Raw genomic sequence first — 72,089 nt, forward strand, 5'->3', positions numbered from 1 at the left:
CCAGCAGTCTGGCCACACTCTGCCTCTACCACTTCCACGACTATTACTTAATTGCAAGTTACTTAACATCTCTATGCCTCAGTTTTCCCTTCTGTAAAATGGGATAATAGCAGTACCTATATCATATGGCTGTTAAGAAATCATCAAAATATTTAAAACTGCCTTATAAACTCTACATAAATGTATCTTTGTAAAACCTCTCCTAAACCCACCACCTGAGAATTCTCTAAATTGATGTTGAATTTAAAAATTCATCTATTTATTTAAAGAGACTAACCTCCGGGGCGCCTGGGTGGCACAGCGGTTGGGCGTCTGCCTTCGGCTCAGGGCGTGATCCCGGCGTTGTGGGATCGAGCCCCACATCAGGCTCCTCTGCTATGAGCCTGCTTCTTCCTCTCCCACTCCCCCTGCTTGTGTTCCCTCTCTCGCTGGCTGTCTCTGTCTCTGTCAAATAAATAAATAAAATCTTAAAAAAAAAAAATAAAAAAAAAAAAATAAAGAGACTAACCTCCTTTCTTCTCTGAAGAAAATAAAACAAAACCTGTGTTGCAGATGAGGCAGATACTGTGGGTGGTCAGCCCAACTGTCATTTCTCCTTTCTTTCTTGCTGGGAAATTCCCAGCTTTGTTTGGGCCATCCACTCCTCTCCACACAGCCCTATGCTTCCCTCAGATAATCACAGCAGCCCCATGGCCCTTGCAAGTGATTTCTTTAGGTTTCCTCAGTGGTAGAAAGAAGAGACTTTCCTTTTCACCCACCGGATACTGGCTGTGATGTCTGGAACTGCAACAGCCATGCTGTGACTGTAAGGTGGGCTGGCCCCTGAGGGCAAGCCTGACAAGCTGGGAATTGTGGAGCAGGAAGATAGAAAGGACCTGGCTGAGCTGCTAAATTAACACCTCCAGGGTCACCCAACAGCATCACATTATGTGAGGGTCTTATTATGTGAGGTAATATATCTTCATTGCTTAAGCCATATTGAGTTGGGTTTTTATGTTTCTTGAAGCTGGAAGCATTCTGATACTTGAAGTAAAAATTTAGAAGCCAGCTAGATAAATCCATTCATCTTTTTCTATGCATACTATAAGAAGTGAAGCTCTAATTTCAAAATCATGGCTTTTGGTTTTCACAAAAAACAACATTTAAAAAAAAACATATACCAATATGTTGTTGCAGAGTTAGCATTATGTTTTCATATCAAAGGCAACAGTTGTCTTCTAAAATAGTTTTGGGGCAGAACCGTCTTATTGAACTACCCCAAATCAGTCAGATACTGAGCTAAAATTAAATGTCGAGCACAGGGGCCCCTGTGTGGCTCAGTTGGTTAACCGTCTGCTTCAGCTCAGGTCATGATCCCGGGGTCCTGGGATGGAGCCCCACATCGCATCATCGGGCTCCCTGCTCAGTGGGGAGCCTGATTCTCTCTCTCTGCTGCTCCCCCTACTTGTGCTCTCTTGTTGTCTCTATCTCAAATAAATAAATACGATCTTTAGAAAAAAAAAGTCGATAATAGCATAAAATCCTTCTGAATGACTTATCTAATTCTGGATATGGCCACTGAAATAATTTCAAGTGTAATATGAAGCAGCAGGCAGAACAGTCTGGAACATTAAAACCTCAAGGCAGACATTTCGAAAGGGGTATATGTGGGACGATCACTGAGACTAAAATAATTTGGTCTCAAGCTTCCTCACCTTACCGTACTCTAACACCCTTGACTCCACACCAATTTTAATACCCCAAAAGTTGCCTGATCCTTCACTTTTGGGATTTTAGCTTCTCAGACTTACCCCACTTGCTTTAAAATTTTAATCTCATCCCTGTCTCTCCCACAAGGAGGAAGAATACTAACATCGTGTGTCAGTGGGTGAAACCGCCTTAAAGATCCAGATACGGATGTGTCTCCATCCGAGTGATGAAGCGATTCCAGCATCAGGTCGGATTTCTTCACCTTACTTGCTTTCCTTTCCTTCCTTGGATGGAAGGAAGTGTGAGGAAATCAAAGAGCGGTCAACTGAGGGTGGGAAGATACAGCGGGAGGCCTCGGGCTTGCTTCAGTTTGATGCCCAACTGCACCTTCCTTAGTAACGAGCCGCTTACTAGAATCCACTGTTGTGGGTCCCTGGGCACAAGGGGCAGCTGGTAGCAAAGTACTATCTTTACATGTGTGTCGTTGGCTTTTGTTCTCTGGGAATGTTGTAGGGGCGAGTTTGGGAATGTTAGCTGTGATTTGGGGAGGAACAAGGGATTCCCGGTTTCCTCAGCCCAAAGCTGTCCTAAGAGTGCCCAAATCTACCACATCTGATAACATTCCTATTATCTTCTTTAAACCATGAGCTGAAGCTTCCTGTCCTTCAGGTATTTCCCTGATCATTTCCTTTATATTCAATACCCTTACATTTATGTAATCAACTAAACCCTTTGGGTTGACATTGGTGATTCTCCTGGACTCAGAGGTGTAAGTGGAGTCATGCTAAATAAATATAAAGCTCCTAGCCATTCTATACCCCTCCTCTACTCCACTCTCATGCTTTGTAAGTGGCTAATAACATTTTAAAACAACTCAAAATATAAAGTTGGCTTAGTAGTTTAAACACATAGGCAGACATGTCATAACGGGGCCGTTAGGTGGTTAAGCATTTGCCTTGGGCTCAGGTCATGATCTCAGGAACCTGGGATGGAGTCAGGCTCCCACTCAGCTGGGAGTCTGCTTCTCCCTCTGCCCCTCTCCACAACCCCTCTTGCTCGCGCGCTCTCTCTCTCTTTCTCTCAAGTAAATAAATAAATAAATCTTTTAAAAAAATATTAAAAAAAAGAAAAAAGTTATTGCCTTTCTGCCCTAAATGACCAAAGGAAGACAATGAGAGATGATTGTATATTTTGTTTAATACTTGCATTGTTTCTATAGCGCAATTATAGCAATCTTGAAATTTACTTTTCATTACAAATATTTGTCAAGTTTTGTTTCAGAAACATTTTTCCTACTCTCTTGCACATGCACCCAGACACACTACAAAAAAACTCATTCATAACACAGTAAGGGCAAACATTATTCATGTAAACATCTTTCATTAATTTCCCATAATTTAAAAAAATCATAGAATTATAGATATTGAATAAGGCTCATAGATTTAGTTCAAATTCCACAAAAGACCAATCTTTTGTTAACTGTGATGGGGTTACCTTTTGGTTGCAATAAATGCTGAAAGCATACCCCTAGGTTCCAATCCTTAAACATACCTCACAACCGAATAAATGCATTTCAGGATAAAAAGAGAACATAGAAAACCCAGGAGGAAACCTTTTGTAGGAGGGAGCTCAGACCATGAACCTAATTCCTTCGATGATAAGCAGGCATTACACATCCCTGTGGTTTCCCAACACAAGAATCGAGGTTGATTACAGTAACCCAAAATACAACCAAGTCGCTATGTCAAGATACATTGGCGTGTGTACATATTGCTAGTAGACACAGTGAAACTTCTGTCATAGTTACCATTTCATTCTATCCAGGACCAATGCAGAGGAAAAAAACAAAACAAAACCACCCACTCAAGTTGAATACCATTATAAAGGAGTGTTCTAGTAACATAAGAGTCAGGAGAGTTGGGAGGTATGTCCCAGAGATGTGATTGGTCTTGATATTAAGACGACTCCTAACAACAGTGTGTAAAGTCACAGACAGAGGAAGCAAGGATTCGCGTTATCCGAGGACGTCTCTCTCTGGCTGGAAGTTCGGTGCACAGGTGCATAGCCTCCCAGAGCTGAGACAGGAAATGTACTGTGCTGAGAAATGGGCCCCTTGCCAGCTGCCCCCCCCTCCTTCCTCTCTGTGAGGTGGAGGCCAGGAGGCGGGGACTGCTGGCAAAACCGTGAAGTTCCACCCTGGGGTCTGAACCCCAACTCCACTGAGGGCAGCCTCCCTGACAAGTGTGACTAGGCAGTAAGGGTGGCGGGTGATGGTGGCCAGAAAACCCAGCTCTGAGGTTCACGCGGCCACATCTGGCTTCGGATTCTGCTGCCCTGCAAAGAAATTGTGCTCCGGATAACTGCACCAGTGTCTCTAATGCCTCTAATTCACTCGCGGGCCCTCGGAGGCCGGGAGTGATGTCACTTAAAGGTGGACACACCTCCATGAGCACCTAACTTACACCAGGAAGCGGCGGAGGCACTGGGGAAGCCTACGAGCTCTCTCCACGTCAGACGCAACGACGCAGGGAGGTTGCCATGAGTCAGAGTTATTTGTAGGCTTTTGATTTTTTAAAAATCAAAATTGATCTGCATTATATCTCAATAGACTCAGATAATTCTCACCAAAAATTTTGTAATTTGTTTAAATAGCACTGGAATAATTCGACTTCATTTAAATATATTCATTCTACCATGAAAATATTTCATACAAACATCTATTTACATACAAACACATTAAAATTTGTGAAAAGGGTTTCCACCCCTGTGGTTGTATGGCTTGAAATAGTTTCATTGCTTTGAATATGTATGCACACATTTGGCAAAATAAAACTATTAAAATTTAGTATTTTTTAAAATAAAAAAGTGACACCAAGGCTCCAAATTCCTGACGGGAAAGACCAAAGAAAAAAACAACCTAGCAAGGTACCTCAAGTAGATGTAAATTTAATATATTTTGTGAACCTTTGATCTGTGGCAAATAAACGTTACAACTATCAGTCTTGCAACACAGTTTTGCTTGTTTTTCTAAAAGAAAAGATGTCTGGATTCTAAATCACTACTCTGAAGACAGAAACTTGAGGCAACGGGTTTTGAAACAAGGCAAAACAGAAAACTATACCTTCTTGGAAGATCTTAAATGCACTTTGCAGTGAGTGATTCAAAATTTTATATATTGAAGGAAAGTTTCTAAAGTGCCACATACTGTCTCACTGAGAAGGCAACCCTTGGATTCACTGTTCACAGTTACTGCCATGTTAATAGTTACATTAAATGGTGTAAATGGTTACACTTGCCTCCATGTTGGCCTTTCCAGGTTCTTGGTGGTAAGGAAATCGTTTTTCAAGTGTGAAGAACCCCCAGAAGGCATATAAATTGAACGCCATGCCCCGGACAGGTTCAAAGAGGTCTTGAAAAACGAATTTCCCTCTTTGTTTCTCAGGTAGGCCAGGGATGAAGCAGGTGAAAATAAGAATAGGTACTACGAAACTCAAGTCCTCCCCGCCTGTTGCCTCTTAATCTCATCTTCGCTTTGTGTCAGAAAGTCAGGCCTCACAGCGGTTCTGTCGGTCCATCCAAACGTCCATGTGGGGACATACTCCTCCAGATTAGTTCCTATTCCTAACGCTAACACAAGGTAGTATTCCGTCACAGAAAAGCTGCTAGGGAAAGGTCTAGTCATGCAGGAGTGGGGCTGAGACAGCTCTGAGTGAACCCCCTCGGGACTACGCCGTCACGCACACGCACAAGTGCCCGCGTTTTTTGGGAGAGCATGAAGGGACTTCTTCATTCCCACCACCTGGAATCTTCCGCAGTTCTGCTGTGACCATCCTGCTCGTGAAACTACCAGATTCGGCTGCTTCCTGACACGTTTCCTTCCACCGTGGATGTAAAGATTCAGTAGAGAAATACATCCCAAGGCTTTCCCCGCCAGACTTTGGCTCGAACAAGGAGAAACCCTTCCTTCCTCACCAGTTCCTCATGGAACCTCGACCCCCGCGACTTCTTTACCGACCTGCGGAACACAGTGAATCTCAAGCCCCCTCCAACCGGACTCTGTGACAAGGCCTTCCGTTGGGGAGTGGGGGAGGGGCGGGGAAGCAGGAGCCACAAAGCCCCCCAGAGACACAGAGTGGAGGCGCAGAAGTGCACCCAGAGGGCTAGCAGAGAGGAGAGACACTCAGAATAGGGGGCGAGAGGACGGAAAAGAGCAAGCGATCAGGGGACAGGGACATCAAGGCATTCTCACAGATGAGAGAGAGAGAGAGAGATGGAGAGAGAGAAAGAGAGGGAAGAGATGGGACAGGAGAGAGAAGAGGCGGAAGACACAAGAGGAGAGGAGGGAGAAGGGCAGAGAGGCTCGGCTTGGGTGTACGGTTTCCTCTGATTTGTCTGAAGGTCACAGACCCGCTGCTGGGTTTTACAGCGAGTGCTGTCATTCAATATCTCATTTGGAAAATGGATTAGTTGGTTAATTACTACCGACAACTCTTCAATCTCTTATATCAAAAGAAAGGAACAGAAGAAAGAAAGATTCCACTTGAGGGGGGTCATCAGAGTAACCCACGAGGACAAATTATACCCCTACTACAGCCTCAACAAGAATGGTATCACCACCAGGCACGAAATCACTCAAAGCCTAGCTGTGTTGGGAGTGTGACCTGCGCCATCCTGCCCTCGCTTACTGACCTGGCTCCACGGCCCAACTGACTGGGGCTACTTAAAGCCATCTTTCTCCTGAAGACAGTCACTCACTTCGGGACGCATTTGAATTAAAGCACCCATCAGCACCCAAGTCCCGAGACTGCCCAGCTGTCACAGTTTACAGAACGGTCTCTTTCTACAGAAGCTATCCTACCCTGGTGCGTTATCATCTAAGAACCCTACTCGACTCCCTTTGCGGGTGAGCCTTCTGACAGCCCTGACAACTTCTCACGTGGGAGCCCCCCCTTCCCCCCCCCCGCCAGCTAGCTACCGGCCACGTGCACCGGCACCGCTGGAGAGGGGGGTTCCAGGAAGCCTGGCCCTGCAAAGGAGGGCAGGGCCCCTTCTGTCACTGTCTGGGGGGCTGAATCCTGTGCCCAGGGGCCGCCTGAACGGAGAGCTGTGAGCAGCCCTGGGTCAAGCACTTTTGTGAAATTCTTCCTAAGAGCAATGTGTACCTGACAAGAAACAGCAAACTTCCTTCCTGCCCGTTTCTTTACTCTTCTCGCTGCCAGCAAGGGATCCCCATCGGCTGTGGCTTGGCAGGCTTTAGCTTTCAAGACCAAACTGGCTCAGGCGACAGGAGCCGCCGGCGGCAGCTACAGGTGGTGGCAAGTGCTGCTCTCCATCACTTCCGGCAGCCTCGTCGAGGCGTCCGAAGAGACACGGCTACGGCACGGGGTGAGGGCGCTTGCAAAAGCCCCAGACTTGCAGAATTCATTCAGAGCCATCCCAGGTACATTACACACCTAACGAGCTAAACTGAAAAACAGGGGTTTTCTCCTTATTTCAGCAGTTGGAATTACACGTGGCTTGCAAAATGGCTGCAATGCTATTGATATCGTTGCTTTTCAACTAGACAGGTGTTATTCTTAATTCACAACGCTTTGAAGCAGGTAAGTGCTTTGGAAAATACAACAATGAAGAGTTTTAGCATTAAGGTTTGATTTGCACCTAGTGATCAGTATGTCTCTCCTAATAGTAGCAATTAAAAAAACCCCAACTTTAGAATTCTGTGTTAGAATTCTAGGTGGTTATTTGACTTTTGAATTCAATGCATGGTGCTGCAAGCCAGATTGCTCTATGTTATGTACATTTAATGTGTACCCGAGGAGAAGAAATTACTAGCACTATTGAAGATACTGCAAAACTGCCACAGTTACTGCTTAGAAATCCTAATTTCCCTCTCTCCTTTCTTAAAGTATATATTACAACTCTCCCATAACTTAATGCAAACAAAGTAAATTCATTTCTTCTCACATCTTAAAGCAAAGGTATCTTTGTTTACATGCGAGAATAATAGTTCTACAATAATACCCTGGCCCTATCAGCCAGTTCTTTATATTAGGACATAATGATGAAACAATGATATAGAAAGAGCCAGAGAGACCTACGCACTGGCACTGACATGAAATCCATTTGGAAGTTTTTTTCTCTTGTAAAAGATATCTAAGATAGAGAATGGGACTGAGGGGTGAAATGACTCAAAAAAGTGGGGTTCTGTTCGCTAGGGAAAAAAAAACAAAGCCATTCTATTGCAAGATACAGATCAAAGGTTAAAAGGCAAATTATACTACATTTAGAGAATAAAAATGTAGTAATTCTCTATCCTCCATATGGCACATATGCAAGTGTGAACGCACACACTTTATGTTGGCCATAGGAAAAAACATCATGGAAAAACCACGGACTAAAAATGACTGAAAAGCCCCCTTTCCCTTTTTCAGTCTAATCATTTGGCATCTCTGAGTGTGGTACAGATTTAGACTTGAACCACCCAAGAACATCACGCTGTCTGTGTCAAGTGTTCGACAATACCTCTCAGTAGGACGCTGCTGCAAGGCTAGCTAATTTTAAATCTGGTATGAGTAATACAGTCAAACCTAGTTAGTATGCGAGAAAGTCGTTGCTAACGCGGAGTGAGAGGATGTGATGTCACAGCATGAGCAGTCCCTGGTTGTCCCGTTGTCGGAAAACGTAGTGCATAGATCCAAGTTTCTATTCCCGGTCTCGGAAGCCCAGGGCTGAGCCTTTCACTTCTGCTGGGTGGCCTGGAAGGCCTTCAGCTCCACCTGGTACCACTCGGGCGCTTCAGGCCCGCTCTTCCCCGGGGGGCTGTGGTCGTAGCCGTAGGCCACGGTGAGCTCTTCGTCAGCCTCCACGGCTCGGAGCGTGCGGATGCATTTGATGGGCCCGAAACGGGGGTGGACAAACCTAGACATCAAGAGGCACACAGTCATTCCTGGGTCAGATCGGGAGGTTAGAAGCAGAGCCTGGGGCGGGGCGGCGGGGGGGCGGAGATGAAGGGGTAGGAATCACCCGGGAGCTCTTCCCTGGGCACCACTGGTGGGTCCTCAAGCGTGGCTCACGACTGGCCAGCATCAGCTTTCACCTGGGCGCTGCCAGACATGGAGAAGCTCAGCTCCGCCCAGACCTGCTGACTTGGTGTCTGCATTTTAACAACACCTCCAGGTGATTCATGGGCACGTTCAAGTTTAAAAAGCACTGCTCTAGCTTCCTCTCTGAGCATACTTGGCACTCTGTATTTATAAACCAACAGCATGGGCAACAACAAAAATCTGCCCTGAATGAGAAACCGGAGCCAGTGCGGCCGGTTGGCATGACAGCCCACCTGGCCTGTCGCGTCGGATTACCTGGCTGTGCCTCGTGGGCAAGGCTTCACCAGGGCACTTTGGGAGGTGGAAGGAAGAGCCCTGTGGATTTTCCAAAGCAAAACACTGTCTCCCACCCTATACAGACAGAGGAAGTATTATTTTCTAGCATAACAGTAGACGAAGACTGCTTTCCAGGAGCGAAGCCTAGACCTCTCTGCCAACCTGCTTTTAAATATTTCCCTGTGAAGCATCCTGTGCAGGGAGCAGCCTCGAGCATCTCGGAACCTCAGGCAGGGCTAACGCTATGCCTGTGTTCCTCTGCCAAAGGCTCCCAACCTGGTTCACCCCTCCGGCCCCTGCAGGAGAACAGGAGATAAATAAGGAATAGATTTAGCTCACCTAACAGCTTCTGAAACCCAGAACGGAAATACGTAAGGCATGGCCAGAAAGAAATTCGCTTTATCTTTATATGCATCTGGTCAAATCAATCTCATTCCTCTATAGTCACATTTTGAACAAAGGACATGGAGACACCACAGAAGTTTCCAGGCCCTAAGTTATGATTGGCACATGGGGCATGATAGCAAGTACTTAGCTGTCTCCCTCTATTGGTGGTGGGGAAAGGAGTGTGTCTGTGGTTCAGGGCCATCTTTTATGTCGAGGACAAAGGAATAAGCTCACCCTCACTCCAAGGGGCCTCTATGTCCACCCTACTTGGCTGTCATCTTTCCTGGAAAGCACACTTGACTTAGGGTCAGAGACTTAGGCGAGAGTCCCGGTTCCACACATTATTGCTGCCCCCTCTCAGAAAGCTCACTTCCATATCTCTGAATCTCACCTGCAAATTCCTGGTAATACTAGCGATCCTAATCGTGTAAGAGTCGTCACTGTGACAAAGTAGGACCCCATGTATGAGGCACCCCACACGGTGCCAGGCACGAAGTGAGGACTCAGCTTCTGCTAGTGACTATGTGCACACCTCTGTGAGTGATTGTGCGTGTGCACAGAATTCTCATATTGTGCTCTATCACAGACATCCCTGCACCAGGGATTTGGGAAGTCCTTATTAAAACCACAACTCTTGGGGCGACTGGTGGCTCAGTCGGTTGGGCATCAGGCTCTTGGTTTCCCAGCCCCACGTGGGACTCCCTGCACCCCGGACAGTCTGCTTGCCTCTGTCTCCGTCTTCTCCAGCTCGTGCTCTCTCTTCAATAAATAAATAAATCTTTTTTAAAAATAATAAAATCATAGCTCTTCGTCTCTAAATTAAAATATTGCATTAAAAAAATAATACCCCTGAAACGGAGCTCTAGCTAATCTTCTCGCACGGTGACAAAATTCTACGGGAAGCCTAAGACTTCTGGTATAATCCTCTTTTCATTTTCCTGCTTATTATCATTATTTTCAAAGAGTAGAAAAAGGACAGACTGAAAAGAAAGAATTCCATTTCAGGTGCTGATTCTCCCTGGCGGCAGGGGGGCACAACGCTTACGGACACTTAGCCACTGGGGCTGAGAGGTCCACGTTGCTGGTCTGTGATGGGGAGGGGCGGGGAACAGATAACGGGTCCTGGGAGGACTGAGTGAGCGAATTCATGAGAAGCCGTTAGCGTGGCACCGGCCTAAAGTGCTCAATCAGTGCCAGCAGCACGATTAGTGGCCAAAGCAAACCTCCCTGTGCCCAGTGGCTTGGGCCCTCTGCGACATGTCACCTACACTGACGACTAGGGCAGTAGTTGGTGTCTGCTTGTCCATTTGGCATTTTGTACAGGACCGCAGCTTATACAGGGATATTGTTTGGCTGATGTTAAGTGTGTATAATAATACCAATAATTTTAGAAGCAAATGAATGCCACGAATCAGTATCTGAATTCTGTATTTATTATTTCTCAGGTAGTCTTCCCATTACCCCAAATAACTAATCGTTCACATTGGGCTTGAAGGAAATAACCCTGAGGAGTCTGGGGACTTGATTTTGCACAAACGGTTCCCTCCCTTGTCTCCTGTGCGCTCTTCTTTTTGGTGAGAAAAACCTTGTCCTCGTCGTGAAATCACAGAACTCATTTGTTTTGAAAGAGTAGTCTCAGTAGCATTTGTTACTGTTGGTTACCACTGTTTTAGAAGACTGTTGGGAAGCCGCGTGCAGCTTGGAACGATGCTTTGGCCTAATTCACATTGGCCACGAAAGCCTTGGAGTTAATAACAGTGTCAGTTTCATTTCACATGACACATGTCCTTTGCCATTTCTACCTGCCCTTTAAACAGAAGTACTGCAGTACTTGGTACTGGCTGCCAAGGAGAGCAAGTCACTGCCAGGACAATTTCCAAGCCGTCTCAGGGATGCGAGGAGGGACATTCAACTCCTGGCAATTTTCCTACAGATTAAATGCACATGATCGGATCCTGCTTCTGTTAACAAGCAATAGACGGGGGGACTGCGAGCTGGAACTGAGCAGAAAAGGTGTCACGCAGCTGCCTGGCTCCCAGGGGGAACAGGCATTTTCTGGCTGAGCTAAGGAGATCAATGACGATGGTCCAGGGAATGCCAACTGTACTCTTCAAGGAAAAGTCAGAGATGCTTGACTTTGGGAGGAGAACATTCAGGGGGCATATGAAAGCTTCTAAAATATCTGGAGGGCTACTATGTCTAAGAGAGACTGGCATAGTGCATAGGGAAATAATTAGGGCAAAGGGCTGGATGTTACAGGGAAACCCATTTGGATTCCATAGAGAGAACATTTTAATCATCAGAGCCCAAAAGCTGATTAAATAATACCTATTTCAGTTTGTCCAGATAGCTGCCTTCGTGGGTAACAGTAAGCTGCCCCTCAATGGAGGTTTGCAAGAGGTTCCGTGAGCTATTGGAAGGGGAGGCTCAAACTCTGAGAGGTAGGGCTATTTGACTTTTCAAAATGACAGCTTCATTGAGATGCAATTCATATACCCTAAAATTCACCCATTTGAAGCGTAAAATTCAGTGGGTTTCAGGTGGGCAACCATCACCACTATCTAATTTTAGTACACTGTGCTACCCTCAAAAGAAACCCCATACTCATTAGCCATCAACCCCGTTTCCCTCCACTCCCCCAGGGCCCTGGGCCACCACTGATCTGTACTCTGTCTCTGTGAATTTCACTGTAATGGACAAGTCATATCAATAGAATCACACACTATGGGGCATATGTGGCTGGCTTCTTGTACTGAGCATAATGTTTTCAGGGCTCATCCACGCTGTAACACGTGACAGTAGTTCTTTCCTCTTTAGTGACAAATAACGGGGACTCTGATTTCATCAGTCTCTTCCAACACCAAGACGTTGTGTTCTAGGCTTGGCATTTTATTTTCTTCCTTCCTTTCCCAACAGGAAAGCGTTCACTAGTCCCCACTGCACAGAGTAATTTTAATTTTTCTAATATTTCAAATAACACTATGCGTCATTTTCCAGAGTGAGACAACTGAAGGACAAAAAAGCACTGACCAAACAGCAACCAGGAAGTGTCGCATTCCCATAGTATTTCTACTCTTCTAAGCACTTTGCTGTCTCGAGCGGCCAAGGCCAGGGAAGGGGCCAGAATTCGGATTCTGAGTGTCAAGTCATCACCGTGAGGCCTCTGGGGCACGAGCCTCAGGACCCCGGAGGGCGCCGCCTTCACCTGGGGCGGGGTGCCGGCTGGGACGTGCACTCGGCAGTCGCAGGGCCCCGGCGGGTGGCGCCCAGACCCACCCTGGCAGCTCGGCGTCATACTCACATATCGTAGGCGCAGTTTGGCGTGAAGGAGTGGTTTGCCTTGTGTCCCAGGGAGGCACAGTACTTGGACACGTGGTTGTGCGGCTCAGGCACATCGATGACCGTGTCTTCGTCGAGGGAGAGGGTATTCCCATTAAGGGCCCAGTCCCTGCTGTCCACCTGAGGAAACCAGAAAGCGAGCGTCAGAGAGGGCCCTTCTCCCCAGATCTCCGAGAACATCAGCAGCACGAACTCATTTCTCCTTCCGTTTCGCGGGGCGAGCGCTGCATACGTGAGAAGAACCCAAGGGAGCCCTCCGCGCATCGACGGCGCGGAAGCCGTTGGTGGGCAGCGCCGGGCAGCTCGACCTCCTACGTGCGGATTCTTCCTCCTCTTATGTGAAAAAAAGGACTTAAAGTCCCTTACCACGACACACAAAAATGGAACCAGATGTCCCTAGGTTATTTCTTCACTGGGGGCTCAGACCTGTGAACCTCAAAAGCGCTCCAGCACCAAACTCAGATTTTTACCCATCCAGCTGTTGCGTAAATAGCCCAAACAAAGAGGGGTTTTAGCTACTGCTTTCCCAGGGACACCGGACCCCACATCTGCTGGCAGATTAGATAAAGCCCAGCACCACAAAGCCCCCAGACCGCCTCTGTCCTTGGGAGCTCTCTGGCCCAGAGACTCCTCACTGTGCCACACGTCTCCTAGACACGTCAGCCCCCTCTCTGACCCTCTCTTCCCTGGAGTTCCCTGCCCTTCTCCTGCTCCGGACGGTGGCCCCTGTGCCACAGCCCTCTGGACCATCTTAGGCCGGCAGGACATGCCCTCTCTCGCCTCCCTGTCCAAGCGCCGCCCCGTGTCAGTGAAGCCTGGTGTGTGTTACTGCGTCCTGTGGCCAGATCTGCTTCTCTGACCAAGCCCCAAATCCCTGGAAGCCCTACTGGGAAGGAGACCAGGCAAAAGAAATACACAAGAAAGAACATCAAAGGGAACCGGAACTCTGAGGAAAGCAAAATGGTGCTTCAGCCAGTCCTTTACCTTCGTTACAAGTGGGCGATCAATGGACCAGCGGACGGTGTCACGGTTACCCGTGTGCTCTCTGAGCTGCAACAGCACTCTCTCTCTGCAGGGCACCGACACGCTTCCCTTCTCCAGCCCACCGCCCCACTCCACCCACTGCCCAGGATCTGCTCATGTCAGCACAGCCGTTTCTTGGTGCAAACAGGATTACATTAAAAAGAATTTTTTAGAAGATTTTATTTATTATTTTAGAGAGAGAGAGCAAGCAGGGGAAGGAGCGGAGGGAGAGGGACGAGCAGACTTCCTGCTGAGCACGGAGCCCCACGCGAGGCTCGATCCCACAACCCTGAGATCATGACCTGAGCCGAAACCAAGAGTCGGATGCTTAACCAACTGAGCCACCCAGGTGTCCCCTACGATCACATTTTTATGTAGAACTGTTGACTCTCAGAGGTATACTGCCTCTCCTGCCCCTAAACTACAATTATGCTGTTTTTTTGTATCTGACATTCACTCAACAAACATTTACTGAGTGCCTATCATATGCCAGGCCCTGTTCTAGGTGTGGGGGATACAGCAGTGATTTAAGTGAAAAAAATCTTCATGGATCTTAATATTCCAGCCCTGTTACACGATGCTGGTATGTGATACTTGGTACTATCTACCTTACGTTGTCACTAGCTGTGTTTTTCTTATCTCTCCAACAGCTTTAAAGATTTATTTATTACTTTAGAGAGAGAGCACAGGGGGAGGAGCAGAGGGAGAGGGAGAGAGAGTCTCCAGCAGGCTTCTCACTGAGCACGGAGCCTAAAGCAGGGTTTGACCCCACAACACCAACATCAGGACCTGAGCCAAAATCAAGAGTCCAACAGACTGTGACACCCAGGTGCCCCTCCCCAAGAGAATCCAAACTTCATGAAGGCAAGGAGGGTGCCTCATTCATTTCCAAAGGACAGCATGTGGTGAGTTTCACCAGGAGCCAGATTCTGCTATTTGAAATCCGGCTTGAGCTCTGCTAGTCACTGTATTTGTGACCTCGGACAAATGGCTCACCCACTCTGGGCTTCAGTTTTGTTATCCGTAAAATAGAATAAACAGTATATCAGTAGCCCGAGCCACCTCTCATACGCTGAATTTTCTGGACTGTCAGGATTACGGACGCAGAGGTCTGGCCATCACCAGGGGATACTGTGTGCCGGGCCATGGCTCAGTGTGAACGCCAAGCCATCTTTGTCTGTACGACAGCTCTGAATGGGCAAAAACTTGATTATTTCCCGGCATTCCCCCGTAGCATTGCATAGCCGTAAGTGAAAAGGGGAAGTACATGAATGAGGGTATGAGCAATAAGCCCAAGTCTCCCACGCTGAATGCAAGTGAGCCCAGGCGGAGACTACAAGCTGGGGTCAAGCAGCGGACTTTGTGCCCCTCAGCGGACATGTAAGGAAGTTAATGGTGACTTGAAGAAGCAAAACCAAAAACACCTATGAATTCTGGAAAACATATTGTATTTTAAAGGCAAGAGGTGATGATTCTTTAACTTTTTTTTTTTTTAACTTTTTCAGTTTCTTGGGCAATAGAACCCTTCCTGGCTGGATGTAGGCGACTGTACGACTTTTGCACAAACAGAAGGAGGGGGCCTTCCTTTAAAGCGCCCTGTGCAAGATCATAAATTAATTACTGACAGGATCCAGTTGGATCTCAATTTTTCAGACACTGGGGGTAGTACGGTACAAAGCAGTTGCTGTCTCATCGATGGGCGCCATTCCACTTTCTATAAAGTAGCTGTGAAAGAGACCCCAGAGAGTTCCCCTGTCCCTCTCACCATGTGAGGCTGCAATGAGAAGAGAGCCATTTATGAACCAGGAAGTGGTTTCTGACCAGACACCACATCTGCTGACATGTTGATGTTGGGCGTTCAGCTTCCAGAACTGTGAGAATTAATTTCTGTTGTTTACAGGCCACCCAGTGTATGGTATTTTTTTTAAAAAGATTTTATTTATTTATTTGAGAGAGAGAGAGGGAGACTTAGAGAGGAGAGAGAGAGAACGAGCACGAGCAGAGGAGAAGGGCAAAGGGAGAAGCAGACTCCCCGCTGAGCAGGGAGCCCGATGGGGGGCTCGATCCCAGGACTCTGGGATCATGACCTGAGCCAAACGCAGATGCTTAACCAACTGAGCCACCCAGGCACCCCCAGTGGATGGTATTTTTGCTACAGAAATCCGAACACTGCTATAAGACAATATCCCATCAATTTTACAAAAAAACCCTGTTCGTTTCTTCATATTTCTAGAGAATACTAAGAAAAGGGGCTAACAGGAAGATTAAGAGTGTTGGAAACCAAGCCCTGTAACCAATCAAGCTGATTCTCCACTTCAAGCCCACTCACCTCTTGGTGTGTAATCCGGACTCCATTATAAAAAGACATAACAGTATTAGGTCCCACCGCTACCTTTGAAAATAGTCCTTCTCCAGCACTGGAAATGAGAGAGTCAGCAACATAAACCCTAAGTGGGAAAAAAGGGCCAAACAATGATTCTTTTAGTTTGATATGTCACTCTTTATATCAACCACCAAAATATCAGTATGGCTACTGAATCCAAAGCATTAGTTAGTTCACAGTGATCCACTGAGGAAGGAAGGAAGGGAGGATGAGAAGTTAAACCACAGTGTTTGGCACTGGAAACTGAAGAACTAGTACTCACGAATGTATTAAGAGTGGTGTTTAAAATCTGCTCTCTAACATGGGGATCGTGATATACAGTTGACCCCTGAACAACCTGGGTGTGAACTGTGCAGGTCCATTTATATGTGGATTTTTTACAGTATTGAAAATGTCCTTTCCTCTTCCTTATGACTTTCTCTTTCTTTTTTTTTCAGGTTTTATTTTTAAGTAATCTCTCCACCCAACGTGGGGCTCCAACTCACAACCCTGAGATCAAGAGCTGCACATTCTACTGACTGAGCCAGCCAGGTGCCCCCCTTATGATTTTCTTAATAATATTTTCTTTTATCTAGCTGACTTTATTGTAAGAATACAGTGTATAATACATATTATTAACAAAATATGTGTTAATCAATTCTTTATGTTATTGGTGAGGCTTCCTGTCAACAGTAGGCTCTTAGTAGTTCAGTTTTTGGGGAATCAAAAGTTACATGTGGATTTTCAACTGCATGGGGTAGGAGCAGGGGTTGGTGGCCCAACCTGTGTTGTTCAAGGTTTCACTGTATTCATAAAGCAACTCAATGTTTGATAGGAGGTTTTTTTAAAGTTTATGTTTTTAGTTAATGAGTATTTTCACAGTCTTCCAGGACAAGTAAAACATTTCCAAAGTAATTAAAGCTATACCCAAGTTTGTCAATGCCAAATAGGAGGGAAAGACTGTTTTAATTAAGCCCCAAGATGAACCTGTCACATGAAAGAGTGACAAACAATAAAACATACCCAATAAGCACTTCCCAACAAAAGAGTTTATAACGGGTCTAGTAACTATGGCCCCCGGCCCACACCTGGCAGCTGGGCATTTTTGTAAATAAAGTGTTCTGGAACACAGCCACACCTCTTTATTGCGTATTGTCTATTGCCACTTTGGGGTGACAAAAGCAGACCTGAGCAGTTGCAATAGAGACCCACAAACCCTAAAATAGGGACAACGTGGCTCTTTACAGAAAGAGTTTGCCAATCCCTGGATTTACAGGAAAACAGCACTCATGACTATCGAACTGGATTTAATAAGCGAGTACATGCCCCATCAATAACGATTTCAGTTCTTTGGGCACTGGGATGTCACGGTTCTGGTGGAACCGGTCATCTTTCATCTTTGTTACATGGATCTTATGCTTATTTTGTAGACTAGAGGACCGAATTATTGCTTCCAACTCTTTCCTGCTACCCTGTGGTAGAATTATACGTCCTGCTGCTTGGCCCCGTGACCTTGCGGTGCCTCTCCCGGAGTGGGGAGATGATGTACCCCCGTGCCTGGATCCCTCCGGGCTTGGCTGTGGGATCTACTTTGCTACTTGAACATGGGTAGGGGGACTGCGGGCCAGGTCTCAGGTGGTAAGAGGCTTGGCCTCCTTGAATTCCCACTCCTCTCTGCAGGAAGAAGATGCCCCAGGGGGCTTAGTTGCTCGACATATGAAACAGACCTGAACCGGACTTGCAATCTGGAGTCCAGCTGAGCCAAGTGGCACCGAGGTGAGCCCAGTCAAAAGCGGCTGAGCCCCAGCTAGCCTACAGAACCACGAGTGTAAAATAAAATGCGTGCGTTCATTGCGAGTTCACTGTGAATTTTGAGGGCGTCCTTACACAGCCTCGTCACAACGACAGTAACAAAAAAGACCAAGACATAGGATTATCGTGCTACTGTGTTTTGGGGTTACCAAGAGACCGAACCCTTCCCTTTGTAAATGGACCAGAGCTCTGTATCAAGAAAGAGGCCATTCATTCATTGTGACATTGTGGTGTGAGCTGTGTCAGTTCAACCAGGGAAGAGACTGATTTTTCAGATGGGATCAGAACAGAAAGTGAGTGGAAGCCCTGCTTACAAGGAGTGAGGCAGAGAGAAAAGCGACTGCAGTTGGCTCTCTTCCTCACGCACAGGCAGGTTGCTAGGGGATAAGTCTCGGGCCGAGGACCAGCGAGAGCCCCACCAACCACGGAGAGCTGGAGTTTCGAGAAGATCGAATGGAATGGGACTTGACACTTGGGGAGGGGGCTTATAGAATCAGAAGCTTGTCATTTGTAAGCTGGAAGCTTTTTATGCTTCTTCTAGTCTTTCTTTCACTGCTGTTCTCCCTTCGTGAATCAAGAACACGCCTGGTGTTCCAGCCCCCCCGTCAGCTGGCTGAGTAAAGGAGGCATTCCGGTGCCTGCCCAGGCTGGAGCTGGAAGGAGCATGGAATGCTCCCCTAGAGGCCAGCATGTGGCTGCAGCATCACCTGCACCAGGGGCCCAAGAAAGGGGACATCGAGGCAGGGCACAGCGGGCTCTCTAGATATCGAAGTTTCCTTCTGGAACTGACACATGACCGCTCTGTGCTTTAGGGGTGGAGAAACTCTCTCACAGGCACACAGTCTATATAAGCATAAAAACACTCTTCCTCAGAATATATGAATATTTTCTTCTGCTCAGAGGACTACAAAGGAGGATTAGTTCCCACCATGAGGGTTATTTAACTTCCCATAAACAATGCTGTTCAAACCACAAGGAAAAAAGTTACCTCTCTGATTCATATGGATCTGGAAGAAGAGCACTGGTAGAAATGCAAGATGACGTCGACTTATCAAAGTGGTACACCGAACCTGAAAAGCAAGAGAAAATCTCAATCTAGAGATTACCGAGCTAGGAGAGAGTTTTTAAAGCAGGAGTTAAATAATGAAAAATGTTATTCAAGTTACACCGACTAGAATAAATTCTTCAATATAAATGAATGGTTTTTAGATTTGCTTTTGAGTTTTATTTTTAGGTCTTAATGAAGAGCCATCAGACATATCTCTTGAAATCCCATTTTTGCTTTTGAATTTTCTTTATTCAGATGGTTTACAAAATGCTTGTGTAATTAAAATTTTTTAATCAAGAACTTGCTTTGTCATGAAATTTTGAGATCTCTCTGGTCAGATCGGGTTAGATGATGGTTTTAATTTTTTCTTGTGGTTTTCTTCCTACTAGACACAGGCTGTAAAGTCCAACCAGCCAGCCCTGGCAATTGTCCCCTTCACTAAAAATAAACATTCGCCTCATCAGAATTAAGAACAGAACTGCTTTTGATAAAGCAAAAAGAAAGTCTTCTTATTTCTATTAAGGTGGTTCAGAAGCCAATCAGTAATTTATTCTAGAAACTAAGGTACATAACTGTTCTAGAATTAACATTGGTTCTCCGCAATGGATTAGCCTTCGAGAATCCTCCCAGAGCACAATGAAGATATCCGATGCTCTAATGCCTAATAGTAAAGAAACACATTTTAGAAACAAAGCGCTTACTCCTGCAAAGTAAATTATTTAAGTCACTAAGGCATCATAAATCATCCCATTAAGCAATTCCTCAGCGGTTACCAGGTCCTCCTCCTGGTTTTTGTTTGTTTGGTACAATCACAAAACTCCAATCAGTGTCTCAAACTAAAAGCAATCCATATCAGTCAGTATCTAGCCAGGAAACAGACCATTCGCGTATTTCAAAGAGAGAATTTCACTCAGGGAATTGGTTATATGGAGCACAGAGAAACTGAGAAGCCGAAGGGACAGGTGAGGAGCCCAAAAACTGGCAGGAGCTGGCAGCCATGTAACCCTAAGGCAGAGGGACGAAGGAGCAGGTGGTGTGCCCGGGGCTCTAGAGCCGGGGTACCCGCCCAGGGAAGCTGGAATGCAGGGGGAGATGGAATCGGGAGACAGGCCCCTGATGGAGACGCTGCTGGACACAGAGAGTGCCTTCCTGATGCCTTCCCTCTCCGTGGCCCTGGCCAGTGGCTCCCTGTGGCCAAACCCAGACAGAACCCCACGCACAAGAGCCTAGGAAATGTGGTCTGCTAGGGGGAGAAGCCCCCCCCCCCCGCAATAAAAGCAGGGCGGGAGAAGGACGAGAAATGCATCTGAGAGCAAACTGGTAATGGACCAATGCACAATCCATTAAAGGAACTTAGCTGAAAAAAGAACCCACGCTTTCCAACCAAACTTTTCTGTGAATACATGTTCTATTGTGCAGAAAAGGTCCTCTGAACTTCCCCCTCCCTTCCTTAGACTAAACCTTTCATCACAAATATACCAAGTGCCAGCTCCACGGAAAGCCCCGTGTTGGGGACGGTGCGGATGCCAACAGGAGAAACATCTCCAGCTGCTCTCAAGGGGCTGAGGCCGTCTTGTCCACCACACGCTGCCCTGTCCTGTTTTTCCACCCTGGCCAATGCTCCGGGCAAACGGAGCACACCATTTACTCCTCCTCCTCTCCTCTGTAATTTATACTATGCCCGTTGACCAGAATTCATTCATTCCCTGGCAGATATCAGTTCTAAGAAGTGAGCCAAGCCTTAAGGACGGCACAGGAATTACCAGAGAAAGGAGTTACTCTGGGGAGAGGTGAAGACATGAGGCAAGAAGCAAGTCCAGCCTGAGCCCGACGAGGAATCAGCATGCAGTGATTGGGTAACCAGAGCAGTCTATGGTTCCGGAGGCATAAACAGAAAGGGTGCGAGGGGCAGGTGGGGGGCGTACTTGCCATGAGATACTTGCATTACGTTTTCCTCCTCCTCCCCACACTGGATCAGATGGCTGAGCAGCCCCATCAGACCTGGTCTGCAGCTCACTCCCTGTAACTAAGAGGGGGTGCGGGGTAGGCGAGAAGCGCCCAACACCCGAGACCTGGGTCGTACCCTGCCCCCCCAGTCATCCGAAGCAGCCGTGCTTCCTGGCCCTGTGAAACCCAAACTGCTCAACGTGTCCTCAAATTAACAGGCCTGCCAGAATCTTACCGAGAATCATGTGCCTCCTCCCCACCTTTCTTATGGCCTTAAGTTAAGGTGAAGAAGGTGTTCATTATTTACAACCACGAGTTTTTTTTTTTTTTTTTAAGATTTTATTTACCTATTTGAGAAGACAGAGAGCGTGTAAGAGAGAACATGAGGAGGAGGGGGGAAGGGACAGAGGGAGAAGCAGACTCCCCACTGAGCAGGGAGCCTGATGGGGCTGGATCCCAGGACCCTGGGATCAGGACCTGAGCCTAAAGCTGATGCTTAACTGACTGAGCCACCCAGGCACCCCACAACCAGGAGTTCTAAGAAAAATAACCCTTTGCGAATTATCACCCTCGCTTCCCAAAATCTGTTGCTTACTCACACCAAGAAGAACGTAAAGAGAACAGTAATTTCCCTTATGCTGTTGTTATAGTGGGTGTCAGCATCTGTCTTTGATGATGAAGAAGCAGGTTCCGAAGGGATAAATAACTTGCCCAAGACCACACTAGGGTCAATGTTGAAGCTGAAACTCAAATCAGGTGACTCTCAAGTTCACAGCTCTCGCCACTAAAACATGCTGCCACTTCTGAAGTTTTAAAATGGGCACCGCCCACTGGGATCCTCCCCTGGCCCGGGGCCCCTCACTTCTCAACACGGTGGCACTATCTCTGCTCAGAACATATGCGAAGAGCACAGAGAGTAGACTCTGGAGTGCAGAGATTACTGTTTCACTTAAAAAAAAAACTTTTCATTTTGGAATGATCTTAAATTTACAGGAAAGTTGCAAAGATAGTAGAGAGCACCCCAATACTCCTCACAGTTTCTCCTAACGGTAATGTCTTATGTGACGTGGTATGTTTGTCAAAAATAAGAAACCAACATAGATCTATTACTATTAACTAAACTTCAGACTTTAGTCAGATTTCACCAGTTTTTCCACTAATGCCTTCTTTCCATTCCAGGATCCAACCCAGAATCCCACATTGCATTTAGGCTGCCTCAATTTTTAACTTCAAAAAAACAAAAACTGAGACATTTGAAACAACCAAGTTGGACCTACATGGAAATGCTAGATTTCCTGTTTTTGGACATTCTCATCTGGAGATTCTCCTTCGGATCACAAAATAGCTAAATATTAATTTAGGAATATTAATGAAGAGATTTATTACCTTCTCTACGTTTTTCTCCGTATAACCTAACTTAGATTGGACGCACACGCTTATCTTGCTTTCAAGGAATCAGACCAATTCAAAACAGATTTCTTTTGTTCTGCTGCCCAAAATATAAAATCTTGGGTTTTTTTCCTTGTTTTTTTCCAGACTTTCCACAATAAATAATTTCATACGCAGGAAAAAATGCTTAGGATGCCGTACTGTTGTTTTCTAAGATGGATTCCACTGGGCTCACTCACGTACCCAGCATGTGCCCCGTGAAGACGCTGGGCTCTGAAGGCAGGGGACGCCCACATGCATTTATCTTCCCCAATCAGAGCTCAGGCCGGATCAGCTTTACAAGTGGTACCAACCTGGAGATCCACCTAATTTGATTCTTTAATGTCATTCAACTGTATTTCAGTTTTTTTCTGAGCTCTAACCTTTGGTGATTCATTGAATTACTGCCGTCATTTCTTCACCTCTTCTCCGTATTAGAATTACACAGCTATGCTTTCATCATGTGACTTTTTAGCATCCGCTACTGAAACGCATGCTATCTATTTCCCCATCTCATTGATACTTGGCTTGGTTGTGTAACCTGCTTTGACCAATGAAAAGTGGCTGAAAGTGACACTGTGTCCATTTCAAGCTCAGCTTTCAGACGCACATGGGTGTCTGCTCATGCTCTGGCTTCTTGGGACCCACTTGGGAAAATCTTGACCCAGGTCACCAAAGTCCTTTCAGACTGGGCCCCAGAATTAAGACCTGTAAGGCATAATAAGCAAGAAGCATCAAGTCCAACCATGTCCAGCCCAGCCCAGCCCAGCCCAGCTGGAGGACAGCTCGTCAGCAGCCCTGTATTTGAGGCGTTGACGTGTCTGTTATGCAGCAAGGCTGATTAATACGTGATTAAAGTGGACTACACAAAGAAATTAATTTCTCTCAAATATGCCCTAACAACCTGCTTTGGAATTGGAGCAAGCCATCTGAAGCAGAGCCAACTTACTTCCCGGCATCAGCTCGAAGTGAGGCCTTCCTTCTTCAGTGGACACAAGGGTAGCCAGTTTTCCCTCTATCATCTCTCCATCAATGAATTTTCCATAAAGTGCCGTCCTCTCATCAGGGTACACATAGGCTATTTTCTCTCCAGTCATCTCCCCGTCTTCATTTACTTCTCCCACAAGGCTGCCTCCATCCTGATAGGAGAAGCCAAAAGCCAGAAAATATTATATGTAGTATTTATCCGCATGACACAACGTCAGGGAAGTTTCTTGTGTACTGCCATCGTTGATAGCACGAACATAACCGCTGAAGAACTCAAAGCTCTCATGTGAGTGAGGAAAACATGATGCCTTCCTCTCCACCAGCCCCCTACAAATAAACTGCTAGAAGTTACCCACATAGAAGCATAGAAGCTTGATGTAGGGAGTCAGAGACTGACCCCACTTTATAATCCTGACAAGTTACTGACACTCTATTTTGGTTCGTTATCTAAGAAGCAAATGCACTGTATTTATAATACTAGTTACAAACAAACAGTTAAAGGAAACGTAACTCTGTGTTAAGCTGTGGGCCCATATCCAACGTGCTGAGAAGATCTGCAGCGGGACGGTTTTACCCACTACGCACGCCATCTCACTTCTCCACGTTGGATTTTGGATTTCTGGTCCACTAAGCAAATCTTTAAATAATTTAGTGTACATGAGTAAAGAGAACTGTCTGCATGTTCTAGGAGATAAACAAAAGGACTTCTGGACACTGCCTTTCTGAGAATCCTACACCGTCACTTTCTATGGCATTACACAAGGAAAAGTGAAAAAAAAAATCAACTAAATTCTGTTCTCTTCCCCATCAGCTCTTTCTTCCCACTTGTCTTTATTTACTGCTCCCTTCTGTCTCTTTCCAGGAGAGAAGCCAGCTGTGTTTCCTGCTTAACCGTCACTTGCTTTCATTCCTAAGGGTCATTAAATACTTTAGGGCAGAGGCTCTGATGTAATTCTGTATCCTGGCGAGTGCTAGGGACACGGCAGATGATCCATAAATGCTTTTTGAATTGAACTGGGATTACCAAAAAATAATCTAATAAATAATCAAACAACAATTGAATCTAGGGTGTAAACGATGTTTCCTCCCCCACCCCCCATGCAGAAGGTCTTTGGGTACAACTGAAAATCTGAGACCTTTGTGGGTTCAATATAACAACAGTAATGCCATGACATCTTCTAAAAGCTTGGTTATTTCTCCAACTCAAAGGTTCTAGAAACAGCTAGTCAAAGTGCGTGGTGTAGGATGACTTCTGAGTGATCTCAAATGCTGCTTACTGAGAGACAGCAGGAGTAAATAACATCAGGTTCGTGACTTCTACAGCTCGCCATAGTCTAATTGCTCTTTGCAGGAAAAAGGTTATGAATTTAAAAACGAACCACAGCACTTTCATAGAAAGAAAAATACTTGGCAGCATTTTTAACACATAGAAAGTGCATTAGAGCTATATGATTGCTCTTTCTCCTCCCAGAGTTCTTTTTTTTTTTTTTTTAAGATTTTATTTATTTATTTGACAGAGAGACAGCCAGTGAGAGAGGGAACACAAGCAGGGGGAGTGGGAGGGGAAGAAGCAGGCTCCCAGCAGAGGAGCCTGATGTGGGGCTCCATCCCATAACGCCGGAATCACGCCCTGAGCCGAAGGCAGGCGCTTAAAGACTGCGCTACCCAGGCGCCCCTCTCCCAGAGTTAATTCTTAATAAGCCAGCATAAATGGGGATGATACGTTCTGCAAGATCTGCCTCCGCGCTTTCAGTGGTGATGCCTGAGCTGAAGGGTGTTCGAGCATTGGTGCTTCTAACATGCCGTCACTAATGCAAGCCAACGTCACCACTTATTTGCCCAGTATTCTACCTTTCTAGGCTCTCACGTTTTTTTCCCTTAAGTAGTTTAAACTTTTGGTCAGGGAGGCGGTGACTGTATTTATCTAGTATGATAAAGCAGAGATTCTCCTTTTATTTCCAAAAGGAGGTATACATTTCTTAAAAAGATTATTTATTTATTTATTTATTTATTTATTTATTTAAGAGAGAGAGAGAGAGAGAGAGACAGAGACAGAGACAGTGAGAGAGAGCACAAGCAGGGAAGAGAGGGAGAGGCAGGCTCCCCGCCGAGCAAAAAGCCCGATGCGGGGCTCGATCCCAGGACCCTAGGATCATGACCTAAGCCGAAGGCAGTCGCTTAACCAACTGAGCCACCCAAGTGACATCACTGTTAAAATTTTGAAAGAAATAAGCTGTCCTGACAGTAAGCTTATAAGTACTATAGGGCAAATCATTATTTTCCCTCCTCTCGTTCCTGCTTTGACTCGATCACAAAAACTTCCTTGTCTGCTGTGTCAGGGAGTGTCGGGGAGGAAGCTGCTGCTTTCTCGCCTCTGCTCGGTGGCTCCTCTTCATGGGAGAAGGAATCATTCATTTGATGAGTGAGAAGGAAGGCTCTGACACCCACTGACACCCATCTCTTTACTGGGTGGGGGTTAGCAAGATAAAGCCTGCTGCTCCCCGAGGTCCTGCCACATTTTCACTCACGCTATCCTGGGAGCTGTCGGTGTCTGCAGGCTGCACCTGTTCCCCTCTCCTGTCCTGTCCTCTCCTTGGGGAAGCTCCCACAAGGCAGGCCCTACGTCCCAAGGGAAGACCTGCTTTCTAGAGCTCTGTCTGCAGCTGGTCCAACTGTTTAGTTCAGCGGGGGAAAGAACAGAAGCCCATTTTGACTTTGGGTCCACATCACATCTCCAATCCCCCACTGCCATTATAATAAAACCGGTATCTTGATCTCTGACACCTAGTGACATAGGTGTCTTAGTTGATTCTGAATCCAGAGAGAAGAGGGGTGTGATTAGCCCCCTCAACTGCCAACAGATAACATATATAAAGCAAGCGTTATGCCAAGTTAATTTTGGAAGCTTAGAACTCCCTAGTGCTTCTTTCCTAAGGCAGAGTCTTCTTTTGGTATTTAATAAGACAATCATTAACACCAAGGGCTAAAATGTAGGTGCACCATTTAGCTGTCAAGATCCAACCACATTGAGTGAAGTGGACCCGTTCACCTTGCTGCATCTTGGATCTCCTCTAGAAGTTTTAATTGATCATAGTCACAGGTAAGATGACAGGTAGGAGGAGAATCTGGTAATCCCTAATTTGCCTCCTTCCTATACGCAGCTTCCCGCAGCGAGTTCCACTTTCTCCGACTTCATCATTCACTGTTATGTCGGCAGATCCCCAGTGCCAGGTGGCAAGATACTCAACCGGCCTACTCACGAGGCAGCACAAGTCTCAGTCTTCCTAAGCTGGTAAGTCCCTCCAGCACGTTCCTCCTCCTGCTTGCCTTATGGGCAGTAACCGAAAGGACTTCCGATCTATTGCTGAGCCTACCAAGAAGATATGTAATTGCTTTGGTAATTGTTTGAGAAATGTTTTACAGTATTCTTTCTGTAAGCCCTGTTCCTAGAGTATAACTTGTTTTTAAAGAACGATAATGTGTAAGTAGATTTAGCTGGGGCTACTTTTCGTATTACACATGTAATAGATCATTTGTTTTTATTAACATTTTTTTAATCATAAGAAGATAGGGGTCAGAGTAAGAAAAATTGTCTTGTGTTTGACTTAAGCTCTGGACAAAATAAAATATTACTATTATTATTTTTAGTTATTATTTTTTAAGTAAGCTCTATACCCAACATGGGGCTCAAACTCACGGCCCCAAGATCAAGAGTTGCACGCTCTACTGACTCAATCAGCAAGGTGCCCTGGACAAAATAAAATATTAGACAAAATATTTTCTAAGGTCGATTTTCTAACACATTTTCTGAAAATTCACTAATAACAGATGGGATATTTGAAATGCAAACAATAATTAGAGCATTAATTCCCAATCCAAGGGGTTTTGCCACATCATTTTGCTCTAGTAAACTCCAGAAATATTGGAAAATGTTATCAAATACTCAAAGGCGAGTTCATTTTAACCACCTTAATTTAAGCAACATAAGCCATAAATCACTTATAAAGTAGGGAATAAGGTTGTAAAATCAAGTAATAACAGTGCAGTAGGTCCCAAAAGATGGGAGATTGCTGGATCAGTTCTCCTATATGAGAACCAGAATAAAATTAATAGCAACCATGAAATATTGCACCATCTCTTTCTACATACCAAAAGAATATTTCTATATATATTTTTTAAGATTTTATTTATTTATTTGAGAGAGAGGGAGCACAAGCAGGGGGAGCGGCAGGCAGAGGGAGAGACAGAGGGAGATGCAGACTCCCCGCTGAGCAGGGAGCCTGATGCGGGACTCGATCCCAGGACCCTGAGACCATGACCCGAGCCGAAGGCAGACGCTTAACCGACTGAGCCACCCTGGCGCCCCCAAAAAGAATATTTCTAAAAAGCATATATGTTTGTCTTTATTAGTCTTATAATAAAGCCATTTTGTCCCAATTTGTTTGAATCATGACTATTCGTTCCTTTCCGAAACAACACCGAGGAGGAATGAATAGTAGCTGTGAGGATCACCGATCTGAGGAGAGTGAATAACAGGGAGGGGTACACCTTGGAAGCTTGTGGCTTCAGCTCCTGTGACTCTCAAATTTCACAGCTTTCTAACAGAGAGGATACATTTTACTCTTTATTCCCAGGAGCCAAAGCATTGGCTTAACACGTTACGATCCAGCAAAATGAACAGTCACCAGGCTTACTGGGTAGTATATCCAGCAGACTCCATGCCGAATGTTATCCTTGTACTGCCCCTTGAAGATCAATCTCCCATCCGTGTCATACTCCTGGGCGGGCCCATTCAGCTCTCCGTCTACATACGTGCCCTGGAGAACGCCCCCGTCCTCATACGTGTATACTCCCTGGCCCTGCAGGGCATCGTCCACATAATAGCCCTCCAGGGTGCTGTGAGAGAAGAGAGAACAAAAGGAATAGTCAGACCATGACTCCACTCTCTTAAAAGAAAGGATCACATGCAAGGAACTGCATGCCCAGCTCTGTTTCGATGCTGACCTGTATTCAGGGCATCCCCTGAATTCCCTGCATCGCTAGGAAAAATACTCCCGAGATATGGGTAGGATTGGGGACAGAGGGAGATTTCATTCTTAACTTCCCGGTTCCTATTCATCCTTTTTCGCTGCTAGCAGAAATAGAGAAGAACAAAGACACAGGTGGAAACTGAAACCAAGCGTCTTCTGAATATGTTTTCAAGGCTAAGATGCTGACCAACACTGGACAATAGAAATGGTGGCGTTACCCTCTGCACATATAAACCACTCATGTTTAACTCCCTCAACAGTGGTCCAGACTTTACCGGGTTCTCACGCTCTTTCAGATGGCTTGTATATAGTGGTCTTTAATAATACAACAGTGGTTTAGAATGTAAATATCTACATATTTAAGTCATTAATGTATTATTTATGGGTGACAACCATAATTGATATCCAGTCAAAAGAACCCCTTCCATTTATTTGGATGATATATGAGGATTTACTTAAGTATGTGCATGTGCGCACGTGTGTGTGTGTGTGTGTGTGTGTGTGTGTGTGTGTGATCAGGGCAAAGGGGGCAAGTAAGGAAGACTGCAGGCTGAACCTTGTTAATATCATTAGTAGCCTGATAGTGTTGAGACCCCTCCTCCCACAACAGAAAAAACTCACAGAGGTGCCCTTAATGGTGAATTTACAAGAACCTCCCTGTCTCTCCCTCCTCATAGGACACTTTTGGAATTCCAATATATTTTCAGGATTAGTTTCTCGAAGGCCATTATGCAATGAAACTAACTTTAGCAAAAATTCCCTCTATGTACTACAACTTGGAGTAAGGGAAAGAGCAGCTCAAATAATTTTTTAAATTTAAAATGTAAGATGTTTAGCAACAGTGACAGTTAATTTTAACATCTGCAGATAGCACTCACCCATTAATTCAACTAACAAACATTGACAGGGTGCCTTGTAAGTAGTGAGCATTGCGGGCGGTTTTAGAGAGCACGAGAACACGACAGGAGGGGCTGGCAGGCACACACCGTGTAGTGTGGATGGATGGGATGCCAAGGTGGCCACGGGGACTGAGGTGGCTGCACCTGGCTGTGCCTGGTAAAGTCTGGTCTTGCTTATTGGATGACACAATGATCTACGATTGTTAAATGAAAAGCACAGTCTATATAACCATAGCCTCTGATCACACTGTAATTACACTACGGGTAGGCTCCCAAGGAGATAAATAGCTCTCTTTCAGTTTTGTTTGTACTACCAATGATAAAGAGGCTGAGTAAATTCTGAAGAGAATAAACTGCACTTTAGCATAGCTCTTGCATAAATAATCAAAATTCTGTATCAGTGAGGTTGGAATTAATGAGATTCGACTGTCATTAGACTCCCCCAATGGCCAAAAAAAAACCCCACCAAACCCCCCCCCCCCACAACCTTGGGGAAGGGTAGCTAATCAACTGACCTAATGATATAACAGCGCAAAATAACTACTTCCTCAGCTCTCTTCCCATTTAGGACGGCCAGATAAGATACAGGAGGCTCAGCTAGGTTTGAATTTCAGATAATCAAAAGACAATTTTTTAGCATAAATAGTTCCCTAATATTGAGTGGAACACACGCTTATCCCAAAATATTTTTTGTTGCTTATCTGAAATGCCATGTTAAGTGAGTGCCCTGGATTCCTATTTGCTCACCTGACAACCCTATTGACTAAGTTCTCAGGAGCATCCAAAACATTCCTGTGTATGTTTGAGCAGAATTCTCCCCTGACACACTAGTCTGCCAATATTTCTCAGGTTATGATCAAATCTACAAGGCATGGGTCTTGCAAACCACTAGACAGCACTATGGACTTGCACATACTCTCCCCTAAGTAGCTTGTCCCATCGTCCCTTACAATGGAGCTCATCCTTATTAGTCTCATAACGCTAAGAACCAATCGCTATGTCCCTCTTAGGCCAAATGACAAGGATGCACAAATGCAAACTCTTAAAGCACTGAGAACAAAACTGACTGCATTCTTCCTCGGCACCTGCTTGAGGAAACAGCTTAGCGCTCTCAGCAAATCTATATGAGAGCTTGGATGAAATCTGATGACCAAACGGACATGTTATCCCACGAACTGGGGCCTCCAGGGCAAGAAAAAAGATAAGGCTTTGACATCCTCTGTCACCAAGGAAATAAAAGCTTTTTTTAAATGATTTTTTATTATATTATGTTAGTCACCATACAGTACATCCCCGGTTTCCGATGTAAAGTTCGATGATTCATTAGTTGCGTATAACACCCAGTGCACCATGCAATACGTGCCCTCCTTACTACCCATCACCAGTCTATCCCATTCCCCCACCCCCCTCCCCTCTGAAGCCCTCAGTTTGTTTCTCAGAGTCCATAGTCTCTCATGCTTCATTCCCCCTTCTGATTACCCCCCTTTCTTTATCCCTTTCTTCCCCTACCGATCATCCTAGCTCTTATGTTCCATAGATGAGAGAAATCATATATTTGTCTTTCTCTGCTTGACTTATTTCACTTAGCATTATCTCCTCCAGTGCCGTCCATGTTGCAGCAAATGTTGAGAATTCGTTCTTTCTGATAGCTGAGTAATATTCCATTGTATATATGGACCACAACTTCTTAATCCAGTCACCTGTTGAAGGGCATCTCGGCTCCTTCCACGATTTAGCTATTGTGGACAATGCTGCTATGAACATTGGGGTGCATATGGCTTTTGAGTCTGGGGTCAAAGGTCCTGCCGTTTTTTCTAAGTTTTTCTTCCAGAGGATGCAGGCAAACCACGGCCCGCTGCCTGTTTCTGTAAAGGCAGTTCGCAGCCCCGCACACTCCTTCCCCGCGTCCTCTGTGGCTGCCTTCGTTATCGCAACAGCGGAGTTGCAGAGTTGCGCCAGGGACTGTAGGTGGCCCAAAGAGCCTACAGTATTTACCATCTCACCCTATACAGAAGTTCTCGGATTCCTGTTCTGGAGTCTCCGGCTCACATTAGTGTATTCACCGGCCCCAAGCATACACGCCTCTCTGTATCTTAGCTCCCAAACTGTGGGATCCTTGCTTCTGCCTTTAAAACATGTAACCAAACATTTTAAATCCCTGAGGACGCATTCAGGAAAAAAGTTGTGGGTCACGTTTTCTTTCTTTTTTTTTTTTTTCATTCAAAACAAAAATAACCTTGGGATATTAATGAATATTCTCAAGCCTCTGGCATTTTTCCATTCAAAAAAGAAATATGCTGAGAAAATGGCACTGTTTTGTAGCCACGAAATTGTGAACATCAGAGAATATTGGAGAAGTAGGTCCATCCACGTAGCTTTCTCATCCTTCTGCTGAAATGGATGGAGAGTTGCACCGTGGAGGAAGCCTGCTCATACGGGCTTAACCCGTCCTGCGCGGGGAGCCCGACTTCCCCGAGTCTACCCTGATTTCTGCAACCAGGCCACGTTCCTCACGGGCGCCTCGTCATGAACCGTCACAGGACTCTCCATGTCTTTACGGATGGTCGGCTTCTGTGTCCTGTTTCTCTAACCAGACTGTAAGCCCTCCGTGGGAACAGATTGGGCATTATCCCTCCACGCATCCCTCTGCTCACACAGGAACACAGCCTATCTTCAAGAGGTACTTCCTCAATGAGAGAGTGGACATGGAAACTGGGCTAATTTTGCTGTGAGAAGAGACAATTGAGAGGGAACATAACGGTGTGACGCAAGTGCAGGGCGTACTTTTTCTATGCGGTATATGTGCTTACAGTCTGCTCCTCAGGAAAGTCTCTTAAACTCTCCCTGCTTCATTTCTTCATTTGTAAACTGCAGCTACTAACAGGGTTATAAGGATTAAATGGGTTAATATATGTCAAGTGCTTAGAAGATGATCTGGGACATAGTGATTGCTCAAATAAGTCGCAGCTAGTATTATTAAGCATGCACACTCATGGGTATGATGGTGAGCTTTCTACAGAGAAACTCGGCTTAAAACAGCATCAGGGAAATAGTTATGAGATACTAGAATAGTTAAAGAAATTTACCCAAACTGCTTTAAATCTACTTTTTAAAAAAAGAAAAAAAACAAACAAACAAGAGAGATTCTTCTGTCTGGAATAATTTATGAATGACCCACTGCATGGCAGAAGGATGGAATCAATGCTTCTTTAAGTGAAAAAAGTAACATGTATTCATTGTAAAACAAACAAAAACCAAATCAAGTACTACAATGATAGAGAAAGTAGAAATTCCCACTCCTTTCGCTCAATTTGGCATATACCACGTAGGACATTTTCCCCCATTTATATGTCATGCACTTTCCCACCTTTGTTGTTTCTGTTTTAATAAAAATGGGATCATACTATATACAGTGTTCTTGACTGGTATTTCCTGAAGTTATTTTTCGACATCTTGGCAGATTCTTTAGTATGTTAAGAAACTTCAAAAACGGTCTTTCGACTGTTAGATTTTTCTGGCACCAGCATCTGAATCAAGTACCCAGAAAATGTGGAGAAAATGAAAACATCAACTTTAATTAAATTTCTTCCTGTACATATACACACAGACCATTGTTACCTGATTTATCAAAGCTCTTGTACCTACATTTCCAGTAATAAATTAAATTAGGAAATCTAACTTAAAAAAAAAATGGGGAATTTTTATAATTATTTACCTAGACGGTCACATCTGCATTTTACTCAGGTATTGTTATATTATCACTTTAAAATTCTCTTTACTATCTGAATACACAGAAGTGCTCTTAGGAGATGTGACCGCTTTGGGTTTTCCTTGGTATTCTGGGGTCCAGATGTTTCAGGCTTTCCACCTCGAGAGGCATAAACTCTGTTCCCTTCCCCCACTGTGTTCCCTTCCTTTCGTCAGCTGTGGTAATACAAGAACCGCGAGGGAACTTTAAATGAATCGTAATTCTACTTTATTTTTATTTTTATTTTAAAGATTTTATTTATTTATTCGACAGAGATAGAGACAGTCAGCGAGAGAGGGAATACAAGCAGGGGGAGTGGGAGAGGAAGAAACAGGCTCCCAGCGGAGGAGCCTGATGTGGGGCTCGATCCCATAACGCCGGGATCACGCCCTGAGCCGAAGGCAGACGCTTAACCGCTGTGCCACCCAGGCGCCCCCGTAATTCTACTTTAAATTCCCACTTCTAACCAAATTAAATTGTGACTCTTAGTATTAAAACATTGTTTGAGCAATTATTTTATGTGACAATATATATTATCTTTTTTAAAAAATTGAGATGCAATTGACATGTAGTATTATATTATACATTATCTCTTAAAATACTGAACACTAAGTAAAGGTAAAGAAGAACATCCCCCATGAACCCAAAACATCTGCTCAGGCGCTATCTGAGAGAAACTTCAACTTCTTACAGGGTGGGAGAAGCACGAGGAGTGGAGCACTACCCTGCCTCCCGTGTGACAGAGTGTGCTGTCTATCTTTAAATTTTTTTTTATTCTTTAGTAGAAGATCTGTGAGTCTGCAGGATCTGATCATTATAAAGGTTCAAGATGACAGTAAAATTTTTGAAGAGCAATTAGTGAAATTTAGTTTTGCTCTCTAAAAATAAATCCTAAGGGGCGCCTGGGTGTCTCAGCTGGTCAAGCGTCTGACTCTTGATTTTGGCTCAGGTCATGATCTCAGGGCTGTGACACTGAGCCCCTTGTCGGGCTCTGTGCTCAGCGGGAAGTCTGCTTGGGAATTTCTCTCCCTCTCCCTCTGCCTCTCTGTCCCTGTCTAAAAAAATAAATAATCCTAAGAAAACTCTGCTGGCCATTGTTATCAACGAATAATAGTAACAGCAATAGTGAGAAATAATAATGATAGTCTATCCTTGATCTTGAGGGCATTATGCTAAGTGAAATAAATCAGACAAAGACAAATATTGTATGTCTTCACTTATATGTGGAATCTAAAAAAGCCAAACTCATAGGAACAGAGTAGAATGGGGGTGGCCGGGGCTGGGGGCTGGGGGCAATGGGAAGCTGTTCATCAGAGGAGACAAACTTCAAGCTGTAAGAGGAATAAGTTCTGAGGATCTAATGTACAGCATGGTGACTATAATTAACAATATTGTATTATGTACTTCAAAGTTGTTAAGAGAGTAGATCTTAAGTATTATCACCATTTTAAAAAAGGTCATTATATTAGAGGATGGAGGGGTTAACTAACCTTATTGTGGTAATCATTTCACTTTATAAACGTATCGAATCATCATGTTGTATACCTTACACTTACATATATCATATATTGATAATATCTCAATGAAGCTGGAAAAAAATGTAGACCCAGAGTAACAGGAAACAAATCCATGTTTTCCCGTACGTGCCTTCTAGGTACCCTCCACTCTGCAAGGTCTTGACAGGTTTTCTCATTCAATCTTCACAATAACTTGGAGAAGTCGGTATAATCATCCCCAGTTTATAAATGAGGAAACAAGTTCACAGATCGGAGCTCTCCCGAGCTGATTCTTCAAGTGAACTTTCCATCAACCTGCCAACCTCCTACCAAAGTTGTTCAAGCCCCTACAAGAAAGTAAATAAATTCACCCCAGCACTCTTTTGAACTTTTCGCAAATTATAGCTCGTGAGTGACTTCAAGTAAACTCCAAGCGAGCAAGCAAGGCAGTCAGGGGCAGAGCTCCTTCCTCGCTCCTTGTTACAGGAGGGTGATAGATGCAGTGAGAAGACGAGAGCTCTGGAATTGAGCTCACCTCGGCTTGAATCTCAGCGCCCACGCCTACTGATTAGGTGACCTTGGGCAAGTTATGTAACCGCTCTGTGTCTTAGTTTCTTCGTATATAAAAAAGGATTATAAAGACTTCACACGTTGCTCCGAAGGGAACGTGTCCAGTGTCGAACAAATGAGAGGTATTCAAAGGTATCCATTTTCCCCCCACTCCCTTTCCTCCTGTGTGTCACAAAAATTTTTGCCTTATTCAGAACAGTTCATTAAATACAGACAAATATATTTGTTGAGCCTGGTTCCAGCAAAAGCTGGATGATTATCAGGAACGCAGAAAGGACTTTTGCCTTGGGTGGGAGGCTGGAATACATGACTTCAGAAGTCCATTCCGACTCCAATTTCCCTGAAATGTGACCAAGTACTTTCTAAAATCCAAACACAAGGAATCGTGCACGGGCCTGTCACCTGGAAAATGTCAGCCTTTCTCAGTGGCTCATCGCATGGACAGCCTCACTTAGATTATTTGGTCAAGGATAAACTACAAAAAGCCCTCTTAGCTGGACACATTAGTGTAGCAATCAACACTAGGAGTAGTAAATAATACTTTGAAAATAATTGGCATGTCAAGGGGAAGCATCAATAATATCAATAATATATAACTAAATGAATTAACTCACCTGTTATCTCATAGTCAGGCTAAAACCACACAATATTACCCAGCCCAAAGCCAAGCTGCATTGAAATGCCTCTTTCTTGCTACCATTCTAAAATTTCAAGTAGTTCTGCAAAATTACCTTTGCATCTATAAATCTTGGTTGAAATGAGAACAATTAAGGAAAAAATGTATTAAAATGAACAACCAGAATTGGAGATTAATATAAAAATTAGAGATGTGTACATCAAAGTACTCTGTATACTAAATACTTTCCTAATACCCCCCACCACAGTCCAGCGGTGCCACCGCAACGAAGCCTCCAGGTCCCCTTCTCCTCACTGCCCCAATGCCTTCAACTCAGGACCAGAGCAGATGGTAAGTCCCAATGACCTAATCTTAGTCTTAGGACACTTTCTTCATTTCTTTACAAAGGGGAGAAAATGGAAAACAATAACTGCTTGGAAAGACAATTTAAAAAATAAGGCCAATTTTCCCATTCATTCCTAATTCTTGGGATAAATTATCTGATAAACAAACTTAAGTTCTGACTTAAGCTGGTTTTCATAAGTTTTTCTGTTCTACATTTTGCCATAGAATAAAGGAGAGACCCACTGTTGACGAAGGTCTCAAAACTAGCAAACATTCGGAGGCTAAGATGATAGTAATGAACAATGTACAGTTTGGTTATTCAAACTGATTTAGAAATAAATAGCTATTTCCTTATTTTACCTTGAATATGTTTAATTAAGACGCTTAAATTCTCTGCCAACAGTGGTCACCCCTGTGATGTGGGGGTGAGGGTACAGAAAAAGGGGAGGCACATTCACTTTTTACACTGGTGTATTTCTTTTTTTGTTTGTTTAAAGATTTTATTTATTTATTTATTTATTTATTTATTTATTTATGAGACTGCATGTGCATGGAGGTTGGGAGCCAGAGGGAGAGGGACAAGCAGACTCCCTTCTGAGTGCACAGCCCAAAGCAGGGCTCTATTCAGGGCTCAATCTCAGGACCCTGAGATCATGACCTGAGCCGAAACCAAGAGTCAGACACTTAACTGCCTGAGCCACCTAGGTGCCCCACATTGGTGTATTCCTTGAAGTCTGTTATTCTTTTTTTTTTTTAAGATTTTATTTATTTATTTGACAGAGACAGCCAGTGAGAGAGGGAACACAAGCAGGGGGAGTGGGAGAGGAAGAAGCAGGCTCATAGCGGAGGAGCCTGATGTGGGGCTCAATCCCATAACACTGGGATCACGCCCTGAGCCGAAGGCAGACGCTTAACGACTGCGCCACCCAGGCGCCCCTGAAGTCTGTTATTCTACCAAGTATTTGCTCTATGTGCAATTTCAAAATATTCAGCTTCTATCTAGGAACTTGGTTAAAAAATTTAACGGGGCCATTTTTCCTGGTGATCTGAATATTTAAAATTCTTATTCAGAATTATCATATTCTATGTAAAGTAGAAAAGTGATTCTAGAATTACCCTGATATAAATTTATATTTGTTTGTAACCCTCTCATAAACCACATACGTAGCTTACGGCATAGACTGCGGTAACGGTTTCACGAATATATGCTTACCTCCAAATTCATCAAGTGTATATATTAATTATGTACAGCTTTTTGTACGTGAACTGTACCGCAGCAAAGTGGGTTACAGAAATCCCACACCCACGTTCAGGTGTCATTTAAGATTAGAATGCACCAGGCCAAATCTTTGGTCACTACACTTGGCAATTTTCCAGAAAGGTTCTGGCAATTGCAAACAAACCCCCTGCTGGGAGCACAAGCGTGCGTGACAGGGCGGAACAGCTTTTAAAAATCTAACAGAAACTTTTTGTTTTCCTCACCTGTTGTTCTAAAACCTTGATTTCAGCCTTTTTGGGGGGAATTTTTTCAGACTAAATCCTCCTGACTGGCAGTGAAAGCACAGGGTCCTCACTTTGTTTTACCTAATACTTCAGATCCTAAAAATTGGGAGCAGTAATAGGGAGAAAAATTAATAGACAAATGTAAATTAAAGTACTGTTCCATGGAGAAACAGCTGACTTCTCCATGACCACATCCTGCACCCTCCTTAAGAAGACCTAGTAGATTCCATGGCCTTTTTTTCAGTTACAAGATTATCTCACTAATATTTATGGCAAATCCTTTTAGCAGATGTCTCATAATGTGCTCGGTATTGGGCTTAAGAAAGAAGGTGACAGTGACCTTTTGAGAACCTGTCACCACACCACTGCATCCCATGTCCTAAAAGCAGTGATACTGACTTTCTCCCCGCAAAGTATTAGCCCCAATCCATTTGAAGAAGGGTACAAAAACCTCTTGAGGTCTGTGCTAATACCATCATTCCTTGAGACTATCTGACCTAAGTCTTTACGGATGTTCGAGTGGTACATATAAAAACTTGTGAATTAGTGCCTCAAAAAGAAAAAACAAATGCCAATAAATTTCTTTCTGTTCTATTGCTAGTTCTTGGCCTCACGTTTCAACCTGACCTAGTGTTCCAGCTTTTTCACGCTGTGCCACGCCTGCGCGGCACTGCCGGGCAAAGTGGTTACAGCTACCTGCAGCTGGAAGTGAGCAGCTTGACCGAGGGAGGGAGGTGCTTGGGAAGTGTCAGGCCCCGCTCGGCTCCCCCCAGGGCCAACAGGATCAGTAAGTTGGAGCTAACACAGCTCATTCGTAGCACACTGTGTGTCAGGTCTGGGAAGCAAGCACGCGAGCGACATTGCAATCAGCCGGACCTGCCGCACTGTTTCCGCCGAGTGAATCAATCATCGGGTATGATCGGCAAACTACCAGATTTAAAGCACGAGTGTGTGTGTGTGTTGGGGGTGGAGTGGGTGTCCTGGGTGAATTCTACCTTCTCTTTCCGCTTCCATACTCATTTAGCAAGACTTTTTTTTTAAGTATCAAATTAAGGGAAAGTGCCATGAAGTGTAGCAGATGAAACAGATTCTGTCCTCAAGGAAATCCCTGTCCTTCAGGGGGATTAAGACATTTACACAAATATACATTTCTTGAATGAATCAAAGAGTAACTGCAGCATGAGGTAAGAAGTAACATTTTCCAGAAAAGAGGTATAAATAAACTGCTATGAAAACGAGGCAGGAAAAGTTTCCCTCTGGACAGGTTAAAGGAATCGTGAGAGAAGAAAGCACCGATACCAAATCTTGCAGGAGTCCTGTGTGGGACTCAGGTGTCCACCAGGTATCCCCAGCAGGGCAAAGGAAAGAGAGTAAAATACCTGGCCATTGAAAAGGTACAGTCTGTGGGGCGCCTGGCTGGCTCAGCCCATGGAGTGTGCCACTCCTGATTTCAGGGTTGTGAGTTCTAGCCCCACATTGGGTGTAGAGATAACTTAAAAATAAAATCTTTTAAAAAATGTACAGTTTGTAAGCAAAGCTCTGCTGAAAAGAGATGTGGTGTGGGGTTGGGGAACATAGGAAAGAGAAGGTTAGGATTGATAATGAGAACGAAATTGTACAAAAGTTCTATGAGTTTTTATTTATATATATATACATATATATGTATATGTATATATATATATGCATATATATATATATATATATGGAGGGCCTGAAGAACTGTTAAAAAACTTTAAAAACAATCCACTCCATTCTGGGTCACAAGCCAGTCTCTCCGTCACCCTTGAACTGTCAGCTTAGACATTCCCTTTCCCAGAGGAATTCCGTGGCTTAGGGAGCTTTGGCTTATTGCCAGCGTCCAGAGCTTAGAAGCAGTGCTCTACCGTACAGAATCCTATAACCTGCTTTAGCTATCTCCATTTCCCTATTCCCCAATCACGGGGGCAGAAAGAGAGCTGGCCTTCCCATGCCTGGAATTTCTCTAAATGCTTGAGAAATTCACAAGGTCGTTCTGTGTTTCTGAAACTGACATAGTTTAAAAGTCCGGGTTGGAAAGCTGTGCCCATACAATGCATCTTTTCTTGAAAGAGAAAGTCATTTCTACGGTCATTCCCACCTATTTCAAGAGGGTAAGGAGCTTCTGCCTCACAGCGTTCTCAGATGGGAGGTGAAAGCAAAGTAACAAGAACCCTGCTGTGGCACATATTTTAGCTAGAGGTGGACCGTCGGCAGTACCAGTTGTGGTATCAGCACGAAGGTATCACACACCATGACAGTCATCCCAAAGAGTAGCCTGTCCCACACTGTGAGTCTGGAGCTGTTTTCCTCCTGTGTTCCCCTGTCCCACATCTCCCTGCTTGAACCGTGATGAGGCGGCTTCCAAGAGCCCTGCTAAATATCTTCTTGACCCGTCTCATGAGGACAGGGACTATGCTGAGAAAATGACGAAGCTGCAGAAACCACGAGGTGGCCGCATGATCCTTCAGGGTATGAAGGAACCAGACCGTGACAACTGGGAGACAGAGGGCTGCGTGCACTGGAGTGTGTGTGTGTTACACTTGAAAAGAAGCGAGAATCAGTCACTACCTGAGCGGCCCAAACTGGTCCCTGACAAAAAGGACCCCGATTTGTGTGACTTCATGGAGCCTCATTACGTGGACAAGCAGGTGAAATCCATCAAAGAATCGGGTGAGCCCCGTAACTACCTTGCACAGGATGGGGGCTCCCTGTATCTGACATGACAGACAAGCTGTGTCAGGCACAGCGTAGGAGGCAGTGATGACGGACCTAAGCCTCGGGCTGGCTCCCCAGAGCAGCACGAGTGACTTCCTTGGTCCCCAAAGCAGTGTATACAGGTTGGGGTGACTTTTGCCTCTTCTAGAAGTGGTACCAAAACATCCACTTAAATTCTTTCATTTGTATCATTCCTTCAAGTAAAGTAATTTGGTACCCCCCCCAAAACAAGACAAAACAAAACTGTGAGTGCTACCTGCCATCAAAGAAGAAGAACTTCCCCCGTCCGTTCTTCTCTCCGTGAACAAAGTTCCCCTCGAATCTGTCCGTGGAGGAGTAGGTGACGGTGCAGAACCCGTGTGGTAATCCATCATCATCCAGGTGCCCTGGAGAAAGGGAACCACAAGGCAAACCTTAACATCTTCAACCCTCCCACCGACAGGTCCATGCTCAGACCCTGCCAGCAAGTTCCCTGACCAGCCAAAGGGCGCCCTCCCTGCCTCGGGGGAGAGTGACTGAGTGCCAAGGGTTCTCTGTCTGCAGCAGCAGTACCAACTTGTCTGTTATGGACACTCTGTGAGCGGATGGGGGCCACGGTACAGGGACTTAAACACATTTCAGACTAGGAACTAAAAATGAGCTTGCATTTTACTGGGGACTAAAAGTTATTACCAATAATAACATCTGCATGTTTCAATTTACCAAGTACTTCCCTCCATGGCCCTGCTCATAGTTGAAATTAATGTCCCCAGACTCTCTTGCTCAATCGAAATGTGATTGAGATAGCAACATTTTATAGTCTATTGTAAGGCACTTTGTCTTTGCAGTAAGTTATTTAGTTGTAGAACTCAGTACACAGTATGATTTTCTATATCATTATATAGTATGATGTGGAGGATTGCTAGCCGGGTGACTTCTGAAAACCTACTGCCTGCTCTGTTATACTCACACAACAAGGGACACAGCCACGTCTCCGAAACTGCCCTAATATTTATACACCTTACCTTGTACTAACACGTGAACTCACAGTCCTTCTAAGCCTGAATTTAAGCTTAAGCTTGAACTGACTGCTTTACTTTACAATGTCTTTCAGCTTTGAATGTTTAGTAACAACCTGTCTTATACCCTCTACCACTACGTTCAGAGGGTTTGTGCTTTAAACGCCGCTAGAAGTATCCATATGGGCATTTCAACAGTGATTTTGAAATCAGCAGCTCTTATGATACTGTGATCTTTAAATTGTGTGTTCTTCCTGGGTCACAGACTGGTATATTCCAATATTTATGCTTACAGTCAATATTTAGCTTTTTATTATTATCTACCCATTTCATAAAACCCAGAAGTCACCTCATGGGTATCTCCCCGATTGCTCTGGTGAGCTAATTTTATGGAGGTGGGTGAAAATGACGGCAGTAGTTAATCTCCTGGCTTTCTCCTGGGTTAACAACCTGGGTCATGGATGAAAAAGGTATGAAAGCATTAACACGGTGTGTAATGCAGGGACATTAAACACTTAAATAGGGCTTCCAGATGGCTCACAGACATAAAAGAAAACACAAACCATATCACCACAATGAATGCTTTAGTCTCCTAAAATGGTTTCTTCTAACATGATAAAAAAAAATCATCCCTTAGAAGAGAGGTTAAGTAAGCGTTATTATGAAGAACAAAAGAGCTCTTTATTTGTGTTATTGATTACATAAACGTAAAATAACAATGAACAAATACACTGTTTTATTGCTACACCTGACTCTGCACAGAACGAATTACCTAGAATATTACAATAAAACATAACTACTTAAATCACAATCGATATGGTTCCTTTCCTCTTAACACAAATTTTTTTCTACAAAGGGCCAGGAAATTAATGGTTAGAAAGCAAGTAGGCCACAATTGTTTTCTTCTCACTCAAAAACTAACTATACACAGCATATTCAATGATACTTGTGTCATATGAAATAATCTGGACAATTATTTTCCAAATATGTACTGGTTACATTTTTCTCATCGAAATAAACTAAATACACTTTTTTTCTTTTCATTAAAAAACCCCACTCCGTGTATAGCTAAAAGCTTGCTTTTATGAAATGTTGGGATTAACATTTCTATGAACTTAGCATTCTACTTATGATTTAGGTATAAATATCAGAATAATCATTTTAGCCTTATATTGAAGTGTTCGCTCATTAGCTGTAAGTGTTTTCCTCACAGAAAACAGTTCACATATTTAGGACTTTAAAAAGTTAATGTTGGATGAGAGTTTTTATTGTACTTTAGACCAAGAGAACTATTACAGTAAACGTGAACACGAAGGGGGGGAAATCCAGTGTAAAAATTTCATTTCCACCTTCCCTCATTTACAACAGTCCTGTCCTATGTCTGAATAAAACATTGCAGGTGCAACCCCAGCAGTGGAAAATTAGAGAAAATGTAAAGTGTCATGGAACATGCTAAAAGCACTTGAGGGACAGTACTGATCCCAACTGAGATGAAAGCATTCCATGAAGGGTGCTTATGTCAACGTGTCTTTCAGCAGGCCAGTGAAGAGTCAACCCATCACCTTCTTAGTCTCTAGGTGAGAGCGCGACAGAGAACGTGAGCCATTTCTTGGGTGACACCATGTGTTTGGAAAGATGAGGACGTGTGATATTTCCCTCTCCCTCTATCAGTCCACAGCACGCCCCTCTTGTTGGCTTGTTTGGTTTGTTTCCCTCTCATCTTTCCAAAAGGAGGACGATGCTATCAATTAACAGGATCAATTAAAAAGAGCTAGAAATTAAGGGCTGTGATCATTCGAGCACTGCACCCTGAATATTTAATAGCCTGGAGTGGTTTTCCTAGTAGTAGAACCTTGTATCTAAAACAACAAAACAGTAACAACAACAGACTTTCCAAAGAAAGCAACGTAGGGGAGGGGAGATTAGGTTGTTACGCCCCTCACACCTCCTTTCAACGTGGGTGCTTCTATAGACCGTCTTCTGGTGCAGCTCTTACTCGAACACACCATTTGGATGATAGCATCATGGAACAGTATCTGGTCAGTATTAGTCACTTAATACTGCTGCTATACAGACAAGAACAAAGTCTGCATACCTATCAGGCATCTGGCAACGGATGACGTCCTTTCCTGTTATCTCAAGTAAACCTCACAGCGAGCCCCCACATTCCAAGCTTATTTCCTCATCTGAGGAAGCCCACGCCTTGCACCCAAGAAACACATTCGCCACTCTGAACGTGCTAATGAATACTGAAAGCCCCTTCCCCAAGTCTTTCTATCGTTTTCTCTCCAGATAAGGGCAAATTAGCAGCATGCCCTTTCTTCCCTGCTGTTGGTGGAAGAAGGTATCGCTAAAGAGGGAGGTATCCTGGGGACCCAGGAAGAGACGTGGAGGAAGCCTTTGGAGTTAAGACAGTTCTCCAAAAACCACCAAGATCTCCAACAGCATGTCCTGGTGGCAAATTCCTAACCCTTCCAAGGGTTACCTAACTCAAAGAGAAACACTGGTCCTCCTTGCTCTGATTGAGATCGATTTGTAAAAAGCCCCAAGTCAGCCAACAGCCTTCTGGGACAGTTCCCACTAAACAGAGGTTCAACACCAGACTCAAACGAGAGGAAAATTCACGTGACTGACTGTTCTGTGTTGACAATGGTGTCACAGCTCACGTGCCGTAGATCTGGCCCCAGTGTGATTTTAAATATTTACAGAGGTTAGAGAAGGAAAAAAATGTTCACAGTCTCACACATTTAGTTTTTCACTTTGTCCTAAAGATCATTATCTACTGAACAGATAGAGAGTTAAAATTTCCCCCTCGAGTTCCCTCTGAGCTTTTTTCCGAACCTGATGAGAGCCAGGCCTGTATCCTGGGCAGTGACGTCCCTCTCCGCAAAGGAAATTCCCTCTGGGTCAGACACCCGGCGGCTGACTGCCTCAGGCTTACCCACAGGAGATGTGAGAGTAGGGCCTGTGTGTGTGTGTGTGTGTGTGCGCGCGCGCGTGTGTGTAGTGTGTTTCCTTCAGAACAAGAGATCCTTACATACATTGTGGGTTTTGCAGAATAGAGCTGCTTAAAAAAAGTAATAATAATAAAAGGCAAACTGATTCTGTTTAGTGCAAAGAACATGCCGTCACAATGTTGCGTTTACACTGGTTGTTAAAAGAGTACTTCGATTTTTGAGAGTAATTCTTTGTAAGAGCTCAATTATTAGTTGTAAGGGTCATAATTTTAGTGCGTGGCCCACAGGGAGGGGGTGCTACCGGTGCACGTAGCATGCATTTTTCCTAAGTGCAGGGCACGCGCCAGCCTGTTAGAGACAGGCAGGATAAGCTATTAGGGGGACTTAAAAATATTTGTAATATTTTGAGGAGCTTGGGGCAATGGAACACTGATTTGCTTGTTTTCATTCTGGCTCCTTACTTCCAGAAATTCTGGTATTTCCTTTTTTTGAGTATTTTCCTCAGTGTCTCCTATATTTTTCCAAGCCTTTCCAGTTTCCTGCTTAACCACATATCTGGATTATTTCAAAGAACCTTCTAGGTGTTCCCTTAACCTGCTCACCAGGCTGGTTCATCTTCCCAGAGCGGAGCTCCGATCCTGTCATTCCCATCTCTAAAAAGCCCCTGTGGCCTCCCAGCACTTTCAGCACACAAGCCACAGTTTCGGCCTGTGACACCGCCTCTTTCCCGGTCTTATCCTCCACTTTTCTCCCAGGCCCTCTGTTCTGGCAGAACCAAACGATTATCCTCTGGATGTGCCTACCTGACGACAAGGTGCCACCTCTGTGTTCACTCACTGGGGCCGCCTCTCAACTAGAATGAAATCCATACCACCCTTCTGGGAAATCTCTCCCCATCTCCCTCCCCAAGCTGGAAGTAATTTTTACTTCCTCTCAGCCACCATAATTCATCTGTTTGGATATGATAAACTTATTTAAAATTATATTAGGGACCACATTGTATTCATCTTTGTTATCTATGGGTAGACAAAGAAATAAATCTAGTAATAAACACCACTTCCTACTGAACCAAGGAGCCTGGAAGAGTTTTTAAAAAACCATAGCAGGATCTCAGGTGGCTTTCTCCAGCCCTCTGAGGCCCAGGGCTTGCTGCCTTCCCAAAGGAGCAGAGCCAGCACGAGTAAACAGCTACTCCCTCCACCACCCACCTCCCCTCGGGATTCACCCACTCCAAGCCTAGAACTTCACCCAGGCTACGTACGGCTCCACCCTGACAGAAAAATCAACATTTAAACTCTAGTCCTGCAAAGACCAATTTCTTCCCCAGGGTAAACTACTAAGGAGGAAGAAAAAGAGGAAAAAGGATGTCTGTTGGAGAGGCTGTAAGCTAAATTCTCTTTCCCCAAATACATTTTTCTGAAAGTTACTGAACTCAGTCAACACCAAGCTCTAGAGTGATAAAGACTGATACTGACATAATGCTTAACTGTTGCTTCCGAACTCAGTTACCTAGTATTTCATATATTTGACTCACTAAAAATTAAAAAAAAAAAAAAAGGAAAAACGTAGCGAGACAGTCTGCTATGGTGGAGTGAGGTTCTGGAGGTCTGAGCCTGTCTCCTACCTCGCTGAGTGTCCCTGGATTTGTACTTAACTCTTCTGTGCCTCAGTTCCCTCCCCTGTAAAATTAGGATAATATTAGTGCCCACCTCATAAGACTGAGTGGATAGTGTGTGAAACATTTAGTACAGAGTCTGAACACAGTAAGAACTAAACAATTACAGCATTATCATTGTTACAATTATGGCTCTGTTTATGGAGAGAGGTATCCAACACTTGGATATTCAGACCAGCCTTTCACCAGTCTCCCCTGCACGTGCTAGATGATAAGCAGACTGTTACAGATGGCACTAAAAAGGCCAACAATGGCTGCAGAAAAGCCCAGCGGTACAGTTCACTTCCTGTACACACACATGCTCGAGACACTGAGCTTGAGCCTTCGATCCTTCTAAGGACTCGAAAAGATTCTGTGCCACTGTTTACTGTTAGGTACAACTGAGTGACCACATGTCCTGGATTGCCCCAAACATTCAAGGCTTAAACTAGTTGTGCCAGCATGAGTATTAATAGTGACCCCCCTCACTCTCAAGCATATTCTTGGTTTGGGACAGTAACATATACGGTTTGTCCTATAGAACAGATTCTTCCTTGTTTGTAAAGGAAGAAAAGAACTCTCTAGTGGACAACCTCAAAAACAACAGACACATTTCTAAAGCTGCCTGTTCACATTCTGCAAGGAATCCAGGGACCACGGACAACCGGGCCTTATGTTTCTAAACAGCTTCAAAAAGGAATGCAGTTTAACCTGGGGAGCACTGCCTGTGATCAAGGGTTTATATTAAAGTTTTACAAATAAAAGTAAACTTTGAAGAATGAGAATGAGCTCTAACAATTTGAAAAGAGCACATTTTACATTTATCTTTCATAAGACGAAGGCACAAGAAGTCAAGAATTTAAATTAAACGAAAGCTTCCAAAGCACCCTCTCAATCACTGTCTTTGGAATCCCCATAAGCCCCCAACACTGAATTTGATTATTAAATAGTTCTGTGAATTCACAACATTGTGAAATTAAAACAATCACCACCAACACACTTTGAAGCTGGATAGAGAAAATAAGTTTTCACAGTGACATCAGGATGGATAGCTTCCAGAGAATTCAGAATTATTATTATACTTAATTATCACCGTAAGACCTCGAGATCACTGCAAAAGGAGTCAATTATGTTTTATGAAAACATAAAAATTGATTTCTTCTCCCAATGTAGCAATAACTATATATCCTTATGCATTTGTACAGTGTTGCTACTTTATTTTTCTTTACCTTTTATAACAACTTGTTTATACAAATTAGATAGAAACCAGATTCAACCAAAAGCTTAACATTATTTACTTGGACGCTTGGTTTAAAATATTCTGGAATAATACCACACAACATTGCAAAACATCACGACTTACTGTCTGGGGTGGAATCAAATAAGTAAACACGCTAAAGAGTATTTTCCAGTATTCGCTGTTACAAAATCATAACATCTCCTGATACAAACAACTAGATTGTATAACGTCCCCACCTCGCTTTTTAGAACTAGCAAAAAAAGAGGTGGAGAAACTCAGCAAAACAAAGTGGCGAGAAAAGTCGGGGGAGGGGCGCTAGAAGAGAAGGGGCGGAGAAACACGACACCGAGGCGGTGATATCACCCACAGCCAACGGCATGGAATTCAGAAAGTTAAGTGTCACCCAGCAATTTCGGTCAGGGCTTGCGGCGCGCCTGCACAGCGTGGCGGCGGCGGCACCCGAGCTCGGAAGCAGGAAGGGGGAGGGGCGGTTTCCCTGAGTTCGCTCGGGGGCAGCAGAGGGGAGGGCCGCCGCCTCCCGGTCCGCGTGCGTTCAAGCCCCGGGTCGGGAGCGTGGTTCGTTGCCCTGCAATGATTTCATCTTTTCGGAAGAGCTGCCGCCGCGGTCGCGGCTGCCACGTGCCTGGTTCGGCCCCGTGCGCTGCGCCGGGGGACGGACCCGGCCGCGTCCGCGGTCACCGCAGGTCGCAGCGGCGAGCGGAAGGAAAGGGCTGGCAGCCGGAGAGGGGCTTGGGTTGCCAAAACCGGGCGGGGGGGATCGCTCCGCCGAGACTGCCGGTCTCGGGGGGCTGTCCTCCCGCGCACCCCCACCTTCCATCCCCGAAAGGGGGGAGGCCAGAGTGCGGGGCAGGTTCGCAACTCCGAGGGCGGATGCAGGCGGTGGCCCGGCGGACCGGAGCGGCCGTACCCTCCCGGGGGCCCCGGCCCGGCGGAACCCCGTTCCCGGCCTGCGCCCCGCCGCGCAGTGCGCGCTCCCGGCGGCGTGGCCGTGGCCGTGGCCGCCCGGCCCGTGCCCGAGCCGGGCAGCGGGCCACCCGCGTAGGGGACAGTGGCGGCCGCGGGGCCCGGCGCCGCGCCGGTCGCAGCCCGCCACTCCTTCCGCGTTCCAAGCCCTCGGCGCCTCCCCCAGCCCCAGAGAAACGCTGTACCTTCCACCGCCTCCTCCACCATCTCGTCGTCGCTATCCATGGCGGCTGGGGACCGTGCCCAGCTCGGGGCCGCGCGGCTGCCTCCCGTCCGTCCGGGTGCTCCCGGCGGCTGAGCGAGCGCTGGGGCTGAACCCTGCGAGTTTGGAGGAGGAGGAGGAAGAGGAGGGGCAGTCGGGACTGGCTCGCACTGCCTCCCCCTACAGCCCTTTCAATTCCTTGGTCTTAAGCTGCTGCGGCAGCAGCCGTCCCCTCCTCCCTTCGCCCGCTGGCCCCTCGCCTCCGAGGCTCCGGGGTGCCGCCGTGGCAGCCGCCGCCGCTGCAACTTTCTCCTGTAATACCCCCTCTTTGTTATCGAGCAGATGATCCGCTGACATCACCCAGCGCCGGTGCGCTCCCTCCCTCGCTGATTGACAGTTCCCTGTCCCTTCCCAGAAGTAAGGCTCCTTAAAACGAAAGGCGCTCCCGGTCCGCGTTGACTCTGCGCCCCAGCCAGCCAGCCCCCGGGCCCATCAGGGTTTATCTTTTGCCTCTGCTCGGCTTGGTGCGCTCCGAGCGCGCCACGCGGTCCTGTGCACCGGGCTTCTTGCGGGTACTTGGGACCGCCGGGTTACCGCCCTCGGGGGGCTCAGAACTCCCGACCTCCAGCTGTGCCGGGGCAACTTGGAAGTCCTCCGTGCAGAGCCCTCCAGCCCCGCCTCGGGACAGCCTCCGAAGAGCAAGGGAAGCCAAGGCGGCGTTTCTGACGCTCCAGCACCTCAACTTCCTCTCGCCCTCGCCCCCACTTCACCCCGTTTGCCACCCGGAGCTGCACGAGTGCAGCACGCAGGGGAGCGCAGGTGTCCCTGCGTCGCCGCATCACATCCGTGAGCAGGTTTCCCGGACTCAAGGGGGTGACATCCAGCCCTGATTCCGCCGGACTGGGGCTCCCACCCCAGCGCGCCGAGTCCCCACCCTCCTCGGGACTGTCAGGCAGCTCGGGTGATTCAGAAATTCAGCAAATCCAAATGGCAGCGAGTTCGTTATCAGGCAGGAAACAAGCCGCACGGAAGGCCCGGCAGGTTCCTTCTCGCGGTTGCGGTAACGGAAAAGGAGCCACCGAGTGGAGCTAACGAGGAAGGACCGTCCGTCTGGCGCGCCTCCTTCTCGCGCCTTCCGCCCTGGACGTGTGATACCCCAGCTGTCTCCCTGTTCCTCCGAGTGCCAACCACTCCATAGATTCGGGCTCTTCAAGTGCAGAAAATCACGGGGCACCCAGTTCCCGGCCCAGCCACTTAGAGTCATTATGGCATTGCCTCTTACAGGTGGCGGTAAAGGGCGGCTGTAAATAGCTGGTTAAATGGATGCAAATGTACACAATGTACCGTGGAATTACAGGCTGCTCTGGGCGTCTGCCAAGAACAGCTACTGCACGGGGGGAGGGGCAGGAGCTTGCAAAGAAAAGTTGTTCCATTTTGTTTTCTGAACAACGAATGAGACTTTGGGGATTTCAGAGTACTTCCAGCACCCGGGCGACCACGCCTTGTTTTTGGCTTTGTGCTGAAATTCTAGATATTTTTATCGAGTATTGTGAGTTTCTTCCTAAATTCAGTTTTCTCCTTGTGGAAAAAAAAAAAAAGAACAATGTTAGGGACACTTGTCCCATACACTGCCAGGAATTTCTATCCCTTTTGATTGTTTTAGAAACAGAGGGAAGGGCCCCGGAACAGGAGTTGGGACACTTGGGGGGGCCCTGGGAGGCCTCCCCCACCCCCTTGCCAGCCTGAATTCCTCCTGCAGGAGATAAGAGGCTTAGGCTGCTCTGGCATAAGGCTGCTCAGGCTTAGGATAGACTCTGAGATCCCCAGCTTAGGCTAAACCACTCAGAGGACCCTTGGCTTAGGTTAGACCACTCAGAGGTCTCCTGACTTAGGTTAGACCACTTTGAGTTCCTCCTGCTGAGGCTCTATGGGTATAAGGTCCCTCCAGCTTAGTCTAGGCCACTCAGAGGTCTGCCAGCCTAGGCTTGACCACTCTGAGCCCCCACCTCACCCCCCAGCTGAAGCTAGATGACTCAGAGGTCCCCTGGCTTAGACTACACCTCTCTGAAGTCTTCTGGCTTAAGTTTAACCTCCTTAAAGTCCTCCAGTGCAGATACTTGGGTTTTAAAGCTACACAGAGGTGTTTTTGCAGTGGAAGATGAAAGAGCCACTTCAGGTTATGTCATTGTCAAACATGGACCACAGCAAGAGGGGTTTATTTCTGATTTTCTAAAAAAAAAAAAAAAAAAAAAAAAAAAAAAAAAAAAAACAAACTATCAGGTACTGAACTTGGCCACTCACTGTTTTTGAGTTGTATGATATTTGTTCTCATTTCCCCTTTTTAAACATATCATTTCCTCTATTATATGGATGCACAAAAACACACCAGATACTCATCTTCTTCCCCACTTTCCAGTTTACCAAGGGGAAAAAAAAATGCTGAAAGCTAATGGAAGCAAAAATAATTTATTGCTTTACCCAAAGGGAGGTAAAGCAGGGGAAGGGTGGGTTGGAAGAAATCGCCACTCACAATACACAGGTGGGACCACAGACGCTAAGGTTATGGGGGGGGGGTGGGCATGTGGGGCTGTGGGGAGGAATTATGTCCCAAGTGTCCTGCCCTTAACTTTAGGTTCAGAGGCGGATGTGCAACTGTCCCCTGGTGCTGTGAGGTCTTCCCCCCACTGTCCAGTGCTCACTTTCCACCTGCTATTTTGAAAGCACCTGGAAGCCTGCACTCGGCCCCCATCACTGAAGCAGGCCTCCTCTGGACTGCAGGGTGGGGGTGGGAAGCACCAGGGCCTTCCTGTCATAATGGGCAATAGGGAGTGAAAAGTTGTTGAGAACCTTCCTCAGATTTGCACACGAGGCAGCCAGCGGTGGCGGGGACACAGCCACAGGCCCCTTCCCCTGCCATTCATCCCTGCTGGCTCTGGGCCCCAAGTTTAGGCAAAATTGTTTTTATGGTTCCCTTAAGACACATTTACATTTTTACAAGTCATTCCGTGTATGTTTTCGATCGTCTTCTCTAGCCTGATTCTTATTTGTAGCTCCAGAACCCAACACAGTGCCTGGTACAGAGTGAAGGGTAAGCATTGTCCGTGATGATTTTGTAGAGAGGAATAGTGTGTTTTACATAAACAGTGAGGAGTCTCACAGCCTGGATCCTCTCCCTGTGTTTTGGCAAAGTGCTTTGTTTTAGCTCAAGCCCGAAGAGCGATTTTGAGTTGTTCTACTTTCCCACATCTACTGGCCCCAAATCTGCTTCCATCGCATTCTTTCCCACAGTTTCCTTCATTGAGAGCTCATTTCATAAACCCTCTTTGCACTTGGCTCCCCGCCATTCTCCTCTGTCGTACTCTGTCCCCACCAATGTGGTCACGGGCTAGAAAATCAATCAAGCTCTTAATCAGCATGTGCAGCGGCAGCAGCACGGCCCAGCTCCTAACTCAGCAGATCCAGGAGCACCGCCGCAGGGAGCCCCACCAGGAGGAGGGGAACGCACAGGACCTCGGACAGCCAGGGCCGGGGTGGGATCGCCTCCATGCTCACACCAAGACGTGACTTTTCTGAGCTGCTCGGTCTTGCTTCCTTTGCATCCAAGGATAGACCCTTCTCTTCACACTCAGCTTGGGAAACGGAAGTCCCTCTTCCACTGCAGCGAGCAGTTACAATACTGAGTTATCGTCTTCATTTTCCTGCCCGTGTCTTTCCCCCAGAGAAGGCTGGGGCTTACTTCTAAGACTCATAGCACTCTTGCGATCAATATAATTTTAGAGGTATCTTGTATTTTATGCACCTTCCTACATTTCGGGGCGACAATTCTGTCAATTCATCACTATACGCTAACTGAATTGTGAAAAACCTAGTGGATGGGGAGCTCATGCTGGCCAGTGACCCCGAACTAGTGACTCTGAGAGGACTGATCCTTCGTCCTGCCCTGCTGGGGTAGGTCTGGAGGGGCCCCTGGTGGTCTTCTGAGCCTCCACGATCCTGGGAGGCAGGAACGTCTCAGGTGTCCTGGTGGAACCGTGGCTGATATCCTGGCTTGGCTTTGGTTATTTGCTTACACTGCCAACAGGGAGACAAGAGCAGAACGGGTGAAGGAACTCTTAAATAATCATCAGGTCTTAATTTGGCACTACTCAGCCCTCACCAAGATTTTTTCCCACCAAGTTCGCCAATTTGATTGAATTTTCACCCCATTTGTTTTGCATCCTTCAAGAACTAACCAGGCGACTGGGCAGTTAAGCTCTCTGGACCTTAGTTTTTCCATCTGTAAGTGGGCTCTAAAAATTCTTTTCCTGGGGAAAGTTAGAACGTGAAGAGCCCCAGGGACATGCACAGAAAAGGGAAAGGGGAAGAAGCCAGGGCAACTCTAACAGACTGAATATTCAAGACTGAAGTCATCTTCACTTAAGGGGATGAGAGAGAGACCTTTAGCTTAGTCTAGGAAGAGAGACCTGGGCCTTTCAGGAGAATCAAGGTGCTTGGATCCTGAATTACTGAGTCATTAATCCAGTGGCTGTGTTAGTGACTACTGCAGAAGCTGGAGGGAGGGGCAGGGAGAGGAGCAGCGAGAAAGAGAAGGGTGTGGGGGAGGACATGTGCATGAAAGGGAAGCATTTACAGCATGTGGTCCACAGCAAAGAGCAACCAAGAACATCAAGGGCACCGAATAAAGGTCCGGGGAGCAAAGGAAGAGATGGTGGAAATTCATCCTGCTGGAAATAGACACGACTGCAGTCATGAAGAGGACTCCCGAATTCAGGGTGACCTGATTTGATGACGGCAACAGGAAGTGCAGGAGAGGGTAGAGTAACCTGACCTGAGGAAGTGAACTGCATAATAGGGAAGACATCGTAGTTGCTATGGTATTGAAATACCTCGCATCACATTTAGCTTCTTTTTTTCCCTCTTTTGCTTGATTCTTGTTCTTGCAACATGTTAATGTCATGGCAGTATATCCAGTAAACTAAATTTAGATCTTCTGGGGCATGGGGGAAGGGAAGAGGCAGCCCAGATCTCCCTATTTGGGTCCACTCTGGGCAAATTTTCTTCCTCCACAGTGTGCCTGGTTCTTTTGATGGTGGGATATGAGAATCCTTGCGTGGTGGGATATGAGAATCCTTGCCGGCTTGGGTCTGGGGAAGCTGCCGAGTGACATAAGTTAAAAAAAAGAAAAAGAAAAAGGAAAAAGAAAAGTGGGAAACAATTTTCAAAGAGGCACCTGCTTTAGAAATTACTTCAGAAAAATCAATAGGATGTTGAAATTCGAAAAACACAACTACGATCAAAACCAAATGTATTTTCCTAAGTGTTATTTGATTTTATTGCTTTAAAAATTATTTTACTTGGCTATAATTAAGACTTTTAGGTCCTGCCATCACTCATATGCAAATGCTACCATGGCAGGGGGTGGGTACGTTGTATACTCTGTTGACATTACTGTATACTGAGTGAATAAAAGGGTATTTCCAGCTGACTTATTTACCACAAATGACACCACATTCATCAAGGCCCTGATCTTGCCCTTCCTCAAATGGATTCACATTAATCAGACCTCAGAGACTGATGTATATACCCAAATGATGACCGACAGACCAGAATACTCACGTTGTCACGGCAAGCAGTCTTCCTTTGTAGATAAATATACTTGAGAAGACAAATTCCATCCAAATGTTTGCTTAGTTAGCCTAAAGTTAGAGTAAATGAGGTTAGTTGTGCGGTCCCAGAGAAAAATACTCGTGACACGATGCCCTGAACTTATAAGGCTGCCCACCCACCCCACCCATCCCTGCTTAGAAGGCCCTGCCAGCCTCTGAGACTTCGGGCTTCTCTCCTGCATGCTCTGGTCTCTTCAAACCGGTTTCTCCGCACAGCATCCTCTACAGCCAACTAGGCAGATTCACACTTTTAAAGTCATAATCACATTCTATTTCTACCTTCCTGATATCACAGTCAAGTCACTCTGATGGGGATTTGGGGTATCGCCAAATTCCTCAGTCACAAATTTAGTCACTGTCTTGGTTACTCCTTCTAAATTCTAGTCAAATCCCTTGTGTATGCCGATTTTGCCAGTCTAACTTTCTGAGGGCCACATGGTCTTAGAGAAGCACCCCATTTTTGCTACATGGGCCACCAACAGCAGCCTAACCTTGCTTAGGTTCCCCTGCACTTTGGATAAGGAGATCAGGCTTGTTAAATCCATATATTCTGGGCTGTTGTAGAGTCGTCCATGTTTTCTTGGGTATCCAGCCTAAGGATGGTTCCCCTCCTCTGCACAGGAACAGAGAGGTTGGCCTTTTGACTTAGGCTGTGAAATTTCACTTTGAGGGTGCAGGTGCCATCCTCTAGAATGTAGACGGAGAGCAAAGTGTCCTCCTCATTGTCCAAACAGGACTCCAACTTTGAACTAGTTATCCAGGAATGAAAATATTCACAAGGCCCTGTCAACTCAAGTCACAAACCAGGACAAGTGGATGAAGGGTTTGGGATCCCTGGCATCAAAACGACACCTTTGACCCATAAGCAGCCCATACGCAGAGGAGTGTCATGCTAAGCCTTTCCTTTTCTGAATGCACTTGGCGGGAAACCGGTCTTTTTGCATGTAGAGTGTCCTTTCAGGTCATTTAAGGTCCTATTGATTCTCCTTGCCGAGTCCATAGCTCAATTCCCAGGAAAGGAGGCTGTGGCCAACCTTTTGGAATATCTTTCAGCCAAATTTAAAGAGCCCAGCTCCCAAGCCCCTGTCCTCAAGATAGAGGAAGACAGGGAAGGGTCCTGTGGCAGGTCTTGCTTTGTCTCCAGAGAGAACAATCCTAGCTGAGCAGCCTGGGTGTGGGGGCACGTCTTCTATAAACCCTGAGCATCTCTTCCTAACCTGACGTCTGGTCAGTGCCTCAAGTCTGGGCTGAGCCTGTCTCCCCATTAGAGCGGGCAGCCTCGTTACTGCTCAGCTGGGAACATGGGGCACCTCCCCCACATAGCCTGGGCTCTCCCTCTCCGCACCGGCTTCCCCTGTGATTCTCTACCCATTCGGTGTGACCAAAGGTGGTGAGTTGAAGCGGGCTGGGTTCATTCTCAGTTGTATATAAGAGAGACGGGCAAGTCAATTTTCTTTTCCCTTCTGCCAGTCCTGTATAAGATTTGGGCATTTTGCAATTAACTTTCCTATTTCAAAATGGTCCCTATGAAAATGCTTATTGAAAGGTTTTGGATTATACAGTGGATTCGTCTTATTTATAGGTTCATTTTCATCCAAGGGCCATTTCTCTTATTACAGTTCTTTCCTAGTTTTTGGAGAGCTTTATCTTGAGTAAAAAGCAATTTGATATCTATGACCTCATTTGTATCTGAGAGTAATCTCTAAGACCACCATGGTTCAAAGACTTGCCCAGGATCCCACAGCAAAAACATGGCCAGCTGGGGCTCAAACCAAGGCGCACGTGGCCTTCAACCATACCACACATCTCAGTGCAGAGCCTGAGATCCTTTGAAGGGTGGGCACGGGAGGGCAGGAGAGAAGCGAGATGGCAACAGCAAGTAGAGACAGTCTACTGTGTCCCGGGGCTCGATCCTGATGATTTCATTTAATTCTGAAAATGGTCTTGCTAAGGGTTATCTCCAATTATAAATGAGGAAATCTGAGGGTAGTGGTAGTGGGTTTGGGAGCCATGACTGCCCACACCATGAAAATGCACAGAGAAGAAAGGGAAATAACCAGACCGCGGTGGAGAAGAAATTCTAGAGGAGGGCGGAGTAGAGGACAAGTTCAGGGGAAGGTGGTGGGAGGTGGTGGTTAAATCGTTCATTCACTTCTTCAGGAGAAGAAGCTTCACATCAGATTTCATGATCTCATCCAGCTGGCCGTACGGGGGCATATACCTGTCTAACCTCGGAGGGCAGAGGAATTCATCTCTGGAAGCACGCTCTTGCAGGGGAGTCTCAGGTGACCTTCTCTGATTTGAGATGACTCTCTCTCTCTCTCTCTCTTTTTTTTTTTTTTTGAAGAGTTTCTTTATTTGAGATAAAGGAAGAAAGAGTGAGTGAGAGTGCATGAGTGGGGGAAGGGGCAGAAGGAGAGAGGAAAGCAGGCTCCCCGCTGAGCAGAGAGCCAGATATGGGGCGGATCCCAGGACCCTGGGATCAGGACCTGAGCCGAAGGCAGCCGAGTCACCGACTGAGCCACCCAGGTGACCCAACTATCGCTTTTTAAAGATGACATATTGCTTGGGCCAATTTGTTCAGTTTTTCTGGCTATAGAGGCTGACGTGGAGCACAGACGCTGGGTCTGCTGCGGCTGCATCAGGCCTCACGGGCCAGGCACAGTGTTGGGTGTGTGGGTGTGCGAAGATGTTCGCAGGCTTATTACCAGGTGTCGTCTGCCATTGACTGACCCAAACAAGCCCACCGGAGCAGGTGGCTGGGTATGGCCATCTTGGGGGTAATTTGTATCTGACGAATGATTTTTTGAACTGTCAGCACAGAAAAGGACAGAAACATGCTTTTTGGAGAACTTCATTGTATTAAAAAAATCCGATCTTGCTCTGTAATTTTAAACCATCATTTACTATGTATTACGATTCGACATTTTTTTCATACTTTCATGCAAGATAGATTTGTGGACAGTATTTCTAAAATTAATGATAAAAATGTAAAAACCCTGTAACCTAAGAATTATGTCACGTATAAGTAAGCAGTCATATGCTTTTGAGAATAGTAGATAGTAGATTTCGCCGCACAGCATCTGTAATTACATAAACCAAAATGTTAACAGTGGTTATCTCAGGGTGATGCAATCTCAAGTGATTTAATTTTTTCTTTTTGCTCATTTAAGAAAGTTTTTTTTAATAATAACTGTTATTAACTTATATAATTAGAAAAGGGTTTTTTTTTTTAAATCCTACCAGCCGGAGGCAAGTTTCTTTACTTTTCTAGGTCTTATTTTTTCTATGTGTAATATGGAAATTCTAATAATTTCCATTGGTGAGAGCAGTTGTGAGGATTAATCAATGTACTATAGGCAAAAGCACTTTGAAGAGTTCCAGGCATAGGGTAAGTGGATGGTTGCTGAAGGCCACCACCATCCCGACTGTCTCGGTATCAGTGAAAGCTTCTGCTTCTTCTCTTGCCTTCTCATGGAGTAGGGGAGTGGCCTTTCAAGCCAGATGACAGAAGCCACCGGCCTGCTTCAGGCCTTCCGGTGCTGCCCTTGTACTCAGGACCAGATCCAACCAGCTCACCCTGGCTGCAAGGCCCTACAGGATTTGATTTCTCACCACCTCTGCAACCAGTTCTCACATTACCCTCCCTCCTTCTCAGTTGCCCCACTCCAGCCACACTGGCCCTTTCGTTCATGGAATAAAATCAAGTTCTGGTCAACCTCAGGACTTTTGCACTCCCTGTTCCCTTTGCCTGGAATTCTCTTCCCTATATCTGTTCATAGCTGCCTTTTGGTCTCAGTGTAAAAGCCCCTTCTCAGGGAGGCCTTCTCTGACCATCTAACCAAAAGTAGCTCATTGGCCCACTCCTCCTGTTCAATACTTCCCCGGGCTTAATTTTCATCAAAGCATTTGTCACTACTTTACATGTTCTTACTTATTTGTTTTATTCTGTTACCTAGTGTCAGTTTCCCCATAAACCTTGTTTGTTTTGTCAGAGGTTTCGCTGGAACAGCGAGAGCAGAGTCTAGCATATCATAGGTGCTCGATATATGGTAGCTAGATGTTTTAATTAAACAGATGATCGTTGTCAAATGAATGAACGATTTAACCACCACCTCCCACCACCTTCCCCTTAGAAGGCTGGCATTTTCCAAAAGAGGAAGAAGGCAATCAAATCGCTTTAATTCTACACCTCTCTCCCAGTTAGAAAGACAATGATAGAATCAAAAAGGTCTGTTTCTCAGGGTCCCCCACATGTGGCCAGATTCGTAGCTTTCTATCCCAGATTGAGACTTAAAAAAAGAAAATAGGCTGCCCAGATTTGAAAAGAGAATGCTTGTATGCTTTAACTCTGATACATGAGGCTGGACAGGCAGTCCCCACTCTACAAAGAGGTCGTGTTCCCAACATTTCTTTGTGTATGTTGTTTGTTTCTAACACAGAATGCATTTTTCACTGGAAACAATGTTCCCAGACTAGCCCACAAAAGCCTATTTAACCCACAATGCTCAGTAGAAAAAAGCATGTTGAAATTCTAGGAAACAAAATGAGGAAAATGAATGCGAAGTGCAATTTAAATGTTTATCTTGAATAGGAGTGCTTGAGGAAAAGCAGCTTCCCACAAAGGAGGATGAGGCTAGGGCCAGGGGTGTGGTGGTTTCGGAGAGCGGAGCCCACGCCCTGCTGCCACGGCCCCACAGGGCTGAGGGGCTGCGGCTGTGCACTGCACAAGAGCTGCCCCGCCTGTCAGGAGGGCTGGGGCATGGGCAGGTCTGAGCCTGTCCGAAGGAACATTCCTGCAGGTCTGCATGCAACAGAGCGCACACGGGGGCAGACGCCAACGCTTCCACCCATCCAACCCGCGTGGCTAGACTCAACATGTGAGAATCATTCCATAAAACGGAGACCCGAGTATGTAATAATCAGTGACTTGGGAGCTTTCTCGGGAAGTTTCTGCTTATCTAAGTATAAACATAATACAACTTAAAAAATCATAGGTTCAGTTTTGGTTTCATCATTGAAAATCATAGACATTCCCACTAGGTAACTTCAGCCATTTTCCCCCTTGTAGCTGATCTTTTTGCCAATACCTTGAGGCCAAAGCTTTTAACACCTGAAATTCAGGCCTCAGGAAGAGGAGGGGGTGGGGGAGTCTCCTTATAAGGGCGGTCTAAAATTTCTCATGTGATTTTGAATAGGAAAGTACTCTGGTTGGGAAAGACCCAACTGAAACAACTCCAGTCAACCCTCATTTTGGAAGCTTGTAGAGAGGATCTCCTGGTAGAATTGATAAAGCAGGAGGCAAAGAAATTTAACACATGGTTGGTCAGTTACCATTTCCAGAAAGAGGGCCTCACTGTTGCTGTGCTGTGTATCATTGTAAACGAATTCTTTAAGGTCGTTTAAAAGCAATGTGATAAATAGTTACACTTGTAGCACTGATGAATCTAAATTTAGGGGGCGAATACAAAAGAAGGTTAACATTTCCGACTACATGTTCTATGTGGAATTTTTAATGCTTAGGCAGGAGAAGAATGTGCTCTGGAAAACGGTTAGGTGATTCCGTAAAGGGCTCTTGCGATGATGAAGCCACTAACGGTGAAGATGTTAATGAAGGGTGTAAATAAAATTGTCTCATCAAATATGAGATTGCAAATAGCAATATTTCTTATATAATGTGTAATTTAAATATATATGCAACCAAATGAATATCTTTTTAAAAAAAGATTTTATTTATTTGAGAGAGAGAGAGAGCACGAGAAGGGGGTAGGTGCAGAGGGGGAGGGAGAAGCAGACTCCCTGCTGAGCAGGGAGCCCGATGTGGGGCTCGATCCCAGGACCGAGATCATGACCTGAGCCAAAAGCAGACACGTAAGTGACTGAGCCACCCAGGCACCCCCCTCCCCAAATTAATATCTTAAATATTATAGACATTTGCCTCTTTCATCTACAGCCCTAATAGTTTGTATATCCAACTGGGCAAATTCAGGGGGAAAAAATCTCATGGGAAAATAAGGATCACATTCTATATGTGGCACACATCACAGCACGTTTGCGTCTAACAGAGCAGAGCACGCTGGACGAAGTGAGGAGGCTCCACTGCCCAGGCTCTGGTTCTGGGTTTGGTGCAGCCACGTCCCCTGGACAAGTCCCTTCTCGCTCTGATCAGTTTCATCGACTGTGGAACAGGAACAGTCGTACTTCTTACATCGCTGTTTTTATCATCTTTATAAAATATGCAGACTCAATGATTGATTAATTTATACCAAGAGCTAGAAGCAGGGTCTGGGCAATCTCAGCTGACTTAATTCAAAACCATTTTACTTTTTACTTAGTATTGTGTTTTGGTATTTACCTTTTCTATCCAATCTGCAATTTACTTTAAGAGAAACAATGAGACGAGGCCATACATACTGGCCTCCGCAGTTTTCTAGGAATAGCTTAGTTTTCTCTTCTAGGTGGGGTTCCTCGTGGCACCTCCTCTGTAGTGTCAACAGGGCTTTGGGGTCAGATGGCCCTAGACCAAACCCAAGTCCCACCCCTTCTGAGCTGCCTGAGTTTTAGGAAATTACTTAATCTTACTTAGCCTGGCCTGCCTCTTTTCTAAAATGGGGATGACAGTAAAATGAAAGTGGGAATGATAAACCCAGTTCATTGGGTTATGGATAGGATTAGATGAGATCACACATGTAAAACCCTGGGACCAATGCGGACCATTGTTGTCGTTATTTTAAAATCCAAGCTGGTAATTGTATCTGTCTTCGCGTTGTCGTAACAGAGCACTACACGCTCAGTAGCTTAAAACAACAGAAAGTTACTGTCTCACAGTCCTAGAGGCTGGAGGTCCAAAACCAACGTGTGAGCAGGGCCCATATTCCCTCTGCAACATGCAGGGGAGTCCTTCCTTGCCTCTTGTGAGGGTCTGCTGTTTGCCGGCCATCTTTGGTGTTCCTTGGCTGGTAGACGCATCACGCCCGCCACGTGGCATCATCTCCACGTGTCTGTCTCTGTGTCTAAATTTCCCCTTTTTATAAAAACCCAGTCCTATTATATTAGGCCCCACAGTAAGTGACCTCGTTTTAACTTGATTACCTCTGCAGAGATCCTATTTCCAAATGAGGTCACATTCTGAGGTACTGAAATTCGGACTTCACAGATCCTTTTTTTTGTAGGGGGACACACTACGACTCCTAAGAGCGATAGTTCTTTCTTTCCAACACTCTCCAGAATGACTGGTGTCTTACATTTTGCTCTCTAAAATCTCTTCCCTGCAAGATGTTGCCATCACAGAGACTTTGCTCAGCAAGAATGTTGAGATAGAAAAACAGAAACCCTTAAGTGGGTTCTGTTTGTCAATAGACTTGAAAGCAAGGAATCTGCTGTTTATAGAGGGAGGCATTCTTTCCAGCAGGACTCTGTCCAGAGCGTGTTGCAAATTGTCATTACCAGGCCGCCCTCAGAGTTAGCTGGAAGCTATCTTGGATATCACCTAGTTCGGTGGTTTCCCAATCTGGCTGGAGGTAAGGATGACCCAGGGAACTTTTAAAATGTATTGGTTCTTAGGGTTCATCTGCGTGATCTTCAATCAGAGCTGCAGGGTAGAGCTGAACTTCTGAAAGGCCCTCTAGGTGATTTGGTTACAGTCAAGGTGGTACCAGCATCTGGAACTCACTGCCAGATGAGGAGCTGAGGCCCAAAGAGGCTGAGTACCAACGTTGGTCAGGTGATAAGTAGATGACTGACGCCCTGTTAAGGCTGGTTCTGCTGCTCCAACTTTTTTCTCGGATGATGCCAGGGCATTAGCACCGGTGGTATTTGCAAGGAGAGCGCAAAGATCCTCTCACTGTCGGCAGTGGTTCCAGAGAGCCGTTCAAGGCATAAAATCGCTTTGCCATGGGCTGTACAGGTTTGGTATGTCTCCTTCTAAGGGTTCTGTCTTTTTTGTTCTTTGTTCTGATGTCATTTTCCACTTCACTGAATCATGCTTCTATATTTTCAAATATAAACTTGGTTTTTTTTTTTCCGTTTTTTTCAGAAGAACTGAAAGGATAGTTATAAAGAGCCATCAACACCCTTCCATCAGCAACTACCCATGAAAGGTAGAGAGATGAAAGGAGGAGGGCACTCGAGAGAGAAGAACAGCAGGAAATCAGCTTCCCGCAGAGGCGAGAGCTTGGGACGCCCGAGAGGCGGAGAGGCCACCGCGGGGCATCAGCCAGCTCCCTGCAGTAAGACACTGTCCCGTACCAGCGCAGCTGGGGACCCGTCAGCGTCCGCAGAGGTAGGCTGCCTGTGCAAGAATGGACCAGTTAAGAACATGGGTGTTGCAGTCAAGCAGCCCTGGGTCCAGACGAAAGCCAGGGACTGTCTCCGAGCCTCGGCTCTCTCCTCTGTCACGTGGGGTACTAATACCTCACAGGGTATGGTGAGATGTGGAGTTCCTGACATCTGGTAGACTGTGGACAAACGGTCGTGCTAGATCCTGGAAGAATTATGTGTTGAGGCCTCGTGGGGAGGAGACGTTTTTCTGCCTCTTGCTTGAGGCCTTCGGGTCGTTATCTTTCCGCAGGGGAACAGGGGACCCGCATCCCACTTCTGCAGAGTAAGTGCTATGAGTTGAGTGTGGTCTCACTTTGCTAGCAGAGGAAGTGGCGCTGTTTCTGGCCCTCTGTCCCCCTTTCTGGTCTGCCATTGGTGGGTCTGGAAGAGGAACCCTTTCCTTTGCTCAAATGAGATCAAGGCAGGTGAAGCAAGCTGTGTTTGGGAGGGGGGATCAGGTGGGAGGCCCAGGGCGGAACAGGGCAGCTGGCTGTGAAGAGGCCCTGGTGGCCAGCCAGACACGGGTTTTGGGGCAGGCATGAGGCTCAGGAGATCTCTGCAAGCAAGCGGGGCAAGTAGGAGCAGAGGAAGGGTACACGACAAAGGCAGGACAACCTCATACGTCTTCAAATTCTGTCCGGGCCCACCCTGCTGGGCAGGCCCAACCGTAAACTTTGAGCTCCTCCGCTGACTGTGACTGGTTCACCTGGGCAGGGGGCTCCTCTCCAAGCCCCAGCTTTCTCGTCTCTAAGGCCAAACCCAAGGCCTCCCTCGCTAACTGATTGAAACAAGTAAGCAGAGATCAAAGTCCTGACTGGATTCCTTACACATTCAGAGACCATGAGGGCACTTTCACTCTCCTCTGGAGCTTTGAGAGGGGCGGTCTGTAACCCTGCAAAGCACTCGGGCCGATCTGTGGCAGCCAAACGACATCATCCCTATTTTCAAAAGCTTTATCCTTTGCTCTCAGTGATTGCGGCTGAATTAGTCAGGGTTGTGTTAACACAGGGGTGACTGCTGCATTGTGTGTGAGTGTGCCCTTCGTTTCTCAAAGATGATGTCCAGATGTTATTTATATCCCAAATCCATTCTTCGCTTCTGAGGTTTGCTAAGTCCTTTGATACAGTGATTAGCCTCCAATCACTTGACATATTGACAATGATGTTTCTGGGCCAAGCATAGATCCAGGTCATTTCTGCTTTCTGAGCTTCCCTCTACTGTGTAAAAGAAGGTGGCCTGAGCCACAACCAGGGCCCCTGATCGTGATAAAATCCTACATCTCAAGAAGCCCTGGCCCAGGGCAGTCCACAGGGGGGTAATGCAGGCAGCCCGTAGTTCGCTGCAAGAAGTGGGTGAAAGGAGGTTACAATGTGTGTCAGGTGCTCTAGCCAAGGGGAAGAACGAATCCATTCACTCTTCTTTCACCTTTCCCTCAACAAACATGTACCGAGCATCCAGAACGTGCAAAGGAATAGCAAAGCTAGGACACAGTTCTTAAGGAGCTCCCAATGGAAGGAAAGGTGGGCAGACTACAGACCTCTTAGAAGGGCTCATGCGGGAGCAGGGGTGAGAGAGATTGTTCAGGAGGGGACAGGGAATGCACCCGAGGCCCTCTGATTTAAAAAATCCCGCCTCCGTTCTCCATAGGCATCTTTCATTTGTCAGGCATGTGCCACTCTTTTGGGCTTGAAACATTCGACCGCGGTGGCTGTGGGATAAGAACCGCCCACCTCTCCCCATCACTCGCAAAGTCAGAGGGACAAGCCAAGGCCTGAAGCCCAACAGGCCTTGACAGTGAAGCGGGGTCTGGGTATGCAGCTCAGGTTATGCGTGCGGATGAGCCAGAGATGCCTTTAATATAGTAGCCCTTCCCCAGTGTGTCCCCGAGTTTGAGAGAGTAGGGTAGCCTCGGGGCTGTGATACCTTAGAGCCAGCTCCGCCCGTGGCGCTCTTCAAACTTCTTTTCTGGATCATTTACTGAATCCACTCACCATTTTCTGATGAAAGAAGGAGGGGTTATTGTCTCTCCTACTTCACCCATGGGAATACTAAACCATCAAAAGCTTACGTAAGGTTCCCCAGGTCATATGGCGAATCAGGAACAGGGACAGGGAAAGGGTTCCAGTTTCCGGTCCTTCCAGTTTTCTTGCCTCGGTGTCAGATCTCGCTGTTTCTTTTTCTTTTTTCTTTCTTTTTAAAAAATATTTTATTTACTTATTTGACAGAGAGAGAGACAGCCAGTGAGAGAGGGAACACAGGCAGGGGGAGTGGGAGAGGAAGAAGCAGGCTCCCAGCGGAGGAGCCTGATGTGGGACTCGATCCCATAACGACTGAGCCGCCCAGGCGCCCCTCGCTGTTTCTTGAACTCCCGCATTTAGTTAGGATTAGGGGCTGTAGCTGTGAATTACTTCCACCTTAACCTTCCTCCTTAAAAAAAAGAAAAAGTGGGGCAACTCTTGCTTTCCTCTTCTTCTACTGCAAACCTGCTTTATGACTTTATGGAGGAACGATGGTCGAGTCCCCTCAGCACGTAGGCACAGCCGTGTTCCTTTCGGCCGTCGGTATTCTGAGCAGCTGGGTCTTACGGAGCCTGCAGCGCTCCGACGAGGATGGGCCGGAGCTCCAGCAGCTGGTGAGCAAGTGTTCACTATTTATAGCGAGAGGGGGGCTGCAGAGCCGTGGAATTTTTTCCTTGTGAGTTGTGTTGATGCAACCAACAGGAAGTGAGCTGGGATAGATGCTAAATTCTACGACATGAATGAAGTCAATTGCAATCCTTGTCCAACTTGGTTGTGCATCATAACCCCTGGAGGGGCTTGTTAGAACGTGGATAGCTGGGCCCGGCCCCAGAGTTTCTGCTTCAGGAAGTGCGTTGCTGACAAGCTTTCAGGTGATGCCGATGCGGCTGGGTGGACGCCACTGCTCTGCTACAATGGGGGCGGGTGTACAGGGAAAGGCCATCCCGCATGGCCGAGGACTGAACCAAGGGAATGCACTGACAGGCGCCAGAAGGCTCTTGTTGGCGATCTTACTGTCCTTGTCAGATCAATGTCTAGAGCCAAAAAGTGTTATTTCATAAATAAAGAAAACTGCATTAAATGTAAAGGATGGGGTTCATAAGAAATATGTATGCAACCTATTTAATAAAAATTATTTTCCATCTCCTTTTTCTAGTGAAAAGATGCAATTTACTTAGTCATAGTATCACATCATAATGTTTGGAGTCAAGGCTGGCAGATTTGACCTCCACCTTCAAGTTCAAGCAGAGCCAAACCTGGGCCCTGTTGGCTGATGGGCCATCCATCCTTGGTCAAGGGCCAGGGAAGAGCAAGCAGGCAGGCACTGCTGAGCAGATAGAGACCTTGGCTTTGACCTTTGATTTATGCCATGAGATTGGCCTGGAAAGGTTTTCTGCTTCTTTTGGAATGAATTTTGATATTTGATGTTTTCCTCAAAAATTATCCATTTCACTCAGGTCTTCAAAACATTAGCACATATTTGTACAAATGGTTCTTTTATAAGAATGATAGTTTCCTTTATACAATTATTGAATCATTATGTTGTATACCTGAAACCAATATAATGTCAGTTATATCTCAAATAGATAAATATAAGTTTTTTAAAAAAGAATTTTAGTTTCTTATATACATGTGCTAATTCACTTTCAAATTCCTAAGTTTCGTTGTATTTTCCCTTTTTCTTTTCTTTTTTTTTTTTTTAAAGATTTTATTTATTTATTTGAGAGAGAGAGAGTATGAGTTGGAGGGAGGGCAGAGGGAGAGGGAGAAGTAGACTCCCGGCTGGGCCAGGACCCTGACATGGGGCTCGATCCCTGGACCCTGAGATCATGACCTGAGCGGAAGGCAGAGGCTTCACCGACTGAGCCACCCAGGTGCCCCTCCCCTGTTTTCTTGATTAGGCTAACTGAATAGATTATTTATTATTGTTGCTATTTTTCTTTTTTGTTAACGAATCCCTCTGGATTTCTTTATCAAAATGAAGAACTGCAAAGCGTCTGAGATTTTTATTCTAACTGCCAGCTGTTAGTCTCCTGGCAGAACGCACAGGCCTCCCTGGCCCGGGAGAGCCAGGGCGTCGGCATTTCTGCCCTTCCTGCAGGTGGGCGCCGTGAAGCCCCCGGGCTGCCTGCTCGCATCGCCTGTTGTGTTTCAAGAGAGGAATCTCTTGAAAGAGAGTCCTAGGCTTAGGGAACTCGAATCTTTTAGAATGGACAGTGAGGATGCTGCCCTTGGTTCTGGGTAGAGGCTCTCTCTATTTTTCAAAGCTGTTTGCTACACAAGCCCCTTGAAAAGATAGTCTGGAGCAAAAGCAGCTGGTCCGGCTGCTCCTGAGATGAGCAGAAACGCGAGACACATGGAGCATTTTCTCCTAACAGTTAGTTCCACGGATTCGTTTTCGACTTCATGGTATTCTGCTTTTAGTTTTAATTCCCTCCTTCTACTTTCCTTATATTTTTAAAGTTCTTCTTCTTTTTTTTTTTAAGATTCATTTCTTTATTGGTTAGAGAGAGAGAGAGAACAAGCAGAGGGAGCAGCAGGCAGAGGGAGAAGCAGGCTCCCTGCTGAGCAAGGAGCCCTATGCCGAACTTGATCTCAGGACCCTGGGATCATGACCTAAGCCGAAGGCAGTCGCTTACCCAACTGAGCCACCCAGGCGCCCCAAAATTATTCTTTATCTTATTTCATCTTCTTGAATAATCACTTCCTTCGCATGCATTCTTCTTAAACTAAAAAGGTTTTAACTTTTCCCCTGAACAAATCTTTGACTGCCTCTCATAGATTTTAAGTAGTGTTTTCAGTAGATTCCCCTGATCATTACTTGCTAAATTATATAGCTTTTCTTTCTTATTTATGGAAGTCAAAGGCTTTGAACAAAATTAATCAATCATCTCTGGGCTGCTCTCTTGGTTCGCTCTAGAAGCTACTGTCTTTTCTTCAGTCCCTTGTATTTAATAGGATCTCTGTGACTGCAGTGCCAAACAAGGTTAAAATGCACTTCATTGCAATTTAAGAGGAAATGGAATTTGGAACATGAAGTTTCGAGTCCTGACTCTGGCACTTCTTACCAGTAACCAAATAAACCATGCACTTTGAGTCTCACTTTGGTCCACAAATGTAGGATTGAATTACATGATCTCTAATGTCCTTTTCAATGGGTGACTCCAAGACATGGGGACTTAGTTTCAATTAAAGTGGTTTAATGATTTCTGGGCTGACTTGTTAGTTGAGGCAGACACTAGAAAAAGCAGAGTTCAACCCTTGCTATGTCTTCTTGTGTGACACTCTCAGAGGAGACAAAAATCACACGGCCCTGGAGGCTTACCTCCTTCTCTTTTGCGGGAAGAAGCCAGCTCAGTTGGTCAGAGTCAGTGGAGGGCACGACGAGGCCGATGCCAGAGGGTGAGCCCTGGGGACTCTCTCTCCTTTCTGACAAGGCTGTCTCATGGCTCAGGATGCCCCATTGCTACAGAGTTATCCAGATGTTCCTGTGCTTCTTTCCCCAAATGTGTGTGGGGCACTAAAGGCACAGAGTCCCCGTCCTCAGGTCTTTCCAGGGTGTGTCTGTCCCCCTGTGCAGAGTCCCACACACCTCTCTGGGGAATCGTGGGAGCTCAGAGTCTCACCCACGCTCATTACTTCTATGCCTGTAAGTTTTTCCCCAATAAATCCTGTTTTCGATTTACCCCACGTGTGCTGTTAATATGTGTTCCCACTACAGCCCATCCGATCTGACGAATGTACTGCTAAGTGCTTTCCATACATAGTCTCATTTAATCCCCACAACAAGCTTGAGAGGGATAGTATCCCTGTTTTACAAATGGAGAAAACCTAGTGCTCAGAAAACTGAGGCAGTTTGTCCAAAGTCACACGGCTGAAGAGGCAGGGCTAGAGTTTGAATGCACATTGTTGGGTTTTAGGGCCTGTGATTTTAACGCTAAGAGGGCTCTGTTCACATCCTAGAGGTCACAGGTGTTTTCCTGCTGATGGTGCTTAAGGGCCTTATTCAAACAAAGTTAGTATATTACAATAATTTTTTAGGAGAGAAAAGTAAAGTGGAAGGGACACCTTCTCTACTCTGTCCCAAAGCAGCACATGGAAGAGCAGCAGCTCTGATGTAATATGACTGTAGCATAGGAGATAATTAATACGTGGTGATGAAAGTGCATTTTTTTTTCAAATGACATGTTTAATTCAAGATACGTTCAGCACTCATGGGAAAGTAAAGCCAGGTGTCAGAGGGGAGGAGCGGGGTGACAGGGCCAGAGGTGTGGGTTCAGCAAGCCCAATACATTGACCTCAGAGGCCCTCAGGCCAGTGTATTGACGAAATCTCAGCTTCTCACTCTTTCCTCCCTGTGCTCTGTTGGCCCTTATTTCTCAACTCTTCTAGGATAATTATTGGGACTAGTGTGTCTGTTCCACTTCTCAAAGGAAATACCTACTGTCAATATGGAAAGCTCTGACCAGGAACGTCTGTTTTATAAAGTCAGATGGGGGGGAATCTTCGTTGTAAAGAGATTAACTTCATTATCTTTCATGAGCTAAAAATGACCCTTTGGATCCACAGAGCTTCAGGCCCACAGGGACTGTAGAGATCCCCTACCTCCTGAATGGCATTTTGTTACAAAGTATCCTTTAATGCTTTTCCGTAAGGCTCAAATGTCCTACTTCCACATGCTATTTTCAGTTTTTGTGAGCAAAATACTCTTCTGAGATCTGCCAGCATCCACGTTAACTCATTCCCTGCTTTTCTCCCCGTCGCTGAGCAAATGATGGGTTCTCTGGGGTCCAGGAAGGGCCCAGCCTTCTAGATTCCCCCTGCACTCAACGTTCTTCTGGCCCAAACAGATGGTCACTTCCAGGCAGCCAGGCAGTCCTGAGCAGTCCTCAAAGTGCCCCTGAAGAACTCGCGGTAGTAAACATACGTGTATGCTTTCAACACTCAGATATGTACGTGGTTGTATCCACGGGTGACTAATGTGCCTAAACAGCGAGGTGAAGGTTCACATGGGGCTTGTGAAGTGAAGCACAAGACTTTGCTGTCACACTCTAAGTCCACGCACCTAAACGCAGATGACTGGGGAGTCACACGGAAACACATGCACATAGCCATACAGAAATATATACGTGACCCAGAGAGAGCACATGAATGCATGGAGGTCTTCCTGTAAGAGGCATACAAAACGCCTCCATAGACTCCAGTTTAAAAGGATCCCGGGAGTTAGGAAGAAAATATAATTGGCACAAGTTTGAGAAGATAACTGCCTTGATGAGAATAGTTTCACAGACAGCCAAAGGCAAAATAATAGGGCCCTGAAGTTTCATTTAAGTTGTAGTTCCTAGCTTGGAGTCTAGAAAAAGGAATAATTCTAATAATGTGATTAGCCGTCGTTCTACCAAGAGAGGGGGGATCTTTGATTTGCACAGGAATGTCCCTGGTAGGAAAGTAGTTTTATGTAAGTTGTGTGACTGGCGTGTATGAAGGTCCTTTACATCTAGGTAGTTTCCATTTACTGATCCCAAGTTCTTCTATACTAGCCCGTGGATAATTAATTTGGCCCCCTGAAAGCATAAATACTGCTCAACTGAACAGAATTTTAGTAATACTGAAGATAGTTCCCCTTGGAATATTTTTGGGCACTTCCTAGGGAAATATTAAGTCAGGTATATCTCCTACTGCAAAAGTAATAAGTGTATCCTGGTGTGTAAATGAGTCTTCTGAGAGTTTGGTTAGTATAAATTCATTCGGTAGAATTTGAGCTCAGAAAATTGAGTTTCTTATCTTTAACATCAGCCAAAATAGCACTTCCTCAAGCAATTCGCCCTACTTCCTCAGAAGTAATCCACAGCTTTCATTCATTCAACAGATCCTTGTTTGGTACGTAGTCTGTGCCTGGCTGCCTTCCAAGTAGGGAACCAAACCCACAGAACTCTTGTGGAGCTTGTACTCTAGGGGAGAGAGCACCTTGGACTCTTCCTGGAGGGTCACATAGGGTGGGGTCACTTGTTTGTGATTATTTGATTATCAGATTTTTCCTCTTGTGCGAGGTCCTGGAGGCTTGGGTCAGTTTCGCTGAGTATTGTACGTCTGGCGCTAACACAGTACTGAGCTGTAGAAAGCTCTCAATCAATATTTAAGGGATGAGTAAATCAGTAAATTCTCAAAGCTTCATAACTGGCCTCTGGCTCTCAAGGAACTGATCCTAAAGCCTCAGAACCTTTAACAAGTACGCATGGCTGGAAATTATTAATGAGCATTGCTTTCTTGGTACACGATCTCTGTGCCATCCAGTCTTGGGCGTAGCCTAGAAAAGTAAAGCAGTCCGATCAGGAAAAGAGAGGCCCTGAGCTTAGCTTTCCTGAGCTGCCCTCAGTTCTTACTCGGTGCTGAAGTTGAATTGAGAGTTGGTGGTCTTAGCATGGGGGCCTTTGTGAGCACTGGATGAGTGGCCCCACAGCAGGGCTTGGGGTGGACCAGCTGACCATATGGGCTGGCGGGAAGCCCAGGATTTTGCAGCGAGAACCAAGATGAGGCTGGGTTGATAAGAGAGGGGTCCTCTACCCCACCCCTGCTGTGTTCCCGCATTGCCTGTCCTGGAGGTGCTGAGCCAGCATTGCCAATTTCAGCATTTGAGGCCGGTAGCACCAGGAGAAGAAGGAGGATTGTCTAGAGATCAGCCGATTGCGATCAGCAAGTCCCCAGACACACACACCAAGCCAGAGTCACATCCTCCACCCAGGACGATGGGGACAAACACATGTGCTAATCAAGCCCATTAGAAAGAGGCCAAACAAGTCTCTAAGCTGGCTGGTTACCCTGCTACGGTGCAGGTGAAAATGCTGGTCAGTAAGGGAATGAGTGACAGCAAAGAAAGAACCATGGACCACAGCTACACTGGGACAATCCAGGGGGATAGTGCCAGATTTTGCTACTTGGGTTATACCAAGCCAGAAAAGCCTACCTCTCGGGGCGCCTGGGTGGCACAGCGGTTAAGCGTCTGCCTTTGGCTCAGGGCGTGATCCCGGCGATCTGGGATCGAGCCCCACATCAGGCTCTTCTGCTATGAGCCTGCTTCTTCCTCTCCCACTCCCCCTGCTTGTGTTCCCTCTCTCACTGGCTGTCTCTCTCTCTGTCAAATAAATAAATAAATAAATAAATAAATAAATAAATAAAAAGAAAAGCCTACCTCTCCCCTCTTGGGGAGGCAAATGTAGGTCCCATCCATTTCCTTGTCTTATCATATCCTATATTCCTCTTCTGTTGGAGAACTGGCTAGACTCTGTGTCCCAGGACAAGTCAGGGACACAAAGCTCTCTTCCCTCATATATCCTGGGGCCATTATAGGAGAGAAGCAATGGGAGGGAAAGGCTGAAAGAGTGAGATTTTGAAAGTTTTTATAATTAACTTTACTTTTTTCATATTATTTTATATTACATATATTAATTATATATATTATTCATAATATTTTCATATTACTTTTACAAGATTTTATTTATTTATTTGAGAGAGAGAGAGAGCACACGTGAGCATGAGCGGGGCGAGGGGCAGAGAGCGAGAGGGAGAAGCAGACTCCCTGCTGAGCAGGGAGCCCGATGCCAGACTGGATCCCAGGACCCTGGAATCATGACCTGAGCCGAAGGCAAGATGCTTAACCAACTGAACCACCCAGGCACCCTACTGAGATATTATTTACATGTGATAAAACCA

The 72,089-nt window shown here is 45.8% G+C and overlaps 1 protein-coding gene across 1 annotated transcript; it reads right to left on the reverse strand.

The window, feature by feature from the left end:
- Positions 1 to 2,866: 2,866 nt before the first annotated feature.
- SETD7 (SET domain containing 7, histone lysine methyltransferase) lies at positions 2,867 to 50,630 on the reverse strand. The gene is made up of 8 exons (XM_040626325.1): positions 48,360 to 50,630; positions 40,598 to 40,727; positions 28,096 to 28,297; positions 23,364 to 23,553; positions 18,980 to 19,061; positions 16,147 to 16,264; positions 12,757 to 12,914; positions 2,867 to 8,607 (listed from the first exon to the last, which is right to left on the reverse strand). Exons 1-8 carry the CDS (start codon positions 48,397 to 48,399, stop codon positions 8,427 to 8,429), a joined length of 1,101 nt encoding a protein of 366 aa, XP_040482259.1. The 5' UTR covers positions 48,400 to 50,630; the 3' UTR covers positions 2,867 to 8,426.
- Between the last annotated feature and the right edge of the window lie 21,459 nt (positions 50,631 to 72,089).

This window comes from Ursus maritimus, unplaced genomic scaffold (assembly GCF_017311325.1).
Source record: "Ursus maritimus isolate PB19 unplaced genomic scaffold, ASM1731132v1 scaffold_11, whole genome shotgun sequence".
Taxonomy (NCBI): domain Eukaryota; kingdom Metazoa; phylum Chordata; class Mammalia; order Carnivora; family Ursidae; genus Ursus; species Ursus maritimus.

What these genes read in the sequence shown, in the direction of transcription:
- SETD7 (XM_040626325.1), bottom strand. Translation starts at nt 48,399, where the DNA reads ATGGATAGCGACGACGAGATGGTGGAGGAGGCGGTGGAAG. An exon ending in TTCTTCTTCTTTGATGGCAG is followed by an intron (nt 28,298 to 40,597) that starts GTAGCACTCACA and finishes CTTCTCTCACAG; the next exon opens with CACCCTGGAGGGCTATTATG. An exon ending in CCAAACTGCGCCTACGATAT is followed by an intron (nt 8,608 to 12,756) that starts GTGAGTATGACG and finishes CTTGATGTCTAG; the next exon opens with GTTTGTCCACCCCCGTTTCG.